Source organism: Cyanistes caeruleus, chromosome 24, assembly GCF_971803275.1.
Source record: "Cyanistes caeruleus chromosome 24, bCyaCae1.hap1.1, whole genome shotgun sequence".
Classification (NCBI taxonomy): Eukaryota; Metazoa; Chordata; class Aves; order Passeriformes; family Paridae; genus Cyanistes; species Cyanistes caeruleus.
This window is the reverse complement of record NC_141724.1, coordinates 3,154,019-3,214,966: the sequence shown is the minus strand read 5'-3', so window position 1 is coordinate 3,214,966 and position 60,948 is coordinate 3,154,019. Positions and strand designations below refer to the sequence as shown.

The 60,948-nt window shown below is 55.5% G+C and overlaps 1 protein-coding gene and 1 long non-coding RNA gene across 2 annotated transcripts; one reads left to right on the top strand and one right to left on the bottom strand.

The window, feature by feature from the left end:
* The first annotated feature begins 819 nt into the window (after positions 1-819).
* On the top strand, positions 820-36,593 carry GRM4 (glutamate metabotropic receptor 4). The gene is made up of 11 exons (XM_086861800.1): positions 820-1,273; positions 6,427-7,203; positions 13,099-13,315; positions 20,736-20,871; positions 22,816-22,970; positions 23,401-23,541; positions 27,174-27,374; positions 28,212-28,348; positions 28,789-29,724; positions 34,269-34,515; positions 35,773-36,593. Exons 2-11 carry the CDS (start codon positions 6,685-6,687, stop codon positions 35,820-35,822), a joined length of 2,739 nt encoding a protein of 912 aa, XP_086717926.1. The 5' UTR covers positions 820-1,273; positions 6,427-6,684; the 3' UTR covers positions 35,823-36,593.
* Positions 36,594-41,020: 4,427 nt separating this feature from the next.
* On the bottom strand, positions 41,021-46,946 carry LOC111939773 (uncharacterized). The gene is made up of 2 exons (XR_002869335.2): positions 46,677-46,946; positions 41,021-41,677 (listed from the first exon to the last, which is right to left on the bottom strand). It is a non-coding gene; the product is annotated as an uncharacterized LOC111939773 (long non-coding RNA).
* Positions 46,947-60,948: the final 14,002 nt, after the last annotated feature.

Below are 60,948 nucleotides of genomic sequence, written 5' to 3'. Positions count from 1 at the left end.
CTTCCCCGGCCCAGGCTCTCCTCCTCCTCTTTTTCCCCCCTCCTCCTCCCCCTTCTCCACCTCTTCCTCCTCCTCCTCCTCCTCCTCGCCGCGGCTGCGGTGCGCGGAGAGCGGCGGGTCCCGCCCGGCTGCGGCTCGCTCGGCTCCCGGGCCGGGCCGGGGCTGGGGGGGCCGGGGCCTCCCCCGCCGCTAGCCGCAGGGCCCCCCCGGGCTGCCCGCGCCCCCGGGCCGGGGACGAATCGCGGCACCGGGCACCGGGCACCGGGCGGAGACGGGGCCGGCGGCGCCGCCAACTTGGCACTGCCCGCGGGTAAGTGCGGGCGCCGCGGGGGGAGCATCCCCGGGACGCCCGGTGCCTCCGCACCTTCCCCCGGGGCTGGAGTGCCCCCCGCTCCCCACGCGCAGCCTCGCCGCTCCCCCCCATCCACAACGCTCCGGCGAATTTTCCGCCTTTCCTTCTTATTTTTGGGCTGGGGGGGGGGGTGCTGCGACAGCGGGGGCTGCAGCCCGGAACCCCCAGCGCTCCCCCCCTCTCCCACTCATGGCATTATTCATTGTCGGGGACTGCGGAGCGCTGCCCCCTCCTCGCCCCGCTGCTCCCCCCCGCGAGGGGCACGGAGGGCGCCCCTTGCCCCGGTCCCCAGCCTGCCACCTTTGTCCCCAGAGGTGCCCACTGCCCGGCGAGAGCTCCGGGAGGGGAGCCGGTGGGCTCGTCCGGACGGAGGGGGCTGGCAGGTGTTAGGGCAGGAGGCAGCGGGCAGGGGAGGGGGGCCGTGACCGTGGCCGAGCTGCCGGTGGGGGCTGCCCCCGCCTCGCCGCAGCGGGCAGCGCCCGCAGAGCCGCCGCAGGGCAGGGCAGGGGGGACAGGAGAGCGGCGGAGGGCTGAAAGCGCTTCCCCTGCCTGCTCGGAGGGGCTGTGGGGGCACGACCCTTCCTCGGCACAGGAGCGATCCCTCGGAGACACCCCTGGGCCGGGCAGAGCCCCGCTCCAGCACGGGGCCGGTTTCCCCTCCCGAACGCTCCCCGGGCGAGCGGATCTGAGGCGTCGGGAGCCGCTGGGGAAGTTGGCAGCCGTGAAAAAAAAAAACCGGAGAACTCTCCCACTGCCTGCCCGGGTGCAGCCCCGCCAGCCCTCCTCCTCCTCCCCCTCCTCCTCCTCCCCTCGGTGTGATGAGTTCGCCGTGCTCTGCCAGCCGGGTGATTTTCCGTGGGCTGCTCCGGCGCTGGGGGATGCCCGCTGCCTTCGGCGGCGGCTGCGACGGAGAGGCTGCGGGTGAGTCACTGCCTTTGCCATCGCCATCGCGCTGCAGGTGACCTGTGGCTCGGGGCTCGGCGGGGGCGGCACGAGGCAGGGCTGGCGGTCACCCAGGAAGCCACCGGCAGTGCCCGTGTGCCCCGGGCAGGGCTCGGAGAGGGACGGGAGGGATGGAAGGATGAAGGGAAGGAACGGAGCTGATCTGTTGAATGCAGCGAGGAGCTCGGGAAAACGCCACGAGAACTGCCAAAAGAAAAAGCTCGTTTCCTTCACTGCCTTTGTGCCCTGTAAGCAGCGTTTATCGGCGCCAGGCAGCGGGGGATGCGCTGGGCACGGCTGCGGGGGAGGAGAGCTGGGACAAGACCCTTTTCCCTGTGACCTCCCAGCACTGCACCGGGAGGCTCGCTCCGATGGGATGTGCAGAGATCCCGCCTGATTTTGGCCAGCCTGGTCGAGCTGGAGGGGCAGGGCTGGGGCCCTGGTAATGGTGGTCCCTCTCTGATGGCAGAGGGTCCCCAGGGGCAGTGGTGGCTGCAGCTGCCCCAGGCTGGGGGGCTGCAGGCAAAGCCATTTTGAGGACGGCATCTGGCACCGGGTTAGGGGTGCTGAGCTACACCCCGGGGTGTCGGAGCAGCATCAAGGGGATTTTCCTGTGGGAACCCAAGCTCGAGTGGAGCCATGGCCTGGCCCCACATCCCAGGGGCCAGCATTGCCCTGCGGAGGAGCCTAACGGCTCCCCGAAAAAGAGCATCACGTGCTTCAACTTTGGCATCAGGCAGGAGGAGGATGGATTTGTCAGCTCAGCCACCCCCTTCCAGCTCTTCCCAGAAAGGCAACGGCTTGAAGAAGTGGCAGCTCCTAATTATAACATACGTGAACCCGCGCCCGCCGCCCTCCCCGGCTTCACGCCCGCTGCGGGCACCGCCGGCTCTTCCTCCCGGCCGCTGCATCTCACCGAGTGTTTCCTTCCTGCAGCTCCCTGGATGGCCCCGCACCAAGCCCAGCTCAGGATGGGGGTCTCTGGAGTCACTGCCAGGGACGTGTGGGCAGGGGCTGGCACTGCCAGACCGCAGTGTCGGGGTGTTGGTGTGATGGGGAGCGGGGACACTGCGCGCTGCCGGGGGTACTGCCAGGCACCGGCAGTCAGGCCGTGCTCTCGCTCGGAGCCAGCGCCGTCCCAAATTGCAGATGGCGATAAAAAATTAATTGCGGGATTGTGCTGCACGTGGCAGCAGCGGGGACGAGCGGTGGCTCCTTCCCTCCCCTGCAGCCGCTCCCGCTGGAGCTCTGTGCTGGCTGCCGGCGGAGACCTCGCGCCGCCTGCCCGCAAGGTGAGCTGCTGTTCTCCCTCCGCTTGCTCCGGGGCTGGATCCTGCTCGTCTTCCTCCCCTGCCGCGCCATCCCATCCTTCAAAGTGAAGGATTAGCCCTAGCCCGCTTGGCAGCGGGAGGGAGGCGGAAGGAGAGGGCTCGCTGCAGTTAAGGACATATATAAATATGGTTTGATAAATATTCCCTGGATCTCATCTGCGCCCTATAGGAGCACTTCTGTTTGGACTTCAGCATCGTTCAGGAGATGCTCCAGGGCACTGAGGTGGGTGGTCGTGCCCGGCTTTTCCCCACTGTGGGGCTCTGAGCTGGGTGCTGGCAAGACCTGGTTCCAGAGAGGACGAGCTGGCACCTTGGTGATGGGCTCGGGCTTGCGTGAGCTTTGATGTTGGTTCATGCATCAATCGAGGGGTTGCTGGGGCAGGGGCTGCACTTTGGCGCTCACTGGGGGGATTTGGATGGCACAAGCCGGGGTCTCTGCTCACGGCTGCCTGCTGAGCCGTGGCCTTGTCTCTCCGAGTGAACACCAGGGTACTGGACCTGAATACTTAAGGTTTTGTCTGTCAGGAGAGAACTTAACCTGGCGTCCCCTCCCTCTGTCCACATCTCAATTCTGCTCTACTTCATGGAGCTTTTGCAATTAAAAAAGACCAGGAGCCAAGCGAAGTACCCTGTTAGCTGCTTGCAAGCGGGAAGAGTGAGTGTACACTAATTGGGATATTGTGCTGCCTGCTGCCTGGCCCTGCTTGCCGGAGGAAGAGCAGGTGGGGAAAGAAATAGCCTTGATTTTCAAAAAGATGCTGTGGAGCTGGTAGGAGCCAGTGTGGCTTAAGCTGGCACAGCCCTCCCAGTGCCAGGGCTGGGCTGGAGTGTCTGGTGCTGGTGGAGCTGGGTTATTTGGCAGCTGGAGATGGGGATGTGCAGGTGAGTGCTGGGTGCTCTTGGCTGATTATTGCTGCTTCTCCTGTGCTGTGTAACCAGCTCAGCCTCTGCCAGGTTTAACGAGCCCCAGAAGATGCTCTGGCTCTGAACTGGGAGATGATGGATCCTGATGCAGGCAGAGCTCTGGGAAGTGGGGTCTGCTCAGTGAGGGTCTGTCCAGAGCATGTCCCACCACAGTCCAGCCAGGGCCGTGCTTGCAGGGACGAGCAGGAGGAGCCACAGAAATGATGCCTGGGGTGGCCAGTTGCTCCTCAGGGCAATGGAGAGGGATTTGCAGCAGGAGATCTCTGTGGTGTGGGGGAATTTTTAGTCAGAGTTTGATTTCACGGAATCACAGAATGGTTCGGGTTAGAAGGGACCTGAATGCTCATGCAGTTCCAGCCCTTGGAATGGGCAGGGACGCTTTTCAGGGACCCTTTTCACTAGACCAGGTAGCCCCAAGAGGGGCTCGCTTGCCCAGCTGAGCCCTCTCCTGTTCTTTCCAGAGCCCTCCGTGGCCGGCGATGCCGGTGGCCCAGTGGCCACCGCTAGAGGGGGGCAGGATGCCACCGTGCTGCCCGGCCCCATGTCCGGGGTGCCGGGAGCCGCAGGGTCCAGCAGCAGCGCCCAGCACCGTCTCCCTCCGCCCTGGTTCGGGCAGGGGGTGACCCACGCCCGGGCTCTGGAGAACTCAGTTTGGTTGGTACTTGTGCCACTTCCCGGATCCGGATCGGGCTGCGGCATAGCCGGGATGAGGGTGATGGGAGGGCTCCATCCTCATCGATGCTGCGCTGGTGGAAGTAGGAGATGCAGAACTGCTCCTTACTTGGGGGCTGGGGTAAGCACCACGCTGAGTGATGATCCCACCCTGTTCTTCCCACCCTCGGAATGCCCCTGTGGAGCAGTGCAGGTGGAGCAGGAGGGTGGCTCTGGCCCCTCACTGCCTGGAGCCTGTGGATAAGGTTGTTCCCTGCTCCATAAGCACCTGCTGTAGGCAGGTGTCTTCTTCCAGATGTACACCTCCCTCCAGATGTGCCCCTGGTGGAGCAGCTGCTTTGGGGAGGCTCAGTCATGCTGGAACCTAAGTCTGGGCTGTGTGGAAGCCGTGATGTGTGTGGCTTGGAGGTTGCTGGGGGCAGGTGGAGGGGACAGGGGTGCTCATCTGTCACCCCTTCCTGGGCCGTTTGCAGCAGGGGCTCATCGGGCAACTCCGGCTCCATCTCCCCTGATGATTCTGTGAGGGATCCGAACCAGCTCCCTCCTCCTCTCCCCATTATTTGTGCTTTCTTCTTGCCTGCCGTGATATTTTTACCTTCAGTTCGTTCAGATTATATGATCAAAGGAGCCACAAAGGGGAGAGAACAGAGAGGGAAAAAGCTTAAAAGAAGAAAGGGAAAAGCAGCGGGCTCTGGGGGCACTGCCAGCTCTGCGGGAGCTGCCGCGGGCTCTGAGGGTTTTCCTGGGAGCAGGTCCGTGGTGTGAGCATCCCACCTTTGATGGGCAGAAATGTTGCAGCTCCAGGGATGAGGGTGGGAGAGGTGACCTGCTTTTGGCTGGTGCGGGGCTGTGGAGGCAGCTGTGGTGTCTGAGCATCCCTTTGTCTCCCCATCCTCCTTCTCCCCATCACGGGCAGAGTCTGACCTGCTCCCAGGCCATGCCAGCAGCTGCGTTCCCCTGCTCTGTGCCCACTGGTGATGCATGGGGTGGTCCTTGCAGAGGGGACAGGAGCGTGCAGAGGGCTGATCCCTGTCCCTGGATCCGAGCGGGGCCGCACTCCCAGGGGCTCTCCCAGCAGGCTGGGGTGGGGGTTTTGCTGCAGCATTCCCAACCTCCTGCCTTTGGACGCACAGAGCTGGGCACCTGGTAATTCTGGCTCCTTAAAAGCCTGGGCTGTCAGAATCGCTTTAGAGATGGGCCTTCAAGAGGCTTCGGCGGGAGGGGAAGTGCATAATTTATGGAGGTGAGTTGAAGCCAGGGTCCTCCTGGGTGGGATGGAGCGGGAGCACCCGTGGGGCCGGTGAGGTTCTGTCCAGCACTGTGGGCTTGGGTGCCAGCTCTGGGCTTGAGCTGGGATTAATTTAAGCTGTTTCCTTGGTCTCACTGTTGCTGCCCGTCCTGCCTGGGGAATGCATTTGCCTGCTCTGCTCTGTGCTGCTTTTGGTGTCTGCATTAATCACGCGCTGCCCTCAGCAACCATCAGCCGCTGCTGGGAGGTGGTGGGGATGGGCATGATGGGGAGCCTGCCTCGGGGGGAAACTGAGGCACAGCCCGTGCTGCTGGGGCACGGGCAGCTCAGGTGCTGTCGATATCTGCTGCTGGAAGCCATCAATAACGGAAGCAGCTGCTGGTTCAGGAATCAGTGGCCTGAAGGGAGAGCGGCAGGAGCGCAGGGCTTTGGGTTGTGACTCGGACCTGGAATGCTGGGTTTTGGCAGTGCCTGGCTCTAGCTGAGGATGCAGACCTCAGCCTGTGGGGCTGAAGACAAGTAGGCTTGTGGGAGGTGACTGAAAAACCTGTTGGGAAAAGTAGTGGTGCTTTAGGATAGGCAGGGACCAGGACTGGGGGTGTGTGTGGGGTTTGCCCTGCTCTGGGCACTGTCTTGGCATTTGTCCCACCCTTGCAGTTCCCTTAGGAAGGGACAGGTTGGGACGTCTCAGAGTCCCTCTGAGCTGGTCACTGACCTGTCCTGCTCCGTGGGGCACAGTGTCCCCAAGCCCTGACCAGCCCCTCTGCCTGGATGCAATTTGGGCTAAGCCCAAACCTCTAGAATGAATCAAAGACACAGTGAATCCCAAATCTATTTTTTGAAATAACCCCCGGTACTAATTTCTGCCAGCTCCCTGATGAAAGCCTGGAATAGCTGATGTCCTCTTCCTGCTCCTGCCTAATTTTCTCTCTCCCCTTTCCCCCTGTCCCTCCAAGGTCTCTGGAGGAAGGACCCGAAGCTTTGTGTGGGCTCGTGTCTCTGCTGCCGCTTCTCCTCCCTGGTGTAGCCATGCAGATCCTGGCACCTTCCTGCATCCCGACCTCCCGCTGCTCCACTGGGGCCGGCAGGAGTGCGAGGAGCCGCTGACGGTGCCGGAGCGGGATCCCTCCGGAGCCATGCCACCCGCCCAGCCCGGCCCGGCCCCCTGAGCGCCGCGTTCCCGGCCCGAGCTCTGCCCCAGCACGGCGTTGGCAATGAGCGGGGGTCACTTTTGCATGGAGCGTTTGTCCTTCTGCCTCCTCCTGAGTGCCTGGAGCTGGGGGTGGGCGCCCGGGGGTGCTGCCAAGCCCAAAGGCCAGGGCTACCCGCACATGAACTCCATCCGCATCGATGGTGACATCACGCTCGGGGGGCTCTTCCCTGTGCACGGTCGGGGCGCCGAGGGCAAAGCCTGTGGGGAGCTGAAGAAGGAGAAGGGCATCCATCGCCTGGAGGCCATGCTCTTCGCCCTGGACCGCATCAACAACGACCCCGACCTGCTGCCCAACATCACGCTGGGCGCCCGCATCCTGGACACGTGCTCGCGGGACACGCACGCCCTGGAGCAGTCGCTGACCTTTGTGCAGGCCCTCATCGAGAAGGACAGCACCGAGGTGCGCTGTGTCAGCGGGGGGCCCCCCATCATCACCAAGCCAGAGCGGGTGGTCGGCGTCATCGGCGCCTCGGGCAGCTCCGTGTCCATCATGGTGGCCAACATTCTACGGCTCTTCAAGGTAGGGCTCGGCCAGGTGAAGAGGACCCCTCGGCAAATCCCCTGCGGGCGCTTTGGCAGCGTTTCTCCACCAGTGCCTCTTCCTCCACAGCTGGGGGGAGGCAGAGCTGCTGTTGTTAAAATGCTTCTCCTGCCTCCCCCAGGATCCCTGGGGATCCCTTCCTCCATCCCCCTCCAGTGACGACACTCGGAGCAGGAGGATTTTTGTCTCATCTCCCCTGGCTTCGAGGCACTGCTGCTCCCGCCCTGTGGCAGGGACTGGATGGGAGGTGCCTGAGGGTGGGTTTGGTGCTGGTTCTGGGGGATGCTCCCTCAAGGGTGTGGGTTATACCCCAAAATGTAAACAACACCTGAGCCAGGCGGCTGGGAGGCCACAGGGTGGTGGCAGGGGACAGCTGGGGCCTCTCTGCTCCAATCCAAGGGGACATTTGCCGGGCTGGGGATGCTTGTCCAGTGCCACCGACCCCAGGGGTGCACAGGCTGTGGTGGGATGAGTAGGGCTCTTCCTCCTGCTCTGTGCCAGCCGCAGGAATGCCAAGGAGTTGATAATTCCTTTCCCTGTCATTGTACATTTATTTATCCACAGCCATGTCCCTGGGCTGTGGAGTGTGTGAACAAGGGCCCCTCTGCAGAAATGAGGGAGAAATGTAAATATTATGCCTCTTCAGTGGTAATAGGGACCCCATCCCATCTTGGCCTTCTCCCAGCACCCTGAAACCCCTGTGCTCTGCAGGATTGGTGTTGTTTCCCCCTCTCTCTTCCCCCTCCTCCTCCTCTGCCAGCCCAGCGTGCTGAGAGCCAGGTGCCCTCCTGGGAGGGCTGGAAGCTGTTAGTGAAGACGGAAAAACCAGATTGCTGATGGAGTTTGATTTTTCTGGGTCCCTTTTTTTTAAAAACGTGTTAATGTTCCAGGCGACGAGTGAGAGGACTATTCAATAATTAAAATAATATAAATTAGAGGGAGTGGGAGGAACTAAAAAGCTATTTGCCAAGACAAAAAAGATTGAATGCTAGCTCTGGAGAGGAGGAGAGAGACTGGCAGTCGGGAAGGAGGCAGGAGAGTGACAGTCAGAATAGTTGGGGGCAACTGAAACCTTTCTAGGGTCTTTTTTTTTTTTTTCCCCCCCTCACCCTTCTCCTCCAGTTTTGGTCCTTGGGCAAAGAGCTGTGACCTGTTCAGAAGGATGGCACTGAGCTCAGGAGCAGCCCTGCCCCAGCTGAGTAGCCAGGTGCTGCTGCTGGTGCATCCTGAGCCCCAGGAACTTTAATCCAGAGCTGATCCCAGCCCAGCAGGACAGGGAGGAAATGCAAGTGTGGGGATGAGCAGGTAGAGACCTCAAAACCTCTTGGGAGAGGAGAATAAGGAAAATCTCAGCCTTTCCTAGACAGCAGTGAATCCCAGTGCAGGGGTTGGTGCCCTCCTCAGTGGCCTCAGCACAGGGACACTCTTCCCATGGGCTTGGGATCTCGTCCCACCTGTCTGGGCACAGCCATTCCTGCAGCAGGCAGGGGCTGGGGGTCTGAGGGTTCCAAAGGCTCTTCCCCCCACCACGACCCAAGTGCTGCTGCTGCTCTTTGTTATTCAAACACTGCTTTTATGGCAGGGACATGCTTAAAATGAGAATAAGGCGACTTCCATTTCGCGCCGCCACTGACCTTTAAGCGTGGGTGACTCTGCTCTGAGGTTCAGCAAAGCTTTGGCTGCCTCAGGCACAGGCAGCTGCCTCTGCCCATTCTCTGGGGCATGGCACTTGCTGGGGCTCTGCTCCCGTTTGGCCCTGTGTTGCTATGTCACTCCTGTCCCCCTCGGTGCCCCCCCCAACACAGGGACACTGGAAAGTGCTGGGAGCTGGGGCAGAGGAACCTTCCCTGTGGGGTGTTCCAAGTGTCCTCCGAGTGCTCTGGTTTCTCAAGTGCTCAAGTGGTTCTCAGGGAGGGCTCCAGCACATCTGGAGGGCTCCAAAACATCTGTGAGGGTTGTAGCATCTCCAGCAAGCAGCATGGAATTGAATTAGAGTCCACCAAGGCAAGGAGCCCACACAAGTCCTGCAGAGCCCTGGCTGGGATGGGAGCACAGCAGCCCCCCCAGTTTTCTCCCTTCTCTTCTGTGACTGTGAGTGCACTGCAGCTGTTCTGGCTCAAAATGATGCTCTCCCTGCTGTGGTCCCTTTTCCCATTCCACACTCCCTCCTGTGCACTCTCCCTGCTCCATCCCCTTCACAGCCCCCATCCCTCCCCGCTAGGCCGGCCTTGCTCCTCCCTGCCAGGGCTTTTGTCGCTCCTGCACTACATAAATAAATAACGGGTCCTTCGTTAGCTGCCGCCTCCTAATTAAAGCTGTACATCAGTGGAACAACTTGCAGATGCGGCATCCTCTGTCCAAGCCGGTTTCATCACTCTTCGTCACTCTGCCTGCAGAAAATCCTTTCCCCACATCCATGCTCTCGGCTCCGTGTGATAGCATCTCTCTGGCGTCACTGCCAGAGCGCTCTGGCACGTTCCAGCTCCTTCCCACCCCTTGCTGCTGCCTCTCCAGCCCCAGCTCTACCCACTGGCTCCTGCACTGCCACAGCAGGGATGGCGTCAAGGAAACCAGGCCCTTCTCCTGTAAATGGGATCCTCTAAAAGCTGCTTTGGGGTCTGAGGTGTGTTTTTTCATCGGCATCCAGAAAGAGCTGTGTGTCGAGGTGGAGTTCAAGCGCTCAGTGCGGGGTGAACAGCCAGAGGATGGGTTTGACACGTGCCAGGCACTTTGAGGCGATTGTTTCCTCCGTGGCAGCTAGTGCAGCCACTCTCTGCAGCGCAGGGCTGGTGTACAACATGAATAATTCACCTGAGGACGGCGCTGCCCGCGCTGCAGCCGGGCACTCGGCACCTGCAGGCCCACGAGGCTGCGCTGCCTGGGGCTGGCGGGTGCAGAGCTGGGTCAGCTCCTGGTTCTGAGCCCCCCCTGGCAGTGCTGAGCCCCCTGGCTCGGATCAGGGTGCCCTGATGCCTTGGGGGCAGCGGGATGGAACGATTCAGCACACGCTTCCCCACTTAGCGGGTAAATAACCTTCACCGAGCGGCCGGGGGACGCTCTGATTAATCACCCGCTGCTGCCACTTCATCTCCTTGCTCTTCACTGGGCTTATTGGAACAAATTGCAGCTGCCTGGCTCCCCTGGGCTGCCCCCAGCTGTGAGGGGTCCCTAGGCATGGCTTGTTGAGGACGAGTGGGACGGGTGGTTGCAGGTCTGGTAGCGATCAGGGACAACCTGCACCTGCTGGGCCTCCTGGAGTTTTATTTCTGCCTTTTCCCTCTCTGGGGAGATGCTGAAGGCTGGATCCTGGGCCTGACCCCGTGCCCAGGGAAGGGGCAGCAGGGTGGGGCTGCAGCTTGTTCCATCCTGACGCCGAGTTCCAAGCAGCCCTGCTCAGCCCCTCACTGCTCCAGCCCCTGCGGTGCTTTACGCTCTCCCTAATTAAAAGCTGCCATCCAAACGGCTCAATGATGGAAATTCTAATTAAATCAATTCCATCTTGTCGGCAAACCGGGGGTTTGCATAAGATATGCATGAAATTAATAATTATGGGGAGGGAATTAGCTGCTCCTGACCCTGTTTCTGGCATGGGGGGGTTGGTGCAGGAGCCCCTGCTCATGAGGTGCTCCTGACCAGAGTGCCCAGCTCTGGCTCCGCAGTGGTTTTGGGGTTTTTTGTAGGTTTTTGGTTCTTCCTTCCTGCCTGCTCAGGCTGATGTTGACATCAACAGTTTAAGCCTGAGCTGGGATGTGCTGAAATCACCCCCTTTGCCTAATTCTTCCCAGTCTGGGGGGAATTCTGTCTCCTATCAGTGGAGAAAACACCACAGCAGCTCCTGAGCCCATTAATGATGGGTACCAAATTCAGCTTTCCCAGTGCATTTGAAATCAATCCCAGCAATCTGTTGACCCTGGAGGAGCAGGATGACACCCCCAGCCCGGATCCCACCATCTTTCTTACCTCCAGGGATGTTTCTCCAGGCTGGGAGTGCTTCTGGACAATAGTGTTTGATTCAAAACAAGAGAAGGAAGAAGGTTTTACCCCCTGCCTTGGGATCACTCCCCACTCTTGGTGGGACAAGGAACTCTTGGGGTGCAGGAGAGCTGGCCCTATTAAATTTCTCAACACAATGTTTGTCCCAGGCTGAAGATGAGGCAGACAAGGGACCACCAGTGCCCAAAGTTGCAGCTGAGAGATGTTTCCGGCTCCCTCTTCCCACTGCATCCTTCTTTCTAAGAACCTTGAATTCCCTGCTTGCATTTTGCTTTTATGTACCTAAAAGGACTTTTGTCTTTTATCTGAGAAAATAGCTGGTGCTAGGAGTTGGGCTATCAAAAAGGCAGAGGGGGGAAAAGGCAGAAGAAATCTATGAAATGGTCATTTGGGAACTGGTATTTTATTTTCACTTTTATCCGAGGTAGAGGAGCAAGAGAAAAAAGCCCTTTCCTTTTGTTTATTAAAATATAGCTTCGAGTCCATAGCCTGTGGATCAACAGGTATTTTCTGGGCTTTGTTTTCCAACTGAGCCTAGAGCAGGATGGGCAGGCCAGGGTTTAATCCCAGGCTGTTGGAGCTTGGGTGGGACAGCGGTGCCGTGGGGAATAGCTGGGAAGTCTCCATCGCCAGTGCCCTGCGGAACAGGTGAAACCAAAACACTTGGCAGTGGGAAAATCATTGGGAAAGGACCCTCTGGGAAGGCAGGGGTGCATCCCTGCTCCCAGATCGCCTTTGCCCTCGTGGGCTCCATCCCGAGTATCCATCCTGCAGGCTTGGCAGGGAAGAGGAGGGATTGTGCTGGGAGCAGTCCCCCTGCTCCCCCCGGGATGAGCGATTGCCAGGCGAGCGCCTCACCTGCTGAGCAGAATTTTAATGGAGTCTCATGCACTGGCTCCAGTCAGAGATCCCCAACGCGCAGATCAGAGTCCCTCGGAATGGAGCACAAAGCAGATTGTCACGGGGAGTAATCCTATTTGTGCCTTGATAAAGATTCCTTCCTCTCCCTCTCCCCCTCCTGCTCCATCTCTCCCTTTTTTCATCTCCTGTTTCGCAGGCAGGTAGAAAGGTGGCTGCTCCTTTCCAGGGGCCTTTTAGCATTCAGGTGCAGTCGTGGGTTTATAACACCAGAATCGCATTTAATAAAGAGAGGCAGGAGTGGGAGAGGGGAAATCACAGGGAAACAAAGGAGGAACTGGGAGATGCAGGACTGGAGGAGGATGAAGTGAGGCCAGGAGGGTTGGGACACCCAGGCCTGGTGCACATCTCGTCCCTGGGATGCAGCTCCCAGAGGTGGCTGGGGCTTGCTGCACCGACTGCGATTCCCACAGCTGGTGGGGAGAACTTGGGCTTGATAATTTAATAAGCCTTTTCCATCTTTAAGATAAATGAGGATCTGTGGTTCATTTTGGAGATGGAAAGTGCTGTGTAAGTGTTAAACATCTCCTGATCCTGCGGTGCTAAATCATCCCAGTGTGCTGGGAGAGCTGTGGCGGCTCTGGTTAATTTAAGGGGCTTATTTAGGGCTGGGTGGGGGGCAGGATGGGTTGGATCTGTCCTTCTTGGGGAAGGAGCCAAAGGAAGACCCTGGAAGTGCTGGCCAGAGAAGAATTATATTTTTTTCGTTTGATCTCTCCCACACTGGATGCTCCAGAAACCCTTTTGGGGTCCTGCTGGGTGTCCCTGAGCTGCCAGTGGTCCCCAAGCCCTGATGCACCCTGGAGCACCTGATTGTGGCACATTCTCCACCTGCCCCATGCTGATCCTCGATTCCCACCTCCCTCTGCCCCAGAGCAGGGCTTTGGGAGCGTGGGCATGGCTGTGGGGTGGAGATCATCCCCTCCTTGCCCTGATTCCGTGCCCTTCCCTCCTCCTCCCCAGATCCCCCAGATCAGCTACGCCTCCACAGCGCCGGACCTGAGCGACAACAGCCGCTATGACTTCTTCTCCCGCGTTGTCCCCTCGGACACCTACCAGGCCCAGGCCATGGTGGACATTGTCAAAGCCCTCAAGTGGAATTATGTCTCCACCTTGGCCTCCGAGGGCAGCTACGGTGAAAGCGGGGTGGAGGCCTTCATCCAGAAGTCCAGGGAGGATGGTGAGTGGATCTCTGCCAGGATGGGAAGAACTGGGACAGGAGGAGAAAAGGATGGGATGGAGGGATGCGTCTGGTCAGGCTCCTTGGCTGAGCTGGGATGTGGGCAAGGTGATGGATGGTGAGGTTTGGGGCATGGCGCCGGAGCAGTGTGGGTTTTGGGGCTGCCCAAACAAGGATCCAAGTTTTCCAGCAAGGCTTGGGACCAGCAGTCCTGGGCTGCCTCCACTCTGCAGGGCAGGCTGCTTTTGGGAAGCATCTCAAGATCCCATTTTCTGCTACCCAGCTCCGCCGAGCTGGTCTCACCCCTCCCTTTGTGCCTGAGCCACGGCGCTGGGTGCCTTCCAGAAGACAAGGCTTTTACAAATACTCCCAGGTTTTAACAGAAAATCAAGTTGGCACCACCATGAGCTGCACCCAATTTTAGTGGAATTATCCTCCAGGGCAGGTGCTTTAATTTGTCTATGGGCTTTGGACAGGCAGAAAGTCCATGCTCAGCAAAACTCTTTGGGAGGATTTGTCTGGAGGCAGAAAACGTTTTGCTGACGGGAGCTCTGTGATGCTTAGGGGGGATTAGCGGCCTCAGGAGCAGTGCAGGAGCTTGTGGGGACCCAAACATCAACCCTGGGATGGGAGAGGAGCCCTGGGTGCTGCTGTGGGTGCTGCTACCACCAACTCAGAGCTGCCCCGGGACCCCATGGAGGGGCTTGAACGGCCCTGGGGACCCTCCTGGCTCTGGCATCACCTCAGCCCCCCGGGACGGGGTGGGAGGGGAGCTAAAGGGTTTTTTTGAGACAGTTAAACCCCTGCAGGGCACAAGCTGCTGCTTATTACAGGCTTAAGTGTGTCTGAATGGCACATTAGGTTCTGGCAAAGTCGGTGGGACACCGGCCTATCTGGAGCCAGTCAAACTGTGTTATGGCCTTATAAATGGATAAAGGGAATAAAAACTTTGAGGTGACGAGCTCCTAATCAAAGCCCTATAAATAGGAGCAGCGTTAATTCCGTCTCTCCCGCGTGTGCCCTGGCACCAGAGCTGGCTGTGCTTTTAGTGTGCAGAAAAACCCATCTGGGGATCCAACTTGGGAGCTGCTCTTCAGGATTTTCACTTGAAAAGCGGAATATTTTTCACGGGGCTGTGGCTTCTCGAGGAGGAGAGTGTGGGGATGCTCCTGAGTGGCAGCTGCAGGGGATGTGTGGAGCTGCAGGTGCAAAGGGTCTGTGCTGGGGGTGTGTAACAGAGCCTGGCAGGTTTGGGGAGGGGCTGGGGGATGCTCTGCTGCCCCATCCATGGGTGCAGCCACCCGGGGGTCCATGGGGCAGCCGAGGGGCTGCATAGGCGCATACAAACCATGCTCCTCCACCACTAAGCACCAGTAAAGAGTGGTGGTTGTGACTGGTGATCCTGCTGTGGCATGAGCTCTTCTCCTTTGAGATACCTGTGGTTACCATGAGCTCCTCTAACCAGATGTTAACGAGCTGACAGCGTAATTGCAGAGTAAAGGAGAGCACACAGAGCCAAAGCAGCCGCGTGTTAATCCAGGGCCACGGCAGTCCTGTAATTTGGGTAGCCACATAACCTGACGATTATGTGCATTACTGATAATTTAGTTATCAAAGAGCAGATTTCCACAGTGCCTGCAGTGAGGGCAGCCTGTGTGGCTGCAGGAACATGGAGCTTTGTGGGAGCTGTCTGTGCCAGCCCCAGCGTGGGGCTCCGGGTGGGCTCTGAGCTATTCCCTGGAGCATCTCCCTTGGGAGTGAGTGTGAGGTGTCAGCCACACTGCTTTGCTCGTGGAATAGAGCCACAGCCATGAATAATGGTGAGGCTGGACCAAAAACATGATTTTTCTTTTTTTTCCCTTTATTTTATGTATTTAAATGCTTCTCCCCCCTACCCCCCCAGCTGTGCCATCTGTGGTTGAGGAAGACCCAGGCTCTGCCCTTCACCTCTCAGTCTTCCCCTGTGCGAAGGGCTCTGCTGGCACCAAACACTTTTACACAAGCACAGATCCATTGGGAAGGGGTGAAGGATCTGGTCCCTCTGTGGGGTATTCCTGGCTCTCAGTTGCATTTCTCCAGCAGCCTAAAGGATCCTGTGATTTGTCGCTGCTCCCAGGGGCCTCCAGCCTGTCAGAGGGACAGCCAGGGCTGTCAGCTGAGTGAGAATCTGGCCTGTGCCAGGGGCTGGCCAGCTGTTGGGCAAGTGGTGGAGATTCCCCGTGGGGGTGTTTATGCCGGGGGAATGGCCAGGCACAACCCCATCCCCACACTGGCTCTGCCCATGGGGTTCCTCACCCACCCAGCTCCAGGTGAGCAGCTCCCACTCTCCTCCCCGCAGCTCTCTGCTTCATTTCTCATGCCAAGCCTGAGCCTTCAGAGTCGGGTTTTATTTCCATCAGGCAATAATGCTCATTGCTGTCGTTAGCAGCTCGCACTCAAGCTGTTTGCTTTCTGATGCATTATCAACTTGACCTTCAGTTTCAATTTTTAGCAGAGCCTCATGTTGAAGCTTCGAAGCTCAGTGGAAAACGGTTCTGCTTGAGGCACAAAGCGACCTCCGACAGTGATGCGGGGAGGAAACTCGCCCTGGAGATGGGTTATTTTTGCAGCTGGGACTGGCCCTGGGCTACCACGACAGACTGACCTGGGTGGCTGTTACATCTTTATTCATTTATCCTTTTATCTTTATCAATATTTGCATTCGCTCTGGTGATTGTGCTGTTGGCCCCTGGAGGTTGCTGGTGGCTGCACTGGTGGCTGGAGAGTCCTTGTTCACCAGAGTGCTGCTTTTTGGGTTTTAGCATTGCAGAGATGTTCAGTCTGCAAAGGATGTGTTTTCTTCAGCCATTTTAAAGTGTTTTAAGTGCTTTGTGCTCCCCAAATCCATCCTACTCCCCCAGAGCATTCTGCAGTGGCTGTCAGCTGGATTTCCACTGCACACCAAGGTGCTGGCAGGGCCAGCATTGAGGTGTCCCTGATGTCCCCATCTCCAGCCCCTCTGTCCAGCATTTCCCCATGCCCCTGACCTGTGGCATCATTTTGGTGGTCAGACAGACCCACCCAGGGCCCTCTGGCTCTGCGTCATTGAGGTTTCTGCTGTCTCCAGGCTCTTGGAGATGAATATTCCCAGCCATGACCAAGGACTCCTTAGTCATGTACCTGGATCAATTTTGCTGCCGTTTCCCCTCCTCTATTGTTTCATCCTTCACTAAGTTTTCCGTATTTTTAGTTAAGAGCCTGATGTATATTTGTGATGCGTTTGCTCATCCCCATGTGACATCCCTGGCTGTCTCTTTCTGGTTCCAGCCGGGTTCATTACTCGCGGTGGCTGCACCAGGAGGTTGCCCCCAAAAAGCCACTCCCAAATCTTGAGGCAGGAGGTTTGACCGCAGCACTTCAGTCTCACCACGCGCAGGAGAGGGTGCAGATCTCTCCCTGGTGGCTTCTGCCATCAGTTCCTTCCTGGAGGCTCTGAAGTGACACAAACAATGAGTCCCGGGGCACGAGAGCTTCCAGTTGAGGCTCTGGGCTCGGGAATTTTATGGAAAGGCTGGAATTAGGATGGGAGCTGGGAGTGGGAATGCTCTGCTGGGCTATGCAGAGCCTGATCCCTCTGCGGGGTGGGGGGAATATGCACATTGCTGTTCCCAGCACGGCTGAGCCGGATCCCTGCTGTACCCCCCAGTCTGGGTCCCTGCTGTACCCCCTGAGATGGATCCCTGCTGTACCCCCCAGTCTGGGTCCCTGCTGTACCCCCTGAGCCGGATCCCTGCTGTACCCCCCAGTCTGGGTCCCTGCCGTACCCTCCAGTCTGGGTCCCTGCTGTACCCCCCGAGCCGGATCCCTGCTGTACCCCTTGAGATGGATCCCTGCTGTACCCCCCAAGCTGGATCCCTGCTGTACCCCCCGAGCCGGATCCCTGCTGTACCCCCCGAGCCGGATCCCTGCTGTACCCCCCGAGCCGGATCCCTGCTGTACCCCCCGAACCGGATCCCTGCTGTACCCCCCAAGCTGGATCCCTGCTGTACCCCCTGAGCTGGATCCCTGCTGTATCCCCCAGTCTGGGTCCCTGCTGTACCCCCCGAGCTGGATCCCTGCTGTACTCCCCAGTCTGGGTCCCTGCTGTACCCTGAGCTGGATCCCTGCTGTACCCCGAGCTGGATCCCTGCTGTATCCCCTAAGCTGGATCCCTGCTGTACCCCCTGAGATGGATCCCTGCTGTACCCCCCAAGCTGGGTCCCTGCTGTACCCTGAGCTGGATCCCTGCTGTACCCCCCAGTCTGGATCCCTGCTGTACCCCTTGAGATGGATCCCTGCTGTACCCCCCGAACCGGATCCCTGCTGTATCTCCCGAGCTGGATCCCTGCTGTACCCCCCAAGCTGGGTCCCTGCTGTACCCCTTGAGATGGATCCCTGCTGTACCCCCTGAGCTGGATCCCTGCCGTACCCCCCGAGCCGGATCCCTGCTGTACCCCCCGAGCTGGGTCCCTGCTGTACCCCCCAAGCTGGATCCCTGCTGTATCCCCTGAGCTGGATCCCTGCTGTACCCCCTGAGATGGATCCCTGCTGTATCCCCCAAGCTGGATCCCTGCTGTATCCCCTGAGATGAATCCCTGCTGTACCCCCCAAGCTGGATCCCTGCTGTACCCCCCAAGCTGGATCCCTGCTGTACCCCCTGAGCTGGGTCCCTGCTGTACCCCCCAAGCTGGATTCCTGCTGTACCCCGAGCCGGATCCCTGCTGTACCCCCCAAGCTGGATCCCTGCTGTACCCCTTGAGATGGATCCCTGCTGTACCCCCCAAGCTGGATCCCTGCTGTACCCCCCAAGCTGGATCCCTGCTGTACCCCCCGAACCGGATCCCTGCTTGCTGTGGGCCTGGCAGGCTCTGCGGGAGCCCTGGCAGAGCCCCAGAGCCACGAGCTCATTAAACACCGGCAATCAAGAGGGGAAGCCCGAGTGGCTGCGCTCCCACAGAGCCGTAATGGTGGAGATTAAACCCTGGCCCGTGTTTGCCAACAGGCGTCAGCCCCAGCGGCATCAGCAGAGTCCCCGGGGCCCTGGCGGTGCCGGGGGAGGCAGATCCCGGCGGGATGGGAGGGATGCAGCCGCGTGCCTGAGGATGGCGCAGGCAGCGACGGAAGGGGATGTTTGGAAGTGGGCTCAGGCTGGGTTTTCCAGGCTGTTTTTTTGCCGAGGGCTCTGTGCCACCAGTGACAAAACGCGTGGGATCTCCTCTGAGCATCCTCCGACTGCCTGGCCCCAAAGTGCCCCCAGCAGCTGCCTGTGGGGTGTTCCCCCTACCCCAAATATTCCTGCTGCTCTTTGGTCTCCCAAGCTGGGGGAGGAGGAGAGGGGTCCCCATGTCTCAGCTGCTGCCTTCTCCTGGAGTCACACCTTGTCCCAAGCCAGGGAGCAGTGCTGTGACATCCTACTGGAATAGAGAGAGCGGTCACCTCCTCCCCATAGCTGCCACCTCCTCACTTTGATTCCTGGCTTTAGGAGGAGTGTTTTGACTAAATGGATTTTTGTGTGAAGACAAGTGGGAGCATCACTTGGCAAATCCCCTTTGCCTGCGGTGCCAGGGTGAGAATAATGCAGGTACCGAGAGACAGAGCTCCCCAAAACACAGCCACTGCACCCCTGACACCCTGCACTTCTTGCTGTTGGTGATTACATATTCATAAATTAAGAAGATAAAATACATTGTCAGCATCTGCTGTGGGAACCGGGGGCTCCCTGGCCCTGCAGGCTGTCACCTGCAGGAGCTGCGTTCCTTGTTAGTTTGATTTAATGAAGCAGCCGTGGTCATCTCTGAACTGCCATCCATTTAACCTCTTTTCTTGTTTATTTATGGGCCCATCTCCTCTGCCACGTGTGCAGGGAGATGTGCCCTAGCATGAGTGCCCGGTGGCACTCAGGTGTGTGCCTGTGCCAGGCCCCAGCTGCCACTCGTGTGTGTGCACTCCCGCCCGGCCCTGCCAGGGCTTTTGGAAGGCTCTCAGTGTTTGCAAACTGCCGCTTTTGTTGGATTTTCTCCATTGATTGCCATGGAAACTGTAATTAAGCTGCACGGTGGCCCCTGGCAGTGTGCTGTGACACCCTGGTCTGGCCAGGGGCCCGGTGGTGACCAGAGTGAATGTCCCCAGGCTGGGACATTCCTGTCCTGCTGGCGCTGCCGGCTGCTGCCCGCCTCGCCTGGCTGATCTGTCTGTTTATCCAACTCCCTCCTCTCCATCCATCTGGCTCCCCATATGGGAACCAAACAGCAAATTGGCCCAATTTCTTACCACAGGGAAACAACCCCCCAAAAACCCCCTGGAAAGCCCTGGCTGGTGAGTATAGGGTGGGGATGCTGTGCCCCGTTCCTGCAGCCCTCTCCTGCCTGCTCAGCACCCAGCACATCTCTCTTCTCTTGGGTTTTGGCTGTGAGGGGCCAAATTTTCCCAGTTTTCCTGCAACCCCACGTAGGGAGTGAAGTCTTCTGGAGCCTGTCCCTACCCTGTCCTGTCCTGCTGCTCTCCAGGGCTGTGCTCTGGGAGTCTCTCCCAGCCCTGGGTGGTAATTATGCTGACCTTTGCTTAAGCTGCGATCTGTTAGTGGCAGGAGGCATCAACCGTGTCATTTACTATGCAAATTGAGACCATCAATTACATCTAGAAGGTCTTGAAATGTTTAATTTTCTCTCCCATCTCTCTCTTTATTGGCATCGGCAGAAAAGCAGGAGCAGGAAGGCTCTGGCTTTTTGGAGCTGGAGGTTGGGAGCTCAGCAGTGAAGTGTGGGGGCTCTTCTAATTGCTCTTCCAATTGTCTCTTTTAATTTTAATTACCTGCTTTTGCAATGGCTCCTTGGAAAGCTGAGCTGGAACTTGACCAGTGCCATAGGGATGGGAATAAATCCCTCTGCAGGGCCTGGCTACTCTTCCTATGGGATGGTTTTGCCAGAGTTTGACCATTCCGTGTGCAGAACCCTTTGCAAATCCTTGGCTGGGAAGGGGCTGGTGCTTGGAACTGGCTGGAAAATCCTCACTGAGCTGCTGGGATGGGATGTCCTGGGGACATTTGGAGTGTGGTGTGGTGGTGGCTGAAGGTGACAGGTACCAGGGGAGTGGGTGGGAAGCAGAGGAGCTGTGGAGATACAGGGTGGAAAGGAATGTGGTGCAGAAGGGCTGAGCTGGGGGAAGAGGAGGGGTGAGGACAGAGACCTGGGAGAAGAAGGGTGAGGGGAGGGCTGGGGGACATGTCCCAGGGGATTGGGTGGTGGCCAGGAGGTCTGGGCTGAGGAGATGGTGAAGTGCTCTGCCCCTCAGTGGGAGCACTGGAGAGACGCCCTTTGCCTGTTGGGCTGAGGAGCCCTGCGAGAGCTCCCCAGAGGACAGGGACTCGTGGGGTGTCTCAGTGCCAGGGCTCTCTCTGCCACAGGCGGGGTCTGCGTGGCCCAGTCCGTGAAGATCCCGAGGGAGCCGAAGCCGGGGGAGTTTGACAAGATCATCCGCCGGCTCCTGGAGACCTCCCATGCCCGTGCCGTCATAATCTTTGCCAACGAGGATGATATCAGGTGTGGAGGGGCTGGCCTGGCTGGGAGCGGGGTCTGGGCAGGGATGCACTGGGATGCACTGGGATGCACTGGGATGCACTGGGATGCACTGGGGTTCACTGGGATGTGTCTGCAGCGGGCAGAGGATGCACCCTGTGATATGGCAGGACCACCCTCTCAGAACCCACCTGGCAAGTGGCTGCCATCCAACCACAGCCACACAGAGTCCACTGGGGGAAAATCCCACTTTCCATCGGTTTTGGAAGCCCTGGATATTGTGACCTGCTGCTTCACACCATGCAGGGGCCACTCTGAGCTGGCTAGGGCAGGAGCCAGGCACTGGCTGTGCTCTGCAGAACCCAGTGTGGCAGAGGAACAGATCTAGGGGACCTTTCAGGAACCTTTTGGGGACCTCTCCAGCACTCTGTGCCCAGCAGGGCCAGGGACGTGGCTGCACTTGAGGGTGATGAGCTGCTCTGCGGGCGAAGCGGCGGCTGCAGCTCTGTTGTTTATGGAGCAGAATGATTCACATGGAGCTACCCCTGATTTCCTAAGTGTCTAATTTATTAATCAGCAAACATTATGTAAATGTGGGTAAACTGCAAGTTTAAATCAGTTTACATCAGATGTGCAAACTCTCCCAGTTTCTTTTTTCCTTCCATAATAGAAGTGTCTGCGGAGCTGACATTGGGTGGGGGTGAGAGGGAAAAGGGATTTACCTTGCAGGATAAACAGCAGGTCCTGTTATCAGGCCTCTGGAAACATTTACCCATCCAAATGGTATTGCAGCCCTGGGCAGTGACCCCATTGGAGCCTCCTTTATCCCAGCATGGGGCTCTCCATGATCCAGCCCTTTGTGCCAGCCTGGGTTGTGGAGCCTGGAAGATGGGAAGGACAGACTGGGACGGCTGTAGCTGGAATTCTTGCCTGGCTCAGTTTGGGTGCAAATCACCAATCCCACGGGAATGTCCTGGGTTTGCCCTGGGGAGATCCTGCCCCACACAGGGGCCAGGGGCAGGCTGGAGGTGCTGCTCTCACAGAGTGGGACACGGGCTGTAACCGTCCTGGGGAGGGATGTGCTGGAGCCCAGGGCAGCGATGAGCATGGAGCAGCCTGCACAGCTCCTGCTGCATGCCTGCCTCTTCCCATCTCGTCTGCACTCTGCTGGATTTCTATCGGGTTTTTTCCCTTATTACATGTTTCAAACACCATCTGGACTTGAAATGATCAGCTCCGACGCGGGGGGTGAGTCACAACCTGCCTCGGCTCTGCACGGGGAGACGGAGCTGCCCTGGTCCCGCTCCCACATGGTTGGGGACCCACAGGAGCCTCGAGGGGACAGTGAGCCCTGAGAGGCAGAGCCTGCACGGTCAGATCCAGGAGTGCTCTGTTCACATCCTCCCAATGAGTTTCTGACCTGGCTGGCCCTGGAGGAGTGTGCAGGCATGTCTGAGTGTCTGGCACCAGGAGGGATGCTCATCAGGACTGATGGCATCTCCGCTCCCAGCCACTGCTCAGCTGCCCAGCTGAGCCCAGCAGAGCCCAGTTGAACCCATCAGTGCCCAGTTTAGCTCCATGCTGGGCGCTGGCAGCACTGGCTGCTCCTCTCCTGAGGCTGGCCATGCTGGGAGCACGTGTTCTCCATGCTGCTGCTTTCCCTGCCTGCTGCGGCATAACCTGGTTCTTTTTTTTCTTTCTTAATGTTGGGTAATTAAGGGGAAATTCAATTACCAGTCAGCAAATATGCAAATGAAGTGGGAGAAGCAGCCTGTATGCCTGGGCTGGGAGGACAGAGGGTGCGGGAGCTGAGTGGCACCGTTGGATTTTGTGTGTCCATGTACACCGAGTTGTGCCTGGTGCCAAACTTCTGCCTGGAGCAGGAGATGCCACCAGCACTGTGCCAGTGCCCCCCCTTCCCTGGGGCCACAGAGCTGGTAGCCCAGCTTCTGCTGCTTCTTCCCACAGAAGGGTGCTGGAGGCGGCCAAGAGGGCGAACCAGACGGGGCACTTCATCTGGATGGGCTCGGACAGCTGGGGCTCCAAAATTGCCCCGGTCCTGCACCTGGAGGAGGTGGCCGAGGGCTCTGTCACCATCCTGCCCAAGCGGGTCTCAGTCAGAGGTATGGGCTGCGTTCTGTGGATCCCCCAAGCTTGCCCTCCTTAGCTGCAGGTTTTGCCTGTGAAACCATCTTGGAATCACAGAGTGGTTTGAGTTGGAAGGGACCTTAAAGACCTCCATGAATCCCCTCCTTATTTTCCACATGCCATGTTTTCCCTAATCTCCCTTTATCACCAATGTACTTTGAGACACCTTTCCAGTTGCTCTCAAAGTCACAGAAAGTCTCTGCTTTGCAGAGGATCTTCCCTGAGTGGATTTTCCACTTGCATCACTGCACAAGTGGCACTTTGGACCACAATCCCACCGCACTCTGATGTGTCTCCATCGCTCCTAACAGCTGCCTTCCTCTCTTCCTGGTGAAATTTGGGAACGTGTGATGCATCTCTGTCATTCCAGGATTTATTCTCTCCATCCCCTTTCACCCCGGGCAGGTTTCGACCGCTACTTCTCGAGCAGGACCCTGGACAACAACCGCCGGAACATCTGGTTTGCTGAGTTCTGGGAGGAGAATTTCCACTGCAAGCTGAGCCGGCATGCACTGAGGAAGGGCAGCAGCATCAAGAAATGCACCAGTAAGAGCTAGGGGGCTGCTGTGGGAGGGTGGGGGCTCATGGGGGTTTCTGCTGGTGAACATGGAGTTTTTACCTGGTGGGGATCCCAGCAGAGCTCGATTTCAGGTGCCCAACTGCTTCCTCATGCCCCACCGTGCATTTTGAGTCATTTCCAGCCAAAAGAGGCTTTAAGGACGGGTGCAGTAAACAAGGCAGCTGGGGATCTGTCTTGCTGACAGCGCTGCTGTCAGGTGATGGTTGGAGGCTCGGGGAGGTGACATGTTTACTGAGAGATGGGAGAGATTTACTGCCTGCCTGGCACCGGCTGAAGACAGATGACGGCGCCGTGGCTTGCGGGTTGCGATGTGGCAGGACTTGGGGACATTGGTGCGTCCCTTTGTCCCCTTGGGAGGGATGTCTTTTGAAGCCATCATGTGCTGTCACACAGAGGGACCTGGCTGTGCCTGCAAAGTTGGATCGTGAGGGTTTTGTTTTTCCCCCTGCTTCACCACTGAGGATGATCTGGATGGTGCTTCTGTTGCGCTGTGTTAGGAACGGCGAAGTGACAACACAGACTCTCAGGCTTAGTTGCCAAAGAGACTATGTTTTATTCTTCCAGGTCCTTTCTTATAGACAGTTCTGAGAAGGTCCAAAAGGGTAAAACTTTCATTGGTCATCAAACCAGCACATCACCATCCTTGGACAGTTGGGAACAGCACCCCTCAACCATTTCTTACAAGTAAACAAGGAGACAACATCTGCAAAGATTGTTTTCCTTCTTCAAGGGCTGTTTGAGTTCCTCCTCACAATTTCTCAGGCCAGTGTGAGAAGGTTCTGTGACTTGGTTCCACACAGACACTGTGCTACCTGCCTGATTTCTCACATTCAGCATCCACAGTGCTTCCACATCCCTGTCCTTGCAGACATTCCCCAAAGGTTCAGCTTATGATCTGGGTGGGTGGGAGCTGGGGAAGCAGCAAGGGCATGCCAGGAAAGCGGCCCATGGCCATGGCCTTGGGTAGCCAAGAGCTCCTCATCCTTCCCACGGAAGCCTCGGCACCAGGAGACGCATGGGCAGGCCCTGCAAGCGCTGATCTCCTCATCTCCCTTGTGATGTAGCTTTTAAACAGGTGATATTTCAGGGCCAAGGTGTCAGTGGAAGCAGCTGAAACTACGACATGGCAAATGTCCTAGGAGCTGTCTTTAAATCATCGGAATTTGTCAGCAAATAAACCATTCCCCGAGTGATTGCTTGGCAGATAGAGCAGGGAACTAACGCCTGGTGAAGCAAATCACCTGCCCCAGCAGATGCATGAGCTCCTGCCTTGCAGGGCTGATGCAAATGCCCAGTCTGGGGCTCTTTTCCTCGGGTTTGTGTAGAACCCAGTATGCTCAAGGAATGCCAGCTCAGTGTTTTTCCAACCCAAAAACCAAACTGAAGGATCCCACCCTGAACCAGACAGCTCCTGGCTCCTGTTCCTGATGGGAGGGCTGGGTGGAAGGTGGGGGCTGAGCTGATGGAATTCCTGATGGCAGCTGTCCCTGAGACCAGCCTTACACCCATCAGGTGCTTGCCACGAGCATCCCACATGGAGGGACCGTCCCTGCTCCTGGATGGGCTCACCCAGCCCGAAAACACAGCAAGGGGTGCTGGGTGCTGCCACCAACACCCCCAGGATTTGGAAATTCTCCATCCCCAGCTCCCCACAGATGTGCTGGGAGTGATTTTGATTAACTCCTGCCAAAAGCCAGGACCATTGGTGTGCTGGGAATTGATTCTAATCCCGTCTCATCCGCCGCTGGGGAAGAGCTGCGTCCCTCCTCTGAGGGGGCTGCTGAGCCTCGTCACGCTCTTGAAAATTAATTACCAGCCCTGTAGAACGACGCACGACCCTGCTATTATAATCAGCAGGTCACCTCCCTTCCGTGGCCCTCATCTATTGGAGCTTGGCAGAGATTTATTGTCTCCAGGTTGGGAACAAGCCTCGGCTGTCTGCTCCACATTGCCCCTCTGTGCACTGGCCTAATTCCGTCTGGAAAAAAGCAGCTGGGGCCTGGGGCAGCCAACAGACAGAGGGACAGCCCCGGGGATGTCTCCTTATCTGCACTGCTCAGCCTTGGCACAGGGATGAAAATCCAGCCTCCACAGCCTGTTATTGCGGCGGGTTGGATTTTGGGATGTGTGCAGGATGGAAGAAGCTGAGGAGCTGTAAGGGACCAGCCTGGGGACAGGACAGGGCTGTGCATGGTGGCAGGGCTGTGACATCCCCGTGGGCTCAGCTCCCCTGGACAGTCTATTACAGATCCTCTTTTAATGGGTAATTATCTTGACAAGACAGAGTGGCCTGTCTGCGCCTCCGGAGATGAATATGGGGAAGGACCTGAAGTTAAGAGAGAAGATTAATGGCTCCTGTCAATAATTTGGAAGGAGGGATCACCTGCTGGGTTTTGCATGAGTAATCTCCACATTCCAAAAGTGTTTCTATAACTTTGAAGGATGGGCTCTGCATTCACCTCCCTGATATCATCTTTTCCTGTCGGTCAGTTTGTTATCAATTCGCTTTAGTGTCATGTCAGTGGCACAGGTCCTGGCACAGGGACCTCCAGCATGGCTCCCAGGGCCGTCCCCTCTCACTGGAGCTTCATCCCACTCCTCCACAGCAGGGAAGGAAGGGATCAGCACCCGGTGATTGGTCCCCTGCAGTCCCCGTGAATCCCACCTTGCATCAGGGGGCATCCCTGCGTGGTGGAGCTGGAGTTAATTTTGGGCACCCTGGCGTGGCTTTCTAGGATGTGCTGCCTCTCCAGAGGAGGGAGGTGGTGCCCTCGGCTCCCTGACAAACCCTCCTTGCTGCTGAAGGCCTGGCAGGATGCCTGAGCAGGCCATGCCTTGGGCAGGGATGGAGGGGCAGAGGTCGAGGCTCTCCATAGCAGCGGTGCCCCTTGGGAGCTTTCTTAGCTGTAATTAACAGCGTGCTGCGCTAATCGGTGTCTTCTGCTAAGTGATTAACATGTTTGTGGTCCCATTAAGGGCGGTTATGACAGGGGGGAAGGCAGCTGTCACTGGTAATTGCCAGATCCTTGCAGGATCCTGCCAGCCGGGGAGGCTGTGGGGTCAGCAAGGCGGAGGGGTGGCAGAGGATGATGAGGGCAGTCGGGTGACAGGAGGCTTTGGGAGTGACATGGGGAACGGGCAGACAGTGATGGATGCTGCCTGGGTGGGCCTTGACACCACTGGTGGAGCCTGAGCTGGTGGAAACTCCTGGGAGACGAAGGAGGGATGAAACATGCAGGGGTGAGGGTGGGATGTTGGTCACAGCCCAGCCCATGTCCTGCTGGGGGATCTGGGAGTTCAGGGATGTCCCATGGCACAGAGATGTGATATCCCGAGGGCTCTTGGAAGCACAGCAGGGTGCCAGCACCCAGATTTTCAGAACCACGAGACAGGGAGGTTGGCTGGGTATTGGGTATTCCCCAGGGAATGTTCCTTGGCTGTGTGTCCCCTGGGTGTGCAGCTTTGGGAATGGGGTTGGAATTTCCAGCTGCTCCAGTCCAGGGCGGGCTCATTTGCAAGGGTTTGGGTGCAGCAGACACATCCTGGGGGGGGACAGCTGGGGCACAGGAGGTGGAACCCCCTTCCCCTGTCCCCACAGACCGGGAGAGGATCGGCCAGGACTCCTCATACGAGCAGGAGGGGAAGGTGCAGTTCGTCATCGACGCCGTCTACGCCATGGGACACGCCCTGCACAACATGCACAAGAACCTGTGCCCTGGCAAGGTGGGGCTCTGCCCCCGCATGGACCCGGTGGATGGCGTGGAGCTGCTCAAGTACATCCGCAATGTCAACTTCTCAGGTCTGCTGTGCCCCTGGGGCACTGGGAGGAGCGGCCCTGGGGGGCTCTGGTTGTCCTGTTGCTCTGGTTGTTCCCAGTGTGGGTCACACAGCAGCACCCACAGTTTATTTGTGGCAGCTGCTGTGCTGTGAATGCAGTGTGGAGGGAAGGCAGTAGATCAGTGGGTGAGGAGGTCTGAGCTTCCACATCTCCTGAGAGCCTTTGAAGCATAAATCCGGCAGCAATCCTGCCCTCACCCTGCTCTCACCTGCTGCCCTGCCCTCACCTGCTGCCCTGCCTTCACCCTGCTCTCACCTGCTGCCCTGCCCTCACCCTGCCCTCACCTGCTGCCCTGCCCTCACCTGCTGCCCTGCCTTCACCCTGCTCTCACCTGCTGCCCTGCCCTCACCTGCTGCCCTGCTCTCACCTGCTGCCCTGCCCAGCCTCTCCCCCTGCTCGCTCCCCCTGCCAGCTCCTGCCCCCCAACTGGCAGAGGTCCCACTGCCTCCTGCTGCTCTGCCCTTGTCTGTCTCAGATCTCCTCTGAAAGTGAATTTTTTCCTCTGCCCTGTCTCCTTAATAAACATTTTCTGTCTGGTCCCCTTATTATTTCTATTTATCTCCATCCTCTGATCTCCTCCACAGTGTCTCTTTTATTTATTTTCCCCTCTCGCTTGATTCTTCTCTTCTTTCCTTTCATTAGTGTTTATCTCCAGAATTCACTTGATTTGACTTTTAAAACTGCTTTTCTCCCTTTCTTGAAAGAAGCAGTGAGAGGGGAGCATCAAGCCAGAGCCCCCTGGGACCCCATCAGCAGGGTGGGGGGTGCTGAGGGTGCTGTGGGTGCTGTTTCCTGCAGGCATCGCTGGGACTCCTGTGACGTTCAATGAGAACGGAGATGCTCCGGGGCGTTACGACATCTACCAGTACCAGATCAGGAACTCCACCCCTGAGTACAAAGTCATTGGGCAGTGGACAGACCACCTGCACCTCAAGGTAAGGCCGTGGTCCAAGGGGAAGATCCTGCAGGTTTTTCTTCTCACCACATAGAGTCTGGGAGGGCCTGGGTGCAAAGCCAGGCAGCCAAAGTTGGTGGGGGCAGAGGGGAAGGTGTCCCCAGGTACACACTTGTGCTTCAGCATGTGTGACCCACACCCAGGGACTCTGGCTATGGGACAGGACACAGGAGCCAGACCAGAGCAGATGGGATTTCCTCAGGGAAGGAAGGGCTTAATTTTGAGTTCCTGGCATTGAATCTGCCCAAAAGGCCAATGGAGAGCTTCACCAGCTCCCTGTCCCCAAGCTAGGTTGAGCTGGGACCCTTTGTAGGATGTGCTGATGGGTTTAGGGTCCAGATCCAAGCAGGGCAGGACAGGACATCCCCTGTGCCGGTGCCTGCTGTGCCCTCAGCATGGCTGGTTCCGTCTACCCCGCAGGTGGAGAACATGCTGTGGCCAGGGGGCGGGAGCCAGCAGCCCAGCTCCATCTGCAGCCTGCCCTGCAAGCCAGGCGAGAGGAAGAAGCTGGTGAAAGGCATCCCCTGCTGCTGGCACTGCGAGCGCTGTGACGGCTACCAGTACCAGCTGGACGAGTTCCACTGCAAGCGCTGCCACTTCAACGAGCGGCCCAACGAGAACCACACCAGCTGCACGCCCATCCCCATCATCAAGCTGGAGTGGAGCTCTCCCTGGGCCGTGGTGCCCGTGTTCATCGCCATCGTGGGCATCATCGCCACCCTGTTTGTGGTGATCACCTTTGTGCGCTACAACGACACGCCCATCGTCAAGGCGTCGGGGCGGGAGCTCAGCTACGTCCTGCTCACGGGCATCTTCCTCTGCTACGCCACCACCTTCCTGATGATCGCTGAGCCCGACCTGAGCACTTGCTCCCTGCGGCGCATCTTCCTGGGGCTGGGCATGAGCATCAGCTACGCTGCGCTGCTCACCAAGACCAACCGCATCTACCGCATCTTCGAGCAGGGCAAGAAGTCGGTGAGCGCCCCGCGCTTCATCAGCCCTGCGTCGCAGCTAGTAATCACCTTCAGCCTCATCTCCCTGCAGCTCGTCGGCGTCTGCGTCTGGTTCATCGTGGACCCGTCCCATTCTGTCATTGACTACGAGGACCAGCGGACTACAAACCCCCACTTTGCCCGGGGCATCCTCAAATGTGACATTTCGGACCTGTCCCTCATCTGTTTGCTCGGGTACAGCATGCTCCTCATGGTCACCTGCACTGTGTACGCCATTAAGACCCGCGGGGTCCCGGAGACCTTTAACGAAGCCAAACCCATTGGGTTCACCATGTACACGACTTGCATTGTGTGGTTAGCCTTCATCCCGATATTTTTTGGGACGTCACAGTCGGCGGAAAAGGTAAGGGAGGAGGTGAGAGGCCTGGCTGGTGTCTGGTGTGCAGGGCTGGGAGAGGCTGTGGTGTCTGAAGCAAGAGGAGCCTTTCCCTGTGACTCAGTCAGCTTGGGAATTGGGGTGGGAAGTTTTCTGTGCTCTGTTTGCCCCACTGCCCCTTGTGGATGGGGGCAGTGGGCAGCACAGGCTGCTGCTGTGTGGGCTGGGGGAGGATGAGCCCCCAGGGCAGGTCCCTGGTATCACAGACACAATTTCTGCATGGAAAGGGATGCGGTGCTGCCCAGCCGCCCCTGTTCCCAGTGCTGAGTTCCCATGGGACCAAGGCCATCCTGGATGAGGCTCTGTGCTCAAGTGCGAGGGATTAAGAACAAAGAATAAAAATCTCATGAATGAGACCCAAATCCCTTTGCCTGCCAGCCAAAACAGGACTCATCGCATTTCTGTCAAATGCAAACAGCTCCCGCCTGCCAGCCCAGCGCTGCTCTGACGAACAAACCTTGGAGCTGCTGTTCCCTGGAAATCCCTGGGGTGTCCCAGTGCCTGGATCCCTCTCTGGATCCCCCTGGGTGTGTCTCCATCCTGCTGATGTCATGGCTTTGGGACAAAACTGTTGCAAAGGCTTGCTGAGGGAGCTTTTGCTGTGGACACCTGAGTTTGTCATGTCCTGGAACATCCCAGAGCATCCATCCCTCAAGGAGGCTGAGTCTGCCCAGCCACCTCTGACCTTGGCTCAACCAAAAAGTCCCACCAGGCCTTCTCTGTCTGGAAGTGTGAAGGAGAATTAAAGGAAATAAATGGAGCCTTTTGCAGCATTTCCATTTTGATGAGATGGCAGGGGAGATACTAACAAGAAAGCAGGTTTTTAAAGAAATTATTGCAAAACAAAAGCTCCCCGAAAGCCTCCTTAATGTGCTTGGCATACTGTGGGTAATAAAGATGGAAATGATAATGATTGTAGATTATGCGCAAGGTTGCTCACCTCTTCACTGCAGCTTGTCACGGGATAATTTAGGGCTGCTGAACACTGCCTGTCAGGCAGCAGCTCCACAATAGGCTGTGCCTCTCGTTGGGGGTTGTAATGCACAGGCCTGCTCTGTTATTAGGCTGCTAACAAGCTGATTAGAGGCGGAAAAAGTGATGTTCTCAACTCCCCTCGGACGCAGAGCTCTGTCTCACAGCCCAGCCCTGCCTCCAGCCTGAGCCAACCCTGGAGGGGCTTTTGGGATTCCAACTTGGTGTTCTGCTCTGCCAATGTGGGAATGGGCTCTGAGTGTCCCCAGGCCATGGGAGTGGGTTCTGAGTGTCCCTGGGCAGTAGGAATGGGCTCTGAGTGTCCCTGGGCCAGAGCTGAGAGATGATGGATGTGCTCAAATGAGGCTGGATGGAGCAGAATATTGGGGCTCCCTCAGTGCTTTGGTTGTTGGTTTGCACTCCTGGGGAGAAAAAGGTCAAAAAGGAGCTGTTGCATAGCCTGCAGGGAGGGTCTGGCTCTGACAGTGTCCTTGGGGTGACAGCTGGGGGCACTGGCATTGACATCAGCCACAAGGGGTCTGGGGATGCTCCACAGGACACTCCCAGCTCATTGTGGGGAGAGATCCCATCACCTTCACCCCACTGCTGCTGGGACTGAGGGCCTCTTGGGCTCTGGAGTGTCTGCACCCTTGGGAATAGGAAATCCAGGAGCATTGTCTGGGCTGTTCTCTCATGGCTGAGGTCCTGAGGATGCCACAGAGCAAACCCAAACCTGTGAACCCCTGGCACTTCTGCCCTGATCCCAGCAGTGGCTGCAGGGCCACAGCCCAGGCTGCCTCGTGGTCAGGAGGAGTTGGACAATAATCCCTGTTTTTACTCTAATTTGCTTTACCTCGTGCCCACAACTTTGCATGGAGGTGGCATATTACTGTAACAAGTCCCCCAAGCCTTTTCTGAAAAGAACCTCTTATCCCCGCCGATCCCGGCGGATTACAGAAATAGCAATAACAGAGGATCTAAAGAAAGAGACAATTTCCTGCGCTGATAAGGTGGCAGCAGAACAGTGGAGTCATTGTCTGCTTCCCTGTTTCTCACATTTGCTTTTAGCCAGGGAAAAGAGGGAGAGGGAAGGAGTGATAGGGACTGTCCAGTGGTGTTTGGAGTGCTGGAGGAGCGCTGAGCAGGTTTGCCCTTCCCCAGCAGCCACAACAGTGCAAAACCCCTTGTAGTGGGGCCAGGTGTGGATTTAGAGTGGGGACAGCTTCCCATTAATGCAGAGATTTGCTGTGGGACAGGCTCAAGCCTGGGCTGCTCCCTCGGGCTCACCCAGCTGTGGGCAAAGCTGGGCACAGCTCTGGGTTTGGAGGCTGGTGTGGGGGCATTTTTGGTTACTCTGCTGTCCCTCAGCATCATCGCCCTGGGCTGACTGTGCTCTTTGATCCAGCCCACGAGGCAGCAGGAGCTGGAACTTCCTCAATAAGCACAGCTCACACCTCCCAGAGCTCTGGAGGAAGCTCCAGTGTTGATATCGGAGGGGCAAAGTGGGATGCTGGGCTGGAAGCCAATTAAGAGAGTAGGAAGTGAAACTGTGAGAAATGGTCATTTTTTGCAGTGGCAAAAGGTTAACTGAGCAGAGCTCCACGGCTGTGTGGAGGCTCCAGGCTAAAAATATTCCTGTCTGAGCTGGTGAGGGGTTTGCTGCGGCGAGATGCGGCTGCGGAGGCAGGGGTGGGCAGGAAAACACTTCCTGCAAACGCATCATTGAGGGGAAGGTTGCCACAGTGATCCTGTGAGACCCCAAAAGTGTTGCAGGAGGCAGAGAGTGGGATGGGGAGCTGGGGCTGGTGCCAGCAGGGTCTCAGCATGAGGGAGTCTCTGGCAGCACTGGGAGAACTGGCCCAGGAGCGAGATGGGAGCACGCACAGAGACGTCTCAGCTCAGCTCAGCTCAGCTCAGCTCAGCTGCTCTCTCCCTCCTTGCTGAAACGCCCCCAAGCCCCAAGGCATAGGAAAGGGGGGACTCTGCAGAAGCACAAAATATGGAAATTGCTGGATTGGCAAGGGAAGGCAGGGAGCCAGGGAGATGAGGGGTGCTGAGCTCAGCCGTGCCCCACTGGGGTCATGCTGTGCTGGTTCCCAGGCAGGGCTTGGGGTGCCTGGAGTTGGGGTCCCAGTGTTTCCCTCATTCCTGGCCAGTCCAGGACACCCGTGGCAGAGTCTGGAGAGCTGGAGTGGAATAAAAAAAAGAAAAAAGAAGAAATAAAAAAGCGCACATATTCTGGCACAGAGATGTGTTTTGACTTTGCTTGATGAAATGACATTTTTATTTCCAAAAACTGCCTAGAGAGAGAAGGTGGAACAAACAAACCAGCGCGTGTGACAGCAGGAGGTTTTATTCTGGGGACAAACCAAAGTTTTTCAGTTGACTCAGAACAAGCTTGGTGGCATTTTCTCTTCGGGGCTGAGTGGGAACACTCTGGCCCAGGTACTGGTTGGCTTTGCAGGGTCACACGTGGGATCTGTGGGTCCTGGCGGGTGTCCTGGAGCAGCTGTGTCCCACCAGCTCTCACTCTTGGGGTGAGCTGCCTCCCAGGGAGCCATGCAGAGCCTCAGCCTCAGCATGTGCTCTCCATCCCCTTTTCACTTCAGAAGACCTCAGGTGAAATGTGTGCCCTGGGGACATGGGAAACCTTGCTCTGGCTGCTGCTGCAGCTCCCGGGCTTCCCTGGCTCCTCCAGATGCTGTTTCCTAGCAGGGCATGAAATCCCACCTGTGAAACACCTGCAGGGAAATCCCTGGACATTGAGTGAAGTTCAGGAACTGCTTTAAGGCTCCTTCTAAACCCTCATTGGTGACCTCCACATAGATGTGTGCAATGTCATCTGGAGACCCAGAGCCCTTCCCTGTTCATCCCCAGAGCCTCAGAGCTGCCTGGTGGAGAAGGGGATGCTGGAGAGGAAGGAGCCAGATGCTGGCAGAGCAGGGATGCCCACGGAGCAGGGACTTGCCCTCCCGGCCTCCCTTAGAGGTGGGATGGTCAGAGGGAGGGGGGTCTCTGCTGCCAGTTGCCACCTGCTTCAGATGCTCTGGCTTGAGAGGAGCCTGCCAACTGCTCTCCATAGAAAAATGGATTATTCTACAGTCAGATTAATGGGCTTTCATTTTGCAAAACATCTGTCACTGTTAGTCCTGGACAGTGAGCGTGAAATTAGTTTTGACTGCAAAAAGGCAGCGTCGGTGTGTAATATGTGACTTACATGACAAGAGCCCAGGAGTCAGCTGGGGAATGGGAATTACCTGTTGAAGGGAGAAGGGCTGTGGGGTATGCCTTGGGAATGGGGTGTGCCCTGGAATTGGGGTGTGCCCTGGGAATGGGGGGGGGTCCTTGCAGCTCCTGCCCTGAGGTTGGTGGACATCAAACTTCACGCTGACCACCCAGCACTACTAATATTCCAGCACTGCCTTCCCACTCCATTCGCTTAACCCCAGCTTTTCCCTCCTTTTTCCGTTTCCTCCTTTCCCTTTTGGATCCCACAGGAGCTTGGGGAGGGTCTCAGCTGGTGGCCTTGTGTCTTGCAGATGTACATCCAGACCACGACGCTCACCATCTCGGTGAGTCTGAGTGCCTCGGTGTCCCTGGGCATGCTCTACATGCCCAAGGTGTACATCATCCTCTTCCACCCGGAGCAGAACGTCCCCAAGCGCAAGCGGAGCCTCAAGGCGGTGGTGACAGCGGCCACCATGTCCAACAAATTCTCTCAGAAGGGAGGGTTCCGCCCCAACGGAGAGGCCAAATCAGAGCTCTGCGAAAACCTGGAAACACAAGGTGAGGTGGCTCCCGCAGGGGCTCACGGCGAGACCCTCTAAGGATCAAAAATGCTGGGAATGGGGAGAGCTGAGCCTCATCTGCACATCCCTGAGTGGGGGAGCTCAGAGTGAGCAGGGCTGGCAGCTCCCGTGGCACCCAGGGAGGGGATGGGCACAGCAGCAGCGCTGGGGGTGGGAGGCTCAGGGGGACGTCAGCGCAGCACCGAGGGGACATTTTTCACTCTGTCACTGCTGGGTCACGTATCCTTAAATAAACAACAGAATAAATAATTCACAGGGCTTTGATATGGGCAGATCAGCTACGAAAACATCGCAGCTAACAAATAGCTCTGTCAGCTCCAATTCCTTCTGCTCTATCTAATTGTTATCTGGGAACACCAGTTGGAAACCTGCAGCAAGGTTCTGCTGCTGGCCAGGCACCGCGAGCTGCCGGCATCTCCTCCCTCTGAGCTCTGTGGGGACACATTTGGGTTGCTCAAGGTGTCTCAGGCTGTGCCATCTGTGCCAGTCCTTGGCTGGAGGGTGTCCCTGTGCCTGCTGACCCTGTGCTACCTGGGGAACCTCGTGGGGGTCTCAGCAGAGCGTTGTCCCCACTGAGGGCAGTGGCACAGCTCTGCATGGAGCGGGAGGTTCATTGCTCTGTGGCTTTTGCTGTGCCCCCCAGTGCCACTCTGGGATGTGTGGTGGCTTTGGAGCCATCGCTGCCTCCTCTCCTGGAGCGTCTGAGGGCTGGGGAAGCTGGGGGATGGCAGTAGGGTTGTCCCTGTGGCACCCTCTGGCTGAGGGGACAGCCAGGGTGGTTGCTTCTGTGCCCTGCTGCTCTGCTCCCAGCTGCCATGGAGTGGTGGACAGGGGTATGGGACACCCAGCTGGGACCCCAAAACCCCCTGGGACCCTGTGATTTGTCCCAAGCAGGGCTGGCTGGGACAAGCTGAGCTCGGGGAAGCTGCAGCACCCCTGTGTCTGTCTGTAGGAGGCTGCTGAGGGAAGTGGGTGAGAAGCTGAGGTCACATTCCCACCGCTCATGGCACATCCTATGGGCTCTCTTTGGGGTGAATCGTCCTTTGGGAGCACCCACAGCTGCTGTGGGGCTCAGGGAAGGTTCCCAAGTGCCAGCACTGATCCCTGAGCAAACCCTGTCACATCCCTGCTGGCACCTCCTGGCATGACAGCTGGGTCAGAGGGATGGGACAGGAGCCAGGAGGGGAATTTGGCCTCTGCTTGTGACCCACGTGAGCTCTGTGTCTCCTTCCAGCACTGGCCACCAAGCAGACCTACGTCAGCTACAGCAACCACGCCATTTAGTTCCAGGAGCAGGGACTGGGGAGCTCCTCGAAGGGACACACAGAACAGGGAGGTGGCAGCCGGGGGACACGCCCCAGGGAGCAGCTCCTGGGAAGAAATGCCATCAACAGCAGCAAAAAAATTCATAAAGAAACACTAAAACTCTTCCAGCGCCCACGGTGGCGATGCATGGCTCCCATGGAGGGACAGCGGTGCGCGGGGACGGAGCATGGATGAGAGGGGACGGACTTCAGCAAGTCTTTGGGTTTTTTTTTCCTGTATTTTGACAAAAAAAAAAAGAAGAGAAAAAAAAATAAGAGCCCAAACATTTTCCCTTTTCTGGAATTTGTGAGATTGTTTGTGGTTGTGCAGAACCTTCAGTTTTTTTATTTTTTTTTTTAATCCTCCATTTTCTTTCATTCCTGTCTTCCTCCGTCCCTCTTAACTCTCTACCCCACATCCTACCAAATTCTGTATGTTGAAAAAAAAGGAAAAAGAAATAAAAATACTTAAAATTTACATTAAATAAAAAAACAGACAGCAAAATAAAATAAAATAAAACCTAGACTGTGTTCAAAGTGCTGATTTCTATAGGTGGTTCCTTAATGTATGTGATGACCATATGGATTGAAATATGTCTGCTTTATGTACTGACCGGTCAAAAAACAAAAACATACAAAAAAAAAACAAAGTTCAGTGCCTGGATGTTTATGAATTATTCGATGACTGTGTAGAGCATGATCATTTTTATACGAGGAGATTTCTAATAAAAGACCCTGGTTTTGCACTCGGCGTTTGCTGTCTCTTGGTGACTTGGTTTCAGGAGGTGCCAGGGAAGGTTTTGGGTGGCAAAACCCTCTGGGAATGCTCAGGGCTTGGTGTCCTTCCTCTCCAGGCATTCCTGGAGACCCCAGGCACTGCAAGTGGGTCCTTGTGAGAGGGGGTGGGACAGGGAAAGGGGAGCTCTGTCCTTGGCAAGGGGCTCTGGGGCAGGTTTGGGGTGGAAAGGGCTGAATCCTCCTTGTTTTCCCTGAGCTGCTGAGGGGCTGGAGCAGAGGGGAGGAGATTCCCCAGGATGTCCTACAGCTTCAGGCAACACTGGAGTCCCCATGCCTGGAGGGATTTGTTTAAAAAGTGCACAGATGTGGCACTTGGGGACACGGTGGCCTTGGCATTGGGGTGGACTGGAGGATCTCAGAGGGCTTTTCCAGCCTAAAGGATCCTGGGTTAACAAGAGCTGGGAAAAGCAGCTGTGCCCTGTGGAGAGGGTTCCTTTTCCTGGCTCCAGCCTGTCCTTGGGATGGCACAGCCGTGTGTGAGGGACGTGCTTGTTCCCAGAGTCTGGGCTGTGCCTTTTTGGGGCAGTTTGGTGCATTGGCTGCTGCTGTTTCTGTCTCTGGCCTGGGCATTCCAAATGTTTCCCTCTTGGATTGGGGCTGGCTGTGCTGGTTGGCTGCTGGATCATGAGAGGAGGATCCAAACATCTCTTTTTTGGGAGAGGGGGAAAGGAAGCAGAGAGGTGCAGGGTGCCTCCAGCTTCTGGACAAGCTTTGTTTCAGCTGCCCAATAAAATGCTGGACCTGGCCTGGGAGGGGGCACTGGGATGGCTCCCTGCCCCTTTGTGCTGGTTGCCCCAACCCCAAAGTGCTGCTATTTCCCCCTCTCTGAGCCTGTGTAATGTCACCCCTGTATTTTGCACATTTCAGGGGCTGATTGTGTGTTAATCACAGCTCTGCTCTCATTCTGGGGTGTGTGGGGGGCACCGGGGTGCCCTGAGCCCACGGGAGCCTCAGCCAGGAATTGGAGCCAGGGGGAAATGTGGCCGCTCCCTGCCTGTGCACAGAGAACAGAGCCTGGCCTGAAGGCAGGAGTTAAAAAAGGAAAAAAAGGAGCGTAATGAAAAGCTCGAAACTTTGATAAGATCATACTTGTCAAAAGAACTCCTCAGGAGAAAAAAACTGCTCCGTTCCCAGCGCATCCATCACTGTCGGATCGGATGTGAGGCACTGCCTGGTTCAGAGGGCTCTGAGAAAACCCGAGTTGATGTCTCTGGTGCAGCTTCTGGCTTGGGGATTCTGCTCTCACGGTGTCACCAGCAGCTTTCACCCTGAATTCTGCCTGATAATGAGTGGAAAGGCCGATTCTGACTTAATTACTGCCTCCCCTTGCTGTGCCTGTGAGGGGGTGTGCTAAGCCTTCCAGAGAAGCCCCATTTTTGTCACCCCAAACCTGAGCTGCTGAAGGACACCTGTTCCTCCTGGCCCATTCCAGTGGTGGATGCAGTGACCTCCCAACACAGCTGGCTGATTTTATCCAGCACCTCCTTACACAGTGCTGTTTAATTCTGAACATTTCTTTGATTATGGGAGCTAATTAAAAGGGAGCAGTCTGTGAGCCATTGAGATGGATGGGGATCCAGCCAGGCTCTGCTGTGGATGTTGCAGCAGAGACCTATGAGGATCCAGATTCAGCTTTTTTGCTTTGCTTAATATTTTTAAGGGTAGCTCTGCCTGTGCCTGGGGAGAAGAGCAGAGTGGATGCTGATTCCTGGATATCAGATTCCTAGTTTTTGGTATTTTGGGGATTGATTGTTTTGTTTTTTTTTAATGAGGTATCTGGAAATTGTTGCCATCGTTTCTCCTCCTCGCCTCCCTTAGAGCTTTAAAAGCACTTGTCTGATTTTCCTCTTATTTCTGTGAATGGCTGTTGAATTTAAACAATGGTAATTGCCTGAGTTCCCTGAGTGCTTGACCTGCAGATTTTTCACTTTTGCTGGGACTTTGAGAAGTGGTGAGGAAAAAACCTGGGCGGGTGCCAGCTCCCTCCATCCCCTGCTTGTGTCTTCCTGCCTCCTGGAACTTTCTGTTGTCCTTGGATGCTGTTCCAAATCGCCAGCTCTTCTGAGCTTGCTTCTCTAGGGACAAACAGGAACTTTTGGGGTCCCAGGGCACAGCTGGGGGCTGGAGTGGGAGCTGTGCCCCCGCCTGGAGCAGCAGCAGCCTGGAACCAGTCATTAACTCTCTTCTGTGAGAGGCAAATTACAGACTTCAGTGGCATAATTAGGCCAACTCGATGGGAAATGGAAAAACAAGATAATTTCCCTGCGAATTTTCCAGCCTGCCTGCCACCCCGTGCCTCCCTTTCCTTGTCTTGGGGAAAATCAGCCCCCTGTCCCTCTGGGCCGGGAGATCTCCTGTTGCAGCTCCCTGGGGAGGAAATCAGGAGGAAGGGGAAGGGAAGAACAGGGCTGGAGCAGAGCTTAGCTTGGGTAGGACAGGAGGACAGGGCTCCCTTCAGCTCCTCTCCCACAGGGAGAGCCTCAAGGATCCATTATCACCCCAGGAGAGCTGAGTGGTGCTCAGAGCAAGGCAGGGCTCGGGTTCAGAGCAGAGGGCAGCAAAGCTGAGGTGGGTGCTGTGGTTCTGTTCACAGTGCAGGACCAGCTCTGGGAAAAACTGGAGCTCATTTCTGTGCTCCAAAGCACTGGAGGAGCCGTGATGAGCCCGTCAGTGCTGCTGGGAAGGTGGGCAGTGCCTCTGAGTCGGGCTGAGGGGACAGTGGGTGCCCTGGAGGGAGTGGGGCAGCACCCAGCCCCATGGCTGAGGAAGGTCCAGCAGCTCTGGAGCCTTTGGAGCTCCCTTTGGAGCAGTCCCTGTGGCTGGAGGCACGGATGGGGGCACGGCTTGTGCATCTGGGGGTCTCTCCCCAGCCCCAGTGTTCTCTTGTAGGGCCCAGTGAGTCAATGGTGGTCTGTCTTGAAACCTCACTTCAGTGGTGAAAGCTGCAATTAGCATTTAATGAAGCTTCTTGCTTTTATTTTTAGGTAACCTCCGATTCCCTGACTGTGTAATTTAGTCCTCCATTGCTTGGAGATAATTAAAGTATGTCACTATAATTTGCTTTTTTTAAAAGCCTGTAATTATGTTTTTATTGAGAATAAAAAACGGGGGGGAGGGGGAAACAAAAACAATGTTAGGGGAGGAGAAAGCTTTGGATGGGCAAGGGGACTTCTTCCAGCTTGATGAGTTTGGAGCTCGTTCCAGGATGCTGGGTGGGCTGGGGACAGAGGAAAAGCTCCTGGTTTGAGTGGGAAATAGTGAGGTGAGCTGTTTGAAGCAGAGGGGTGAGAGCTCTGGGGCTCCTCAAGCCTTGAGGGTGGAGAAAAGACCATCTGGGCTTCCTCTGCTGCCTCACTGCTGGTCCTTGTCATTGTCCTCCTCCCTCATTTGCCCCAAAAACGCCAGGCTCTGGAACTGTGGTTGGCTGAGCCTGGGGCAGCGCAGCCGAGGTCTCATCCCTGCCCTCCCCACTCCCAAAACTGCCCAGCCCAGCCCGGCCCAGCCCGGCCCAGCCCAGCCCTGCCCAGCCCGGCCCAGCCCGGCCCAGCCCAGCCCAGCCCAGCCCAGCCCAGCCTAGCCCAGCCCAGCCCAGCCCGGCCCAGCCCGGCCCAGCCCAGCCCAGCCCAGCCCGGCCCAGCCCAGCCCAGCCCAGCCCAGCCCGGCCCAGCCCAGCCCAGCCCAGCCCAGCCCAGCCCGGCCCGGCCCGGCCCAGCCCAGCCCGGCCCGGCCCAGCCCGGCCCAGCCCGGCCCAGCCCGGCCCGGCCCAGCCCGGCCCGGCCCAGCCCAGCCCAGCCCAGCCCAGCCCAGCCCAGCCCAGCCATCATCTGTGGGCACGCAGGGCTTCATCCAGCCGCAGCATCTGCCCCCAGCCACCAAACGCGGTTGTTGGAGCAGCTCTGCCCTCCCTGCGCAGCCACGAATTAGCAGGGAGGAATTAAATGTCTCTTCCCAGGCTTGACAGCGCCGCGCATCCCTCGGGGGGATGCAGGGCTCTGTTTGCATCTGTAAACGCTGCTGGATGTCAAACAGCCGCTGTCCCTCCAGTCCCCCCGGGGCTGTCTGATGCTGAACGTGCCAGCCGGAGTGTCCTGCCCCGCTGGTGGCCCCGGGCCAGGCGCTGCTCCTGGGCAGCCCAGTGAAACCAGTGCCTGCAAACTGGTCTGGAGCAGGCACTGAGCGCAGGGCGGCCGCAGGAGCCGCTCACCTGCAACTCACAGCCTGGAAGCTGGCTGTAGGAGGGAAGTTGAATAACGAATAAATTCGAGATAATTGATTGGCCTGTGGCCAGTTCACAGCCGGGGAGAGCTGAAATGGGTTGGATTGTTGGCTTTTTCCTTAAGTTAGTCTCACTCAAAAATGTGAGCGCTAAGAGGTTACATTTAGTTTGGAATATATTTAATTCATTAAAATGTTGATCTCTGCTGCAGAGTTCAGATCTGATTCCAGGCTTTATTCCTTATCTAAATGCAAAGGTTTCTTGCCAGAAATACAAAGCAGAAAAGAAATCTTGGTGCTTAGGAAAAGTGACATGATGGAAGGAGCCGGGGCTGGACCGCGCCGCACTGCGGGGAACCTGCTGGGACTTGAGCTGACACCCTCACCTGGCCAGTCCTGCTTTCCTCCTTCCCACACTGGGGTGCAGCTTTTGGGGTCCCATCCCACAATGCCCCCATGTCTCGGGAGCTGCAGGTGTCACCCCGAGCTCCCTGCAGCCAGTCCCTCCTCAGGGCTCGGGAATGCTGCGGGATTTGGTGCAGTGCCCTGCAAGATTCCCTCTGGAGCTGTCGCCTCCTCACGGGGCCGAGGCCAAAGTGACTCAGGGAAGTTTCGGATAGAGCAGTGTCAGGCCAGGGATTTCTGTTCAAGGGTGTCCTCAGCCCCCACATCCCTGCTGCCCTCCCAGGTACCTGAGAGCTGGCACTGGGAGCGGGCTCAGCCCCCGCTACGTTCGCAGCTCGTTTGTCCCCAGCCTTGCTGTGCAGAAATGTCCCTCCCCAGCCCGGTGTCACCGCACCTTCCTCGCGGAGCCTTTGTGATCTGCAGGGGATGACAAAGGGAAGGAACAGCACTTAAAACCCACTAAAACCCACACACCATCACCGGCTTTTGTACCGGTTGCTATGGGAACTCCATACGTGCACCGGAAACGCTGGAGTATGCAAATGAGCTTCTTAATTAGTTCTCCTCAGCCTTTCATGCTCGTGGTGCAGCAATTTGATCATTAGATGAACATGCCACTTCATTATCGGCAGCTTAACCAAACACGAGCCGAGGTGACCTTTGGGGAGGGCCGGGTGCCTTGGGAGCCGGCTGAGGAGAGGGATGGCGAGACCCAGAGGCTGCAGGGATCTGGGAACCTTCTCCAACAGCTTCCAGGCCGCTGGGAGCTGCTGGTGTGGGTCCTGCTGCCTCTGGAGAGGAGCAGGGAGGCGGGGGCTGTGTCTCCATACAGGGATCTGGGATGAGCTGCTCGGCTCCAGCTGCAGGACTGAGCTCCTGGAGAGGAGGCACAGCTGGAAGAGCCAAGCCCTGAGTCCCCCCCCGAGCCTCGCGGGGCCGGTGTCGGTGTCACCCTGCTCTGCTGGCCTTGGGGACAGGCGCTGGACGTGCCCATGCGGAGCCAGATGCCAGCCGGCTGCACGCGTGAGCTGAGCTCGCGCTGTAAATGCTATGAGTTTTTCACCAAACAAGCTTCATTAATCGTCTAATAACCGGATTAATTAAGGACACTGAAAGTAAACAGCAAGAATGTAATTTGCCTCTGATTGCCATGTAATTGCGGGAGTATGGTCCTATTTGCATATGCAGAAAGTGTTGTTGACAGTGATGCTGGGACAGAGGAAACAACGGATGGAGGGCAAACGTGCCCTTGGGGTGGCCAGATCCCCTCAGCCTTGCTCTTCCCTGCCTTTGGTGCTGCCTGCATGTGTTTTGCTCTGTGGTTCTCTGCCTTCTTCCCAATTAACCAGCCCTCCTGCTATTTGTGGAGCTTTCCGAGCTATTTGCTTAGGCAAACATTGATACTCCAAATAGACTGACAGATCCGCTTGGGAACACTCCCGTGTCCTGGGAGACAGCAGAAATAGCTGGGGAGGAGCCCCTCTCTCTGTCCTGGTTGGGCTTAGGACCAGTTCTCCCTTTGACCCTGAGGAGACTCGGGGATTTGGGTTGTGCTTGCCCTTGGCAAACCCCAGAGAGCTTCCAGTGCCCCGAGAGGAGCCGGGGAGCGGGAGGTGAATCAGGACATGCAGAGAGGGAAGCAGAGGCTGGGTGGATTTGGGGCAGAGCCAGAGCCTGAATTCCAGCACGGAATCCCACACCGTCCCGCATCTCTCATTGTCCTCCACCCCTTGTTGGCTGGTTTATTTCCCAGGAAATGTGGATCTCTGGATGGTGACTAATCTTCTGACTCTCTGCCTCCTGTTAGCCCAGGGTGAGTTTTCTTCTTGCTGCTGACCTTGTCAGCACCAGCTGTACTCAAGGAGGCAGCACACGGCGCTCTGCCAAGGTGACAGCGCGCTCCCTCCACGCACACGTGCCTGTGCCCACAGGGGAGAATTCAGAGGACTAATTCCATCTTGGAGAGCACCAGGCCTGAGCTTTTCTCTTTCCCTGACAGCCAAGCCTTGGATTAAACCCACAATAAAGAGAGATGTGACCTTTCAGGAGCAACTCGGGTGTCTGTGGCAGGCAGGATTTTGAAGTGGATCCGCTTGCTTTCCTGGTGGTAGTGACGAGCTCTTCCCCCCTGTTCTCCACATGCAGATGGACTTGGATTAAACCATTGTGCTCTGTTGGCTCCAGACAGGCACCTGCTGCTCACTTGTGTGTTTTCTTGCTGGATAACAACAAGGCAGGATAACAAACGGCGAGGATGAGCCTCGGAGCAATTGTTTTGGAGCAGAGCTGGCAGGCAGGATGGATGGGGGCCTGTTTGCCAGCAGAATGTTGCTGACAAATCTCTGTGAAGAAAAACGGGGGCTTGGGACCCCCCTGCCTGTCTGTGGGCATCCTTCCCATCGGCTTTTTTTGTTTCCTTGTGGTGCCTGAACGTTTTGGGCCGGTTTCCCACGGCTTGAAGTGTACCTGTCCCTGCCTGCTGCCAACCTCCATTCATCACAGGCAGCGTTTTCTTTTCCTCTTCTGGAAACTTGAAACGTTTAGAAGGGAAATCAAGTTTTCCCTTGAAAATCCGGGGGGGAGAGGGGTGGAAGGCAGGTAGCCTCCTGTTTATTTTGCACTGCCTTTCTGTAAGCTGCTATAAACAATCTGTCAGCATTCCTGCAGTGAGGCTGCTGAACGGGCTCCCCCGGTGCTGGGCTTGGTTCCTTGCCATGCAAGGTCTCGTTAGAGGTGCTGTTTGCTGCTGCTTAGCCATGGACTCCCTTTGAGCTTGAAGAGCAAGACAGGGAAACAGCAACCATTATGATTAGGGTTTTATTTGGAACTCCTAAACGCTCCGTTTCCCGCGGTGAACAACATCCTCGAGCGGCAGGAGGCTGCGCCCCACCGCTGCTTCACGGTGAATTTTTTCCGAGATAAACAAGGGAAGCAATCAGCCCCTCTGGAATGCCGAGGGGTGTAGGTGGTGCTGCCTGCTGTGCCTTTGAGACCTCTCCCGTTGTGGCTTCAGGAGCCGAGGCCAACGCGAGGGTTGGAAGCTGTGCCTGAGTGTCTCCAGAGCTTCCCTGGAAGAACCTGGCCTTGCTCCTGGAGAAAAATTCTTGTTCCTGTCTTGGGTGAGCCAGTGCATCCCAGTTTTGAGCTTCAGCCTTTGCTCCCTGTGCATCTTGGCTCCTGAACACCAAGTGTCTGGTGGGCCTTGAACTTTCTGACCCTCAGCTGCTCTTTGAGGCTCTTCCCTGCCGTGTTCCTCCTCCCCTTGTGCTCCGGAGTAGGTGTGAGGGAGCTGCAGGAACTTGGCCCTGGTGAGCCCCAGGAATGGTTGTGCAGCCACATCGCTGTGGCCTGGTTAGAGCAGCCTCTGGCTTTAAGGATACCGAGATTCTGATTCCATTCCCACATGTCCTTGACATGAACAATTAATTTTTCCCTATCTCACCCTGAAATCCCTCTCCTCCCAAGCAGGTTCTGCATTCCAGTGCTGTTTTTCAAGGCTGATGGGGAAGCTGCCTCTGCTCTGATTGTCAGTGCTGCTGTTTTTCTGTTATTTTTCAGATGCCTTGTGTTTTGGGGGGGGGGGGGGGGAAGTCCCAAACCCTGCTTTGTGATTTTTCTCTTCTCTTCTCTGTAATTAGATGGAGCAGTGATCAAAATATGTTGCATTGCACTGCAAGCTTCTCCAGGCAGATGTTTCATCACCGGAGGAGAGATGACTTCCTCATTTACATTTGGGGAAAATTAAAGGAGAGGAAGAAAGAAGGCGAAGGAGAATGTTGGATTTCCTGTTGTGTGAATATATCTTGCAAGGCTTCAGGAGAGTGACGTGTGAGAGAAGAGCCAGGGCCAGGAGGGAGAGAGACCAGACTTTTTTTACCCTGCTGACATTCAGATCTCGAGTCGTGCACCCCTTGGTGTTTATTTTGCTGCAAACCCCAGGGATGCTGGCTGGGGCTCATCCTGCTGCTTCCTTGGAGAAGGGTTTTGAGCCCAAGGCTGTCTGTTATCCCCACATTTGGACTTTCTGGGGAGAGCTCCTCAGCTGCTGCCTCCCCTCTCCAGCTCTTTCAAAGGAACTTTCAGAGCTGCTTTGGGGTGGGAGGGATGGTGTGGTGTGGTACAAGGGTGACACCAAATCTACCTTCTGTCCTTATCTGGAGCTCTTCGGTGCACAGGGCTTTGTGCTGGTGGTCAGAATGGATTAATTCCCCAAATATGACCGGTGGGGGAGGGTGAAGCAGAGGAGAAGATGGGAAAATGCTCATTTGGGGGGATTCTGGTACCAAACACCACCAGCTCTGGGGCAGAGGCTCAGACCTGGCTAGGGAGAGGCTGAGGGAGCAGGGAAAGCCTCCCCCACACTGAGAACATGGAACACAATTCCTCACACTCAGCTCAATAAGAGAGCCATCAAAAGTAAAAATGACAGCAATTCTGCAGTCAATATAATGTGGCTGCGGGTTAAATAAATAATGTTTGAATGATAATAATTGCAAAATGATACTATTTCATCCACCACAAACATGTGGTTAAGCTCTCATTAGCTGAGGCTGGAGCTTTGCTGGAAGCAGAGGCTCTTTGAAAGCAGATCTTTGGATTATGCTGCTATAGAAATTCCTGGACTGCTCCTGCAAGTGTTTAATAAGGCCTGTGAGTTCGTCCATGGGATTGAGAGGAGAATTGGGAAAGGTGGCACCCCAAAGTGAAGCTGGATTTTTATTTATTTATTGGAGAGTTCTCAGGGGGGCTGCAAACAACAGGTTTTTAATTAACAGGCTCTATTATAATCCTTGAGCTCTGTGGGGGAAAATGTTTTTATTTTTATGTGGATTTTTTAGAACATATAGAGGGTTTTATTTATAAATATGTGTGTACAGGCAAGTCCTCCCACATCTGGCAGAGTTTTGCCTGAACATCAAATTCAGTTAAAAGCTGCTCTGTCCTGTCCCACCTCCTTCCTCCATCTCCATCCTGGGGCAGTGCTGTGAATGCCCCCCAGAGATACAACCCCAAACTGGGGAAACTGGTGTGCTCAGCACCTCGCCAGACAGGGCTGATTTCAGACTTGGCTGCGATATTGATCCTCACTTAACATAGTAATGAGAATCCGCTTCCCTAATCAGCGAGGGAAAAATCTTATTTTCCAGCGGCTGCAAGGAAATGAGCTTTGCTGGATTGTGGTGGCTGTGGGGTGGCACGGGGAGGAGGTGACACTGTCTGGGCTTCTCTCTTTGCTCCCCTTGTGCACCCCAGCATTTGGGGACAGCCTCCACCCTGCTCGCCCCCGTGCCCTGCTTGGGTTTTTGGGATGAACTCGGCCAAAATTGCTCCTTGAACCCCCTGCTCCTTTCCAGCCATCGATCCCGCGAGCAGCCGTGTCCATGCCAGCCCCTCAAAGCCCAGCCTTGTGCCTCACCTTCCTCATCCAGTGCGTTTTTGAGGAGGAAAAGCCGTATTTCCCTGTGGCTCCCGTCTCGGATCTCCCGACCCGCGGGCGCTGCTCCTCTCCGGCCCTTCTGCCTGACGGCAAATTGTTTTTTGATGGCTGACTCGGTATAACCGAACTCAATTTGCCTTTCAAAAGCAGCTAATAGTCGCATTAAAAAATCCATTTTCACTTGTGATTGAATTTGACGGCGGCTCAATCAATAAGCGAATGGAGTGTTTCACACGCGGTACCCAGCGCCCGTCGCCATGGCAACGCTGGAAGCGGCGCTGGTGAATCCCCTCCGATCGCTGTCACCCGGAGCTGTCACCTCCAACAGGCTCCCTGCTGCCGAGGGACACCCTCTCGGCCCTCCTGCAAGTGATGCCGGAGGAATTTTCTTCCTTCTCCTCCTCCTTCTCCCCGGCTCCAGCATGACACAGGCGGCCCTTTGGTGGAGCTGGGAATGGTGGCCCTGGAAAGCCCCTTCCTTTCCTTCCCAAATCTCCCAGTCCGGGGAGGAAGGTGGGAAAGAAGAAGCCTGAGTAGGTCTGAGGTTGTGGGCGAGGGCAGCAGGGCTGGGAAGAGCTGCAATGAGCTGTCCTGAGAAGCTGGTTTTGTTGTTGTTGTTTTGGTATTTTTTTTTTTTTGGGGTGGGGGGTAAGATAATGAAGTGAGGAAATGGATATATTTATATTTTATTTTATTTTTTTTAATGGGGTTCACCCACATTTGATAAAAAACGTGCGTGGTGCCACTTTGCCTCCCCACAATCAGCCTGCTTCCTCTCAGCCATTGTTTGATCTCTTCCTATTGTGGTGCAAAATGGAAACGAAACGGCTCAGGCAGGAACTTTGCAATTGAGATATGGTTGGGCTTTTTTTTTTTTTCCCTAATTATTTTTTTTTTCCTTTAAATTATTTCTTTCCAAAGCAGCTTTCTGAGTTGTTTGTTTTTTTTTTAATTGGAAACCTTCCCTCTGCATGCTCTGCTGTCGAGGCAGGGGAGCTCACCTGCAGATTGAGGCTGTGGTGGTGATGCCAGTGTGGGGCACTGCCCACCAGCCCTCCCCTCCTGGCTCCCTCATCCTGAGGGGGCTCAAAATAAAAGAAAAGAGCTTCTTTACACCACCTTGGTGTTTTCTCTGCAGGGAGCTTGCCTGGGGCTCCAGGATGCCATTGGTTTCCTTAAACTGCATCTCTAAGCATATTCCAACAATGTGCCCCGTCTTGGCGCTCATTTCCGTGGATTGATCCATGCTAGAAGAAGAAGGGAGAAGTCTGTGCTGAGTTTGAGCTAAAAGAGGGAAACCAGGCACCCTGGGCTCAAGGTGAGCTGGTGACTGGAGCTCACCCCCACTGAGCACTGGATGTGACTGAATTTTGCCACCTGCCTGGGTTAAATCTGAGTCCTTTGGCCACCTTGGGTTAAATCCTTTCCCTGCCCAGCTCACCTTCCCAGCCCCCGTGGCCGCTGTGTGAGACCCAGGCGTTTGCCCTGGGCCAGGGAGGGCTCTTGGCCATGGCCTTGCATTTCTCACCTTCCTCTCCCTTGGGGTGTGAGCTTGGTCCTGGGGGGACCTCAGGGCTGTGGGTCAGGAAGCGTGGGTCAGCTGAGGCAGGAGAGACTGTGCATTCCCAGCCTTTTTGCCAGAGGCTCCTTGAGGAGGAGCAGGGCCATTTCCATTAATCTCACAGGCTGTTTCCACCATGGCTCTGCTGGCAGAGCTGAGAAGTGAGGAGCTCCGAGGATTCTCCCTGCCCACATCCCCAAACCCTGCACCAGCACTGCCCGAGCCACCTGCAGAGCTCTGGGGACAGCCTCAGGGGCTGGGCTTTGTCTCCTGACAGGCTCAGGGTTCCCCTAAACTGCAGTTTCGGTGTCACCAGGAGCTGACATCCGTGTTTTGTGTACTGGAATGGTTTGGGAGTGGGGAGGGAGCTGCAGCCTCTTCCACCCGAGTGAGCGCGGCAGGTGAGGGGTCTGCTCCTGCTCCTGCCACCTCTGCTCTGCTGCCAAACTGCTGTGCACCTTTCCTTGGCATCTCCAGGGTTAAGAAGAGTCTTCCCTTGTTCCCACACTTCCCTGAAAGCTGAGGATGTAACTTCACCCCCCCTCCCACCCCCCAAATCCTTCTGTTCCTCTGGAATGCCGGCACGCTGTGCCAGGGGGTGCTGGCTGCTCCCGGGGTGCTGGGGCAGAGGCTGCTGACCCCACTCAGGCTGCTGATGGATATCTGCTTTTTCTCCTGAAAATAAGAACCTTCTCCTGGTGGAAAGCTGCCAGAACAGAGCCTGAGTGGCCTGGTGAGATATCTGTGGGCTCCTGCCCTGCCCGCACAGACCCCTCAGGGAGATAAAAACCCCCTGACAAAGCGAGGCCTGTGTTTATCTCAGCCCTCTGCTCTCAAAGGTGCGCGGGCCCTGCTCGAGAGCTGGTGCTGAGATGGGTTCCTGGTGTTCCTTTTTCCCACATACAAAAGCTGCCGAGGTGTAATAAGCCGGGGGAAGGCGATAAGCTGCTCGGTCAGCTCCGCGTGCCGTGGCAGCACGTGTGCTGTCAGCAGCCTTCAGGAGCCGCAGCTCAGGGAGAGCTCACTGGGGAATTAATCCTCGGCTGCTGCAGCTCCAGTGGGGACCATCTGAATCTCCATCACGGGTTTTTCAGGGCTACCTAAAAACAGAGGCCAGACAAAATTAAGGGAAGCAGTTCTATTTATTGAAGTGCCTCCAGGTACGTTTTGGGCAGATGAAGCCCCCCAGGGCCTACACCCAAAAAATGGACAATGGGTCATGGGTTTTCATGCTTTTGTAAGTTTGGTCCATTTGGATATTGGGGGTTAATCTTCCAATTCCAGCTTCAGATAATGAAGGAATTTACCCCAAGTTTGCTCCCCACAACTCACTTTTGTTTCCATCTCTCGGGGCCCGAGTGAGGTGTCCTTGATTCCCAGGCCTGGAGAGGAATTGTTTTGTCAAAATGAGGAAGCAGCAGCTAAAATTGTATATGGAGTTTAGAGTTATACACTAAAGAATTGCAGGATATAAATATATGAAAAATAGAAAAGCTAAAGCTAATGCATCAACAGCTGGGCCCCACCTGCCTGGCTGGGGACCCCCAGTGACAGCCACTAAATCTGGGGTTGGTCTTTATCCCAGGGATTGAGGAATAGAGGAGGAATGATCCCTTAGAGGAAATGAGGTGCAGGGATTAAATGATTTGCTGGAGTCGTGCAGAGATCTCCCAACGCTTGGGTGGCGAGCTCGGGGCAGTGGTGGAATCTGGGGTTGAGGTTTACAGCTTGTGATGAGGCTTAATAAGCTCGGCTGGAAGAGCTCAGAGGAAGGAAATGGCATCAGAGAGGGTGCGAGTGTGGAGCTCTGAGCTAAATCCAGTCAGACTGAGCTGTGCCACGTTCTGGGCCATGCCATGCCAGGCCAGAGGCTCCTGAAGCTGAGAACTGGCCCAGGTCTGCTGAATCCACTTAAAGAGACTTTGCTCCTGGGCCTGAGTGTTCCCAGTGCTGCTGTCGAGCTCTGCAGAGGAGCTGTGTGACAAGGGATAAATCTTTCCTGATGCCAGCTGGCATCTCTCCATCAAAGTCAGCCAGGATAAAGGATGTTCTTCCCAAAGCAGAGGCTCCAGCAGCCGTGGCTGGGGCTCCCTGGGATACCTGTCTCCCACCTCTGGCATCCATCCTGCAGCCAATTGATTTGTGTGTGCTTACATGATCAAAGTGAGCCTCAGGACCTGATGTGGGAAATGATTTCCTGTCTTACACAGCTCTGGGATAACTTCCAGATCATTCCCCTTTGCAGTTGCTTGGAGAGAAGTTAACTCATGGGTCTGGCAATAATGCAGCAATAAATTAAATAAATTAACGTGGGAGGAGTGGGAAAGGTTGGGCAGTGTTGGCATAGGGATTAATTAGCGGTCAGCTGTTGCTATGTGTGACAGAGCTGTCCCCTCGCTGTGTGAATGCTGATGCAGGGAAGGCCTGGGACAAGGTGCCAGTGGAACAGGAAAGCATCAACCCCAGTAGGTGTTTTGCTTCTGTCTCCCTCGCTACTACCCTCTGCCTGGGGCTTATCTATGTGACAAAGGGCTCCTTGTCCATTAATAGAGCTTCCAGGAGAAATGAGGCCCTGGTGATTGCATTCCGTCCATCTCCCCTGCCCTTTCCACCCCAGTAATCTCCTAATACATTAGCCAATTTGAGCCACATTTGAGGAAAGAATCTTGGGAATGTGCAAATGGTAACTTAGCTCAGTCTTTCTGTTGACAGCAGAGAAAGTGGAGTTGATCTCCGAGGTCACTGGGCCAGGAGCAGTTTTCCTGCTTTAGAGCTGTTCCACAGCCAAGGATAAGGAGTGCAAGTTGTCTGCTGATATCCGTGGCCATATCTCAAAGCAATTGATAGCAAAAGGCTATGAAATAAGATAATCTAGAAATTAAGAGTATTTTTCCATCCCCCTGCTTTTTTTTCCTTAGAGAGCTCTCTCCTGACAATCCCTGCCACAATCCTTCCAGCCGAAATCTGCTGACGACTCCTGACCAGGCAGCCTTTTGCCCCCGTGTTTGTAAGATGAATGCCTGGCTTCAGAGCCCTTTTCCCTGGAGTTGCAGCCTGTCCTTTTGCCAGCAGAGCCCTCCCAAAAACACAGAGAAAAGCATATTTTTGGCAATTCCTTCAGGACACCCTTGCTGAGGAGGAAGAGCTGCTCCTAAGAGTGTCTTATTCCTCCCTGGAACGCGTCAGCTTTCAGCAAGTGGGTTGGAGATGACGTCTGGATGCTGAGGAGCAGTGAGCACACATGGAGACTGCTCCTTCCCTTGTGCCCAGCTCTCAGGGATGTGCCAGGCTCTGCCAGGGCTCTGAGCCTGGTGACTCGAGGCTTTGGCACCTGCCTCCTGCTCCAAGCCTGGCTGCAGGGCCGTGCCCGGCTGGCAGAGAGGACACTTGGAGAGGAGACCTTGCAGAGGAGGAAGGGAGACATCTCTTGTGAGGGATGCTCAGCCAGCCCTGCTGGACCTGCAGGCTCTCCTACAGCTGAGCCAGAAGAGCTCTTGGACTTTCTGACCTTTTTTTTTGGCCTGTTGTGGCTGCTGTCAGTGGGGTTGGTGAGATAAGAAATGTTTTCCTGGGACAGGGCAAAGCCTGGTGCTGACTGAGATTTCTGGGCAGCCAGTAGATCCTGCTGCCCATCAACCCCATTACCCAAACCCCAATAAACTTGGGCACTCAGCTTCCTGCAGCCTCCCCAGACAGGAGACCCACACACAGATGTTTGCCAGCTGTGTTAAAGCACCACAGCTCTGTGGTTTGTCTCGTGGCTGGCTGCAGAGCTGTGGAAGTGTCTGCTGCTGGTGCCTGCCGTACCTTTGCCTTTGGTTTTCTGCATAAGGGCTGGGAAAGGAGCTGGGATGAGCTGAGGATGAAGGGTGTTTGTGTGGGGAGGGCTGGCTGAGGCCTCGAAGCTCTATCTGTGCTGTTAATGGTGAGGGAAAGAAAACATTGCCGGGGACTTTTTCATTAAAATAGACACTGGAGAATTTATCTCTGCTGCTAAATGCCTCAAACCTGGTCTGGGGGAGGAGGAAGAGCAGGAGGAGGAGGAGTAGGCGGCAGGGCAGTTCCAAATGGCAGTGCTGGCACGTCCAGCTGCTGGCTGGGAGCGTGGCAGGGGCTGTGCCACAGCTTCAGATGATGTTCTGTACTGCAGCCTCGGCTGCTGGAGCTGAACAGCTCTGAGCAATTCATGAAGCACTGTTGGCTGCGTGTCTGTGCCGGGTATAAACTCTCCCCAGGGGCAGCAGAGTGTGTTTGAATGCCTTGTTTTGATAGGTTTTAGCATGCACAGAGCCACAGCCTGTGCCTGGGATCTGCCTTTGTGCGAGGATCAAGAGACCTGAACCACCCTCTTTTGTGAGCTCCAGGAAAATGGGCCTGCCTGGTTTTGTGCCTGTGTGTGTGCCCTGTGTGTGTGGGAAGGGATTGTTGTTATTTTTATTTACTATCCCTGGTTAAGCACCGGTCAAAGATCTGGTTCTTTTTTTGCATGCCTAGTCCTAATTACAGCACGGGCACGTTTGTTTTCTGCGAGAGGCTAAGCTCTAAAGCAATTTTCATCTATGCCTTTGTTTTCATCACCCTGCAATGTGAGAGATCTGAGCAGCCGTCTCTGGTGTTTTGCTCAAAGTGAAGAACAAGCCCTAGTGAGAAGGGCAGCTGGAAAGAGAGATTAATTAACCTGGCCTTAGTTGGCCTTGTAAACAGGGGGAGAAATCTCTCTCAAACTGCTTGTTGCTTATTTAGCTTGTAAAAAGCTGCCTGATCTCACACTCAGTCTTAATCCAATCCTTCTTCCCACAAAGCTAATTGCCAGGAATGTGCCTGCACATCTCTGGTGTCCTCTTCCTGGCCAGCTTTGCCAGCTGTTGTGGGCCAAGGTGATGGAGAAGTCCCTGTGTCCTTTCCTTGGCTGCAGAGCAGACAGCAAAACTTTGCTCATCAAGGCCATTTATCTTGATAATCCTGGGAAGATACTCAGGAGCACGGAGCAGAGGTGGTGGTGGAGAATGTCCCCGCTCTGCTCCCGCCGGATTTACAGTGTGATGTAATTAAATGAAGGCTGGGTAGTCAGAGCCATTGATTTTCATCAGAGGCAACCTTGCTGTGTTATCAGAAGTGAGTAATCCCTCCTCTGGAGAGCAGACATTGATAGATCAATAGGAGAGAACATGCTGTACCTCCTGGCAGCTCCATCAACCTTGGAGCCAGAGCTATCAAGGGCACCAGCATTCCTGTTCTCCTGCTCCCAAAGCCTCATCACTTCCTTCCCTGCAGCTCCTGCACCTTCTCCATCCTTGGGCCAAGGTTCTCATCAGCCCCAGCCTGAGAGTCCTCATCTCCCTGGAAGTTCTGGTGTTTCCTTCCTATCCCATGGAACAATCTGCTGTTAAAATAATCTCCCTCTTGGTTTGACTGCAGTAATTACTGTGTTGGAGCTCTTATTTCCAAGGGCCTGGCATAGGAGAGTTCCTTCTAGACATGGACAGGATTTATAAAGCAGGTGCTTGGTTTTTTGGACAAGATCCATGGAAAAAAAGGAGTGGGGACCTCAAGAAGACCTGGACCAGGATTTTTTACCCATGAAAAGACTTTGGAAGTCTTGCATGGATTTTGTGTATGGTTTGAGTATATTTTATCATCCTCCTGGAAAACTGGGCTCTGGATGTTTGGCTGAGACTGAAGGCTTGTAGAACAGCGAGCTGAGATGGTTATTGATTTTGATTTTTAGTAAACAAACTTTGAGAACAGGTTTTTATCTAAAGATAGGAGTCAGCAGAAGTTTTAACGCCATTAATTGCTGGATACACAATTCGGCTGCAGCAATGCTCAGCCACATCTCCCAGAGGAAGGCACTTGGGACAGGAAGGAAAGGCAGTGGGGTGAGAAGAATTAAAGACTATCAAGGCTGTTACAACCCCCTCTGAGCTCTGCTGTTGAGACTTGTGATAACAGAGTTGTTTTTGAAGATTTCATGCAAAGCTGCTCCTGGCTGGGGAGTGAGAAGATGCTACGCTGGCTGCAAATTGTCTTGATGGAAAATAGTGGTACTTTGGCCATTAGCTGCATGAACAACCACTTTGTTCTGCTCTCTAATCGCTTTGCCTATACATAATTTGGTGCCTAACACACCACTGCAAATACTGTGATTATTCTTAACAGTCATATACAGTACATATAATTTGAGGGTGAATGTGGGAGCTGTCAGAAGGAAATGTCTGGGCTGTGAGCAGCTGAAGGTCATGTCACTGCAGTGGTAACTCTTCCTTGTGCTGGGTGTTGGGAATGAGAGCAAATCCTCTGTGCCAGGAGGTCTTGATCCATGTGGGGAAAACAGGGAGGAAAAGGGAGAGCGTGTGTGGCAGGAGCCATGGGATGTGAGTGCCTGCTTCCATCTGTGTCAGCTTTGGAGAAAGTTTTGTCCTGGGAAATGTCAGCTGTGGTTTTATGGCAGGATGTGTTTGACCAGGCTGTAAGGACAGCTCTGTGCCCCTCATGGGTGACGTTTCCCTGTCCCACTGTGCTTCCACAGTGTGGGATTCTGTCATGAGTGCGGGCAGCTGGAGCTTCCCTCTGCCACAGGAGCAGAGGAGAGGTTGTTTAAGCCTCTCCTGGAATTAAAACTTGACAAAGAATCAGCTTTGCCTCATCCTCACAAAATCAATGAGGTTGAAAAGGACCTCCAAGATCATTGAGTAAACCTTGAGTTTATAGGAGACTGTGTTCCCTCTTGTGTGACAACAGGGCCTGCTGTATCTATCCCCCAGTCCAAACTTTCTGGCCAATATTCCTCCCTCTGCTCATGGAGCAGATGAATGAAATGCTGCCATCCAGGGGGTAGAGTCCTGGGAAGCATCAAAACCCTGACAACAACTTCCTTTCCCTCATCAGTCACAGGGAGATAATCAAAGCCAGTGCCACGCTCAGGTTGCAGTCTGACACTGTCCCCCTGCAGAGGGTACAAAAGAGCCTGGAGTTGTTCCCTGGCTCAGTGACATTTTTTCCCTTGCTTTGAAGCTTTCCAGCAGGGACTGAGCAGCTGGTGGGACTCGCTGGGATGTCACACACAGCCCATCCCCCCTAACTCCCACCTCTGGGAAACCTGGCAGGGACCAAACATCACCAGCAACCTACTCGGGATGAAAATCCAGCCTTTTGTCTTGGCTCAGCCATGGCTGGATAATGAAACTTTGGGAAGGTACCTGATCCTGTGGCTCCTGGAGAACTGGAGGGGTGTGTGGGAGAAGGGTGGGAGAGGAGGCTCCCACTAGGATTGATTGACTCCTTGGTGTTTCTGCAGCAGGTGCTGAAGGTTCAGTACAACCAACAATTTCCTGTGGCCTCCTTGTTCAGCCCAGAGCTTCAGCCTGAGCCCACAAAACATCACCCATGGTGTTAGGGAGCTGTGACAGGGAAGAAATATTCCCACACCTCTGTGCACCTCCTCTCCTCTCCTCTCCTCTCCTCTCCTCTCCTCTCCTCTCCTCTCCTCTCCTCTCCTCTCCTCTCCTCTCCTCTCCTCTCCTCTCCTCTCCTCTCCTCTCCTCTCCTCTCCTCTCCTCTCCTCTCCTCTCCTCTCCTCTCCTCTCCTCTCCTCTCCTCTCCTCTCCTCTCCTCTCCTCTCCTCTCCTCTCCTCTCCTCTCCTCTCCTCTCCTCTCCTCTCCTCTCCTCTCCTCTCCTCTCCTCTCCTCTCCTCTCCTCTCCTCTCCTCTCCTCTCCTCTCCTCTCCTCTCCTCTCCTCTCCTCTCCTCTCCTCTCCTCTCCTCTCCTCTCCTCTCCTCTCCTCTCCTCTCCTCTCCTCTCCTCTCCTCTCCTCTCCTCTCCTCTCCTCTCCTCTCCTCTCCTCTCCTCTCCTCTCCTCTCCTCTCCTCTCCTCTCCTCTCCTCTCCTCTCCTCTCCTCTCCTCTCCTCTCCTCTCCTCTCCTCTCCTCTCCTCTCCTCTCCTCTCCTCTCCTCTCCTCTCCTCTCCTCTCCTCTCCTCTCCTCTCCTCTCCTCTCCTCTCCTCTCCTCTCCTCTCCTCTCCTCTCCTCTCCTCTCCTCTCCTCTCCTCTCCTCTCCTCTCCTCTCCTCTCCTCTCCTCTCCTCTCCTCTCCTCTCCTCTCCTCTCCTCTCCTCTCCTCTCCTCTCCTCTCCTCTCCTCTCCTCTCCTCTCCTCTCCTCTCCTCAGTCTGGCTGTCCCTTGCTCCCAAAAGAGCTCTGCAGGTGAAGTCCTTCCTGTGCTGGGGTTGTGCATCCCTCTCTGGCCTCACTGGCTGTGCAGGGTGGGATTCTGCAGTGAACAGTGCTCCTTCAGCATCAGGTGTGCCTGGTGAAGGTGAGATCTGGAAAGGGTGGATGTAGAGAGTGAGTAATTGGAGGCCAAGAGGCAAAAAAGTGTCTGACAGAACAGGATTGATTTGAAGCTTTTCACTGGAACACTTGGAAAAAAAAAAAAATCAATGCTTATTCCCTGGACTTGAGAGTGTGTTTACTGTATTCAGCAGCCAGCATTAAAAGTGAATTCCAGCAATTGCAATTACAGCTTTCTCCTTCGTTGCCATCCCCCCTCTCCCCCCCAGTCCCTCTTTCCCCCCCTCGCTGCTTGGCTTTCGTCGTGTTTTGGAGCCTAAGGCAAAGCTAATGCAGTCAAACTGAGAGTGGTTTTATAAATTGTAAAGCCCACCTTCCCCCTTCCTTCCATTCCCCTGGGGATTTGCTTTTCCCGAGCATTGTCAGAGCCGATTCAGCTCGGAGCGCTGGAGGTGCCGGGCCGCGAGGATGGCACGGCTGGAGCCCGGCTCGGGGATGGGGACGGGGACGTTCCTGGGCTCCCGGTGCCCCCCGAGGGACATTTCCATCCCGGGGATGGGGACGGGGACGGTCCTGGGCTCCCGGTGCCCCCCGAGGGACATTTCCATCCCGGGGATGGGGACGGGGACGTTCCTGGGCTCCCGGTGCTCCCCGAGGGACATTTCCATCCCGGAGCCTGGAACACGGAGCACTGGGGCTGGGGGAGCCCTGAGGGGCAGGGCTGGGGACAGGGATGGGGATGGAGATGGGGATGGGGACGGGGACGGGGACAGGGACAGGGACAGGGACAATGACAGGTTCAGGGATGTGGATGGGATGGGATGAGGATGGGATGGGGACAGGGACAGGGACAGGGACAGGGACAGGGACAGGGACAGGGACAGGGACAGGGATGTGGACGGGGATGGGATGAGGATGGGATGGGATGGGATGGGGATGGGGATGGGGATGGGGATGGGGATGGGGATGGGGACAGGGACAGGGACAGGGATAGGGACAGGGACAGGGACAGGGACAGGGATGTGGATGGGGATGGGATGAGGATGGGATGGGGATGGAGACAGGGACAGGGACAGGGACATGGACAGGGACATGGACAGGGACAGGGACAGGGACAGGGACAGGGACAGGGACAGGGACAGGGACAGGGACAGGATCAGGGACAGGGACAGGTCCAGGGATGTGGACGGGGATGGGATGAGGATGGGATGGGGATGGGGATGGGGATGGGGATGGGGATGGGGATGGGGATGGGGACAGGGACAGGGATGTGGACGGGGATGGGATGAGGATGGGATGGGGATGGGGACAGGGACAGGGACAGGTTCAGGGATGTGAACGGGGATGGGATGAGGATGGGATGGGGATGGGGACAGGGACAGGGACAGGGACAGGAACAGGGATGTGAACGGGGATGGGACAAGGATGGGATGGGGATGGAGGAGCCTGTGCGGGAAGGACTCACCTCAGCGGGCACCTCTCCGCCCGCAGCAGGGCACATCCACCCACGCAGGGTGCCCAGTGCTCCCCCACAGCCCCTTCTGACTGGTCCCAGCAGAGGGCACTGATGTCTGTGCTCTGAGCACGTTCATTAACCGTTAATTAACGCTCCGAGTGCGGCGCTGGTGCCGGCTCTGAGCGCGGAGCGGGTGAAGGCGCTGGGGACAGCACCGAGTGCGGGGAGGCTGCAGAGTCCCCGGGACAGGCTCCAGAGCCGGCACCTTGGGGCATTGTCCCAGCCCCGAGAAATGCACTTGGATGGGTTTTGGTTTCTATTCCTGCTGCAGGAGGAACCCGAGGAGGGAACCAGAGGCGCCCTGCCCAGTTCGGGCACGGAGCCATCGCAGCTCTGGGGTGGGGGCTCCTGCTGGGCTCGGGGTGTGAAATCAAAGAGCTCAGAGTGAGCTGGGTGGGCAAAGAGCCCTCGCTGGGGCTTGGAAAGTGAGTGGGTTTGATCTGGAAGTTGCTGGTGGGGAAAATAAAATATGGGAAATCAAGAAATCGTTGTTCCTGCTCTGTTTTTCTGACCATAATTTCTTTTGGTTTAGGAGACTTTTTATATTATTTTATTTTATTTTATTTTATTTTATTTTATTTTATTTTATTTTATTTTATTTTATTTTATTTTATTTCATTTTATATTATATTATTTTATTTTATTTTATTTTATTTTATTTTATTTTATTTTATTTTATTTTATTTTATTTTATTTTATTTTATTTTATATTATTTTATTTTATTTCATTTTATATTATATTATTTTATTTTATTTTATATTATATTATTTTATTTTATTTTATTTTATTTTATTTTATTTTATTTTATTTTATTTTATTTTATTTTATTTTATTTTATTTTATTTTATTTTATTTTATTTTATTTTATTTTATTTTATTTTTATTTTATTTTATTTTATTTTATTTTATTTTATTTTATTTTATTTTATTTTATTTTTTTTAATGTGAGCTTATGTGGAATAAAACAAGGGACTGCTGCCTGTGTGCTGCCCGTGCTCTCCATCTCTGTATTGATCTAATCTGCCTTTCAGAAGTGCTTCCAAAAGTGCATGAACCTGCTGCTTCTGGGTGTAACAGAAACGTCTGATTTTTGTTGTTGTAGTTTTGGTCTTTGTTTTGTTTTTTGGTTTTTTTTTTATTAATGTTCCTGCCAGTTTAATCCAAAGGCTTGAGCTGCTTGCCACCGAGCCCATGGATTGCCATGCTCAGGGATTCCTGGGGGTGCAGCCAACACCCTGCTCACCCCTTCAGGCAAGGAGAGGTGGAAATTCTGTGGGAAGGGAAGAATCTCTGGGCAAAAGAAGGGGAAGGAGTTGGGAAAGGCCAGGGAGCGGCTGCAAAAGTGTGCTCTGAAAGCGAGATGTGATCTGGAGCTCCCAAACAATTGATGGGCAGGACTTTGGGAGCACAGGGAAGGCTCTGGTGGCCGGGAGCAGCCGGGCTGAACGAGGCAGCCTTGGACAGGCAGCACTGGGAGCGTTCAGCCCCTTCCTTGTGTTTGCTCTGAGCCTTGAGTGCTTTGCATGCACTTAATTCCAAACCCAGAGCTTGAGAGAAATGATTTTCCTCCTGATTTTGAGGGATTGCAGCCAGGCACTGGGAAATAGACTCGGCGATGGTCTGTCGTGAAAGAATTCCGTGCCTGTTTTCCTTGGGGAGGCCTCGGAGATGGAAAAATCCTGCTGAGCTTTCAGAAAGAGGCCATGGTGCCTATCTGCATGTGTGAGGCATCGATCAGATGAGGCTGCTGGGTTAAATTGCCAGTCCTGAGCAGAGAAACACACGTTGTGTTGATATTGGTGACTTCAGGAAGGTCCCCGTGCTGCTGGTGCCAGCGGCGCATGCTCCAGAGCTTTCCAAGAGCAGCTCCAGCTCCAGAGCTTTCCCCGGGAAGTCACTGGAGATGGTGCAGAGCCAAACCCTGACTTTCCCAGGCACTGTGTGCAGTGTTTGTTTTCCTGAGTCCCTGACTGAAGTTGCCACTCAGCGAATAAATATTGACTTAAACACAGTTGCTGAGATGAGACCCTGGTGAAGGTGAGGAATTCCTTCTTCCAGCTGCTTGCAAGAGCAGGGAATGGATGTAGAGGAGGGGGAACTGCTGCAGAAACCCCTTTTCAGTGCCCTCATGGGCCCTTTGGCTCTCTTAGGCTGTGACAAAACAGTGCTGCAAGAAAAAAATCAGTCCAGTGGTCACATCCCATTCCAGCTTGGAAAAACATCTTCATTTGCCTTGAGAGGAAAAAACAGATTTGGGTTTCAGTTTCTCAGCCAGGAACAAAACTCCCTGAGCATGGAGCAGGTACTGCCCACCTGCCACGGATCCTTCCCTTCCCAGGGATGCTCCTTCTTCCGTCCTAGAGAAGTTGTTTAGTGCCAGAGAGCACACAGAGCTGATCCCTGGAGTCTGAGCACACAGAAACTGATGTTTGCTGGCTCTGGAATGGATCAGGAAGGGATTTAGGGACTCAGAGATCCCCCTGCACGTCCGGCAGCCTCTTTGCTGACACCGCCTTTCTCTGCAGGTCGTGCTACTCCACCTCTGTGTCCCGAGACAAATCCCTTCCTGCTGTAATTACAGAAACTCATTTGCCTGTGATTAAGCAGTTTGGTGGAAGGTGTTGGAAAGGTGGGAGCTGAGCTCTGCCAGGTTGTGCTTTAATTAGGATAAAAGGGTTTCTCCCTCCCACAGCTCCCCTGGCCCTGCTGTAGGTCTTGATGGAGACAAGTTACTGTTGGCTTGACCCGCTGTTGCTGACTTAAATGAGTTCATTCAGTGCAGTGCAAGCTGTGGGGTGTAAATTTGCTGTAATTATTGGTGTTGGTAGTGGCAGGATCACCCCGTGCCCACTGGGCAGCAGCTCCCTGCTGGTCACCTCTCCAGG

Coding starts and splice junctions, on each gene's coding strand:
- GRM4 (XM_086861800.1), top strand. CDS start 6,685: ATGAGCGGGGGTCACTTTTGCATGGAGCGTTTGTCCTTCTGCCTCCTC. Junction 22,971..23,400: donor CAAGCGGGTCTCAGTCAGAG/GTATGGGCTGCG, acceptor CACCCCGGGCAG/GTTTCGACCGCTACTTCTCG. Junction 23,542..27,173: donor CAGCATCAAGAAATGCACCA/GTAAGAGCTAGG, acceptor CTGTCCCCACAG/ACCGGGAGAGGATCGGCCAG.